Genomic DNA, 72,089 nt, shown 5'->3' on the forward strand with positions numbered 1-72,089 from the left:
CCCACCAAGCCTGTGCCAAGCCCTCCAAGCCCTTGCTCCTGCCTCTGCCCCAGCACTGGGTAGGAAACTCAGTGGATTGTGGGCAAGGGCTGCAGGGATATGGTTTTACCCCTGCAGAACTCCTTTCCCGCTTCCAGGAATTTGCTTTCCTGAGCCATCTGTCTGTTCTACCCTCACCCAACACAGTTTGGTCTCTACATATTTAGACAAGGAACACAGACTCAGCATCTCTTAAAGCTTCCCAAAAGCTGGAAGTCGAAGCTAGACCAGCTGAAACAGGAGACAAGCCACAGTTATGTCCACAACATATATATGAAATAAATAACTGTAATTAACTATTGAAATAAATTAATGGTGATTGGTGAGCAAATGCTATTAAATTGAGTGTATGTTTGTCCCAAAACCTGGTGGTTTCTGCAGCTATTAGGCTTGAAACATGACTTATCTCTGGGTAGGCTAGGCGGGAGGTCATCTAGATGAGGACTCTGGGTCTTTCCAGCCTTAAATTCTGTGGCTCTGTGGAAATGATGTGTCGGAGGGTTTTCCTCATCGTAGCCAGACTGAGAGCTTGAAATCCACATGGTTACTGACAACTCCCAACTGTCAGTAAAGCTGTTTTACAGAAAGTGTTACATGACTGATGTCTCTACAACTGCACTTTTCCAAACAGATGGGGGGAAAAAAAAGGCACCGGTCTCGAATCAAATTAGTCTTGATGGATTATGCAAAAGAAACTTAACACATGCTCCACATTTTGAGAAACTTCTAAATATAACATCTCCATTGAAAACACAGTATATGACAGTGCTAAAAATACATAAATACACATTTATAAAACTATTTTCACATTACAGAATGAGGATTACTTCAAGGGGCTGGAAAAATTATATTTTCTTGAGGCAGGAGCCCCATGTCAGGGTTGCCACACCTTGTTTAACCTCACAGATAAGCTCATTTTTGAAAGCTTACTGTTTGACTTCTCAAGGTTTGTCTCTATGGGACACAGGGCAAAGATAAAAATGTTCCCATTGTAACTGATGGTGTAATTGCATTTAGAAATAAAAAATCCATGACATTATGGAAAAAAATTAAAATAACACACAAGAGAAAATATGATATTTAAATTCTGTTGCAGCTGGAAATGTACTGTAATAAAGAACTAACAAGTGAGTCTTGGTCAACACTCTGGGTTTTTTTCATTATAATTAGACAGGGTATAATTTTATTTTACTAAAGTAGTTATACTGGTAAAACATTTACTGTACATGCAGTTTTACTCACATTAAGGTATGATGCATCACCATTTCAGGAAAGAGATACAGCAATGTAAGAGTAACACACTAGCAGACCTATGTACCTCCAAGTAATTGTAGTGGTTTAAACTGAGCCATGCAGTTAAGGGAACACGCTGTGTACGTTCAAATAGGTTCTTGGAAAGTTAGAGTGATAGTCTGAAGATAATAAGTCTTTTGCAATTACTTGTAGACATTAATAAAAAAGCAGTCTCAGAGACAGGATTCGGAGAATAAAAAATCCAGAATCGTTATTTGCATGAACAAAAAAGGCAGGGATTTTTTCTGAAAAATTTTAAATTACACCAGTAAAACAGGCCCTGAAATATATAGCAAAAAGGGCCTGTATAACAGAGGAATTATTTTCCCAAGAAAATTACATTTGGATTCATTTATAGCCATTTTGGTACTCCAAGTGATTAAAAAAAAAATCACATCTCTAGGTTCTTTACTCCATGTAGAACCTGCTTTGAAAAAAAGACCAATGACAACTTCCTAATTACAAATTTGAGAGCAATTTTTAAAATAAGAGAAAGAGTGTCCCATGTAATCATCAAAAAGAATTCTCATCGTTTCAGGAACAACAGCAAAAAAATTCAGCTGTAGCCTCCTAGCTGGTACACGGCCAGGGAGTTTTCTTTGGTGAGACTGTGGCAGCCAGAAGAGGCATAAAAATCATTGCAGCAGTAGATGTTAAGAACAGTAGCACGAGGGACAATTTTGTTCCTCTTGTCAGTGAAGAGGCCAGGCCATCTTATGTGGCTCAGTGAAGACTAGTGTGGCTCTGTGAGAGTGGGAGAAGAACGTCCATTTCTCCACAGGGAACAGCCAGAGTACCACTGTGGCGAAAGGCACCTGCCGTTCTTGCAACAACAGAATTGTAACTGGGGGCACTGAAATAATATTAACTAGTGCTTAAGCAGTGCTTTTTTTTGGTCTTCAGTATGTTTTACAAACATTAATTTGATTCAGCACTGGCTTATGGCAGCTTGCAGCAGCAGCCAGATGGGGCTCGCTGCCCCACCAGGCACCCACACGACTTTGCAGGGACGTCTGTACGGTGGGAGGTGCTGCCTGGGAGAGGACCTTGTTCAGGCATGTGCTGAGTCAAGGTATTTCTCTGGCAGCCTGTACCGGCAGAACAATTATAGTGGCCAAAGAGTTATTTATAACTGTCCTCCCACAACAGGATTCTTGAGGGAGGATGTTGGTATGAGCACTTCTATTCCATGTGCACACACAGCTACACACACTGCAGCTCTGTCACTATTCATTGCATGCAGACTACTCCTCTGACATAAGTCCCAGGGTTTATTTTCCAAGGAGGTCACTTTTACAGGGGGAAAAAAGAATGCAGCTCCAACCACAGTCAGTCCACACCTCATGTGAAAGCCTGGAGGCCTCCCCACAAATTGCCATAACTTCTTCATGAACTCATCAGGACTGACAGCATGGTTAAGCCTCTGACCATACAAACAAACCCTAATGCTAATGTGGCTTCACACACTTTGGCTTGCTTTAGACTCACCTCCTCTCAGGAAACAGCCACCATGCAGCTTCAGAAGCCCATATAGGAGTGGGGAGAAGGAAACTTTTTCCTGAAAAACTCAGGGCTCAAACTTCTCACCCTGCAGGAAAGCTACCCCCACCGGATGCAGCCAAGCCTCGCTCCCTGCTGACTGCAACCCCTTCAGTTGCTCATGTGGAACTTACAAAATCAGATCAGTGCTTAACCAGTTTAACTAGTAATCTACCACAGGTGAAGATTTACTTCCATAGTATTCTTGCTTTCTTGTACTCTACAATATCGATGAACCAGTTAGAAAAAAGAAAGAATCTGAAACTGCGATGACAAATGCCTCATCTGCAAAATGCAGTGGCATGTATGGGGCCTCCAGCAGCAGCATGTCTTCTTTATTGTCCTGGCTGGGAGCAGGCTGATAGGAACAGAAACAGTCCTTAGGCACTCCAGAATGTCTGCCTGTGAGTTTATTTTCTTTGTTTTGCAGTTTCCAATGCAAGCGTGCAGCCTGCCTGTCTGCTGCGAGAAGGCTCTGCAGCATAGGAGACACTGCTTCTAGCACTGAGGTTTTGTACATTTTCTTTTTGCAGCATATCCCTGTGCAGGGGGAAAATGTGCATTTTGCTCTTTGTGCACAGAAAATGTAAAGAAACTGGGAAAACATTATAGGGTTTTTTACTAACTCTCTCAACAAGCCGACATAATGGTAACAGAAGACCAAAAGCAAAATCTCCATGAGAGAGAAAACAAAGCCTGTCTCTCTTCTGACTTGAATCTCAGGGTCCTGCCAGGCAGGCATGATGCTTCACACATTTAAAGATGCAAAGCACATAATAGGAGCTGTATCATAGGGGAAATAAATATGTCTGCATGCATTTCAAAGAAGCTAGGCCAAGCACAAGCCTTTCTCCACCGTTTTCCTTCGATACGCAAATCTCTTTCTTTATGTACTACCACAGTGGTAGAAGGAGGAGCTGCAAAAGGGAGACAGGTGACTGATTCAAAAATTAGGATTCAAAACCTCTTGCACACAGACTAGAGATGCAATCTTTTGTATTGATGGCACTGAATTAAGAAGGTTTCATTCATGGTGATTCTCAATTTATTTCAGCTACACAAACACTGGTTTGCTTTGGGGGTTCAGAGAAGCGGGAAAGATTTCATAACTCCACTGTGTCAGAGTTTGACAGCTGGTTTTCATTCCAGACAACATAACGGATGTACTGCAGCTATCAAGGTGCCAGTATCAAAGAACCAGCAGATATGTTGCCCTTCAAAATTATTTTTATTCTAAGATTCATGTGCTTTATTGTACTTTCTTTTAAAAAAAAGGAAAAAAGAGGGGGAAAAAAATCCCTCTTCTTGGTGGCACTAAAATTAGCAATGCCTAGAATAGATACCAAAATTGTCTTCTTCCCCATTTATTTTGCTCAGATGTGAATGACGCTGCATGGAAAAGGAGCATATTAGTCTCATTCTGCCGGAAAAACAAGCACATTACATTGCTGAAATGTCAAATTTCCACCATGCATTTGATAATAGACTGTGTGCTCAGTTTCTTGCATCCGTTGTAGCAGCTCACTGACGATACGCTCTGCCCCTGCCATCAGCCAGCTGCCCTTTGGATTGAATTGCTTCAGCCAACTGGGGCTTTACCAGTCGTCCTTTCAGGTGTGGCCTGGCCTGTCAGATGACTGGGTATTTCAAAAATAGTTAATACTTCTTTTAACAACAGAATTCTACACCTGACTGATCTTTTTAAATTTTATTATCCCATAATTTTCCATCTTGCGCTCTTCCGACAAAGATTTTGGCTACCGTGACAGGTGAAAGGTCACACCTGGACATCATCCATCACCGCGGCATTTTCCCTGCACTGCGATTGCACGCGGGGCTGTTTGTTTTGCAGGCTGTGGTAAGCAGGTAGGAACAGCTCCAGTGAGAAGGGCTGTGTGCTGCCGATGCAGGTCCCCAGATGACTTCCATCATAATTTTGTCATGAAATGCCCTGACATTAAGTTTCAGTCTGTTTCAAATTATACCAAATGCACATAAATCTCATTTGAAGTGGTCCTCCTCAGACACAGGCTGTGACAAGCTCAGGGTGAGGAGAGCTACATAATTAGGAAGGATTGTTATATCCTAGTTATCATTTGGGGAAAAAAAGAAGAAAAGTACTTAGAGTACCTTTCTTCAACTCAGTTACCAAAAACCAAGACTGGAAAATATCAGTGATCATACACATCTTCTCTGGAAACTCTGGAGAGGAACTGGCTTCTAGAAATACTTTCCCTCAAGCTGTAGCCTTGTGAAACCTGCTTGTCTCCAGAATCTTACAGCAGTAGTTGAACTCTCAAGCTATGCTGTCATCTGCCTGGGTTTAGACACACTGCTGCTGCAGGCTAGAAAATAAACATGGGGTCAGTACCCAAGGGATGAGTGTGTAAGAGGAGAGGAAGGAGCCTGTATCAGTGAGAAGTGACCCACTTAAAGAGCCCCAGCCACTGCCTGTTTCTCTTCCCCCACCTTGCCCCCTCCTCAAGCAGCATGGGATGCCACGTTGTGCAGAAAAAGCAGTGAAGGAGGAAGACTAACACACCTCCAGGCACCAGAAAGTAGTCAGCATCTCCAGGAACAGGAAGGGCTTAAAGAAGCAGTGAGCACAGAGAAGATGTTACCAGCTTGATGGAGGAAAGAAGCACTGTAAGAAAACAAGAAAGAAAAGTGGACAAATTAGCTGAATAAATTTTCTGGTGAAAACAGCTGGATGAGCATCTCTGGAGACTAAGAAAAACTAGAAACAGAATGGAGAGATCATCATCTGTCCATGTTTATAATGATGACAGATATGACAACCCATCCAATGCAAGCATTCCCATTGTGCTGTGGCACTTTCTCTTCCCAGAACAAAGCTCCTTGGCAGTTGCATCGAGGACAACAAAAAATTGACGTTTTACTGCTGCCTCCTGTGTTTTTATTTACTGTTTGCTGTTTCTTTTTTGCTTTTGTGTTTTCATTTTTTCCTGTTTTGGTGATGATCAGTAAAGAGCATTACCGGCAACACTGCATTGCCTGTGAGCAGGCACAAGAAAATTTTTTGCTGCCTTACAGTTTCTTTCACAAGCTGGATCCTCTCAGAGGCTTCATAGCAGCATTTGTCCCTCATCAGGTGTCACGTAAGACACCTCCATTAATAGCCAAGCCAAAAACTTTTCATTGCAGTGTTTCTGTAGCCCAAAGGGTCTGTACTAACTATGTTATTCAGTTTTGTGCTCATGCCTTTGGTTAAATCCTGATCTGTATGATTTGAGAGTATAGTCTCTCTCTTCCCCCTTCACTCCAATACATTGCCAATGCAGATATTTCCATCACACTGTAGGGAATATCCCACCAAGTACCAATTATATATCAATAGCAGGTATGAGACCCATGACAGAAGTTGTATTACCACCTAATCTCTACTCATCTTTGTATTTTGCTGACCACTGTATGAGTAGCCATGTAAAATACCTTGTCCCTCTGGAGGGAAGAGCAGGAAAAATAACTGGCACCTAAGTACTCCCTTCAGAAGTTGAGCAACTGTGTTTTGAACTTAAAATAAATGAGTTATTGACACTTCCCTGGATAGTGGTTTCCACTCCTGAGAAAAGCTCCACTTTGTCCCTGACTACCATTCATCCACACCCCTCGGTCTCAGGCTGCACAGGATGGGGAGGGTAGCCCAGGCTGTCAGTGGGCTGGCAGCCTGCCATTGCAACTCACAGCCACAAAAAGGACTTCAGAAGGGGCCCTGGGAATTGCAGACCAGGAAGTTTGCCATCCATCCTTACTAATGGCAGGAGGGTCTAAAAAATTAAAGTAGACAAGGATAAACATGATCTGTTGGGAACAAAGCAGTGTGGCTTCTGCAGAGAGAAACCCTGCCCCACCAACCCACCACAGCCCTCACAGTGCACCAGAAAAGACAGAGAGTGGGTGCAGCAGACACAGAACTGTCCAGTTTTGAAAAAACTTTTGATCAGGTTCTATACCAAAGCTTATCAGAGAAACTAACTCACCACATGATGGGAAGACTCTACCGATAAAAAATTGGAGGCAGGACATGAAGCAAAAGATAAGGCCTAACAGCCACTTTTCAGGGTGGAAAACAGGCATCAGCAAGATCTCCACATTTTGGGATTTATGGCAGGACTGGCTTTACTCAACATTTTCAGTGAATACCCGAACAGGGGAGTGTACAACAACAGCTTGTATGTCACAAAGGTCTTTCAGGCAAGTAGCTCTAGAAGGACTTCATAAAATTGAGTGAGTTGGCAATGGCTCTATAAGCAGACACTAGAAGAGTTAGGCAGTGATGAGTTCTAACATCCAAACCCAACCACTGGGGATGCTGGGGGAATGCAGAGAGGACAGGCTCACCTGTTCTCTGTAGGCAGCACTGTCAGACTCAGGGCTGGATGGACCACTGATCTGATGCAGCGGTTCATGCCTTACATTCTTGATTGTGCTCCAGCACACCATCCCAAGACACTTCCCAGTTTCAGTGCACACTGTGATGGAGCAAATTCCCAGCCTGGCACTAAGCCTGAGATGTAAAAACCCATGGAGACCAATTGCTTCAGTCCCCAAAGTACTGCCTATTCCATCCACGTCCTCCTAGTAGCTGCCCAGCTGGCAGGCTGACCTGCCAGGCACGCTAAATATAAACCCCTTCACGGACCACAAAACAGTTAAAAAGAGAAGGAATCAGATCCTGCAGATGTGCTTTTGCACACGTGCATTCTCTCACTTCCTCCTTCCCCAATATCAGACATTGCGGAGTAAAGGTCCGTTCAAAACCGACAAACACTTGACTGGAGATGCCGTCCTTCAGCTCTTCATCGTTCTGTGGATTTCTCTGGGGTTTGATGAGCATCCTTTTAAGGTCCAGGATCACTCACCATCCCATTTTTCCTCTTCAGCCTCCCGGTGCAGGAATGCCAGTCCCTGGGCGGGGGAACGGGGGTGCTTTTCGTGGGTAGAGGCTGCCGGGGCTCTGCCTGTTCCTCCACAGCCCGGCCGCGGAGTTGGTAGGAGTGGCTCAACCAGTTCCGTAGCCACACTTTTGGCAGCCAAACTCGGCCTGATTCAGCTCCAAAGCCCAGTCTGCCTTCTACCACGCCAGGGATCTCTGACCCCACGCAGCAGGTCCCTGTCCGAAACACCTCTAAGGAAAGGAGCCGAGCCCCCGCCGCGCTCCGGCTGCGCGCTGAGCCCCGCGCCCGGCGCGGAACCGGGGCTGAGAAAGCGAGATCAGGGAAGCAAGATGTAGCAGCATGTGAACCCTGTCAGCCCTCCGTGCTGTGTGCCTCCTGCACGGACAGGTAACGGATGAATTCCCTGTGCCTCCCAGCTCCTCCCGCTTCCCCCGTTGTTTGGGCTGTACTCTGAAGCCTTTCCTGCATTGCGTCCCATTTTTCCAATGCCCAGTTCCATGATCTCAGAGATACTTGAGCTCACTTTACCGAGGGAGGACTGATGAGCCCAGACCGAAGAGAGACCTCTGCTACCACTTAGAGGAGCTGCATCCCAGCTCCCCTCCCCCAGCCCCTTCAACACCACCCACACAGCAATCCATCAGCATCACCCTTGGAGCATCTGGGGGCAACATGTAATTAGGAATGATGCTGTCTGCCATTTATAGACACACTACTGCAGGGAAAGGCTGGTGAAAGTAATACCCACCGACAGACATACCTCAGAGCGTGCATCGAACATTAATGGGGAAAAGTAATGGAAAGGTGGAAGAAAGATACAGAGAGGAGAGGGAAAGATGAAAGCAGCAGTGTAATCCACACAGCTTTAACCAAAGCAGTCATTAAAATATCCTCTCAGTGTGATTGTGACGTAGTTGTATGATAAAAGTTTATTTGAATAAATAAATCAATTCCGTAAAATAGGAGCATCCTCTCTTGCTGGGTAAGTAGAGCAGCATTTGCTCCATGATTCCTTTACTCAGATACAACCCAGCAGAAACTGCAGGCATCCACACACTGCATTGCCTATGCATAGGACATCATGGGGCCCATGGTGTTTTTCTCTCAAAGTCTTTTACTGCAAGAGATCTTATTTGAGATTTGCCTGACAGCTGATACTGTGTGTCTCAAGCATGCCTGCTCCTCAGTTTGGGAATGTTTCTTTTCAATTATTTCCTATTTTGAATCACCATCTTAATTTTTTTTTAAGTATTTGAAAACTTGGTTGTGCTTATCATGACACTGTAAGTATTTAATATGCAGGTTGTGTGTTCGCTCTGGAGCATACATCAGCCTATTGTCACAGCAAAAAACAGCTGTTTGTGAGATGCTGTAACAATTCTGCCAACACTCAGTAACTAGCCTTGGATAAAGCAAAGTCAAACAAAAGGAGTGTGAAATATGACAAGCAGTGTGTGGAGTGGTAATTCAGAGGGGCTGAAGGAGATGTGAAGAGTAATTAGCCTAATAAAAACAGGGGACAAATTATTTAAGTGCATCATGACTTGGAATCAAGGAACAGAGGGAGTATGTGAGGACTGGAAAAACATTGGAAGGGGCTAAAGTAGAGATTCCTGCATTTGTTCCACAGAAAAAAATCATGTAGGAGATATGTGCATCAGTGAATTTCAGTTAAAGAAATGAAAGGGGGGGGGGAAGAGACAGAGAAGAGGTAAGGTAATCCAGAAGACAGTGACTGAACCACTATTTTGCTCAGTAGGAGAAAGGGAAGGAAGCAAATGGACCAGCTGCCCACTTAGGGCACAGCAATATGGCAACAGACGACAGCAAAGACCTGAGTTCTGTGTTTTTGGGGCTATGGCAGATGCTCTTCTAATGGAAAGTTTTTCAACTGCCGTATGAAGCCAGATCAATTCTCTCCATTGCTTTGTTCTTTCACTTGGTTTGCTCATCTGCAGCAGTAGAACTGGTGGCAGTTAAACAGGATGGAATTTATATCAGGCTTAGAAATTGTACTTGCTGCCTATGGTTTCCCTGCAGAACAGCTTCGAATTACACCGCACTTGTGTGAAGTTGCAGAGTTTTGTCATCTAACCAGCCCACCAGTCCAGAGTACATAATGGGAGCTGCACCATTGTCATCTGACTCCCATATGCCCCAGCCTGGAACCTTCTGCCAGTACACAGCCACCCTCAGATCAACAAAAGCTTTTGCCTGGCTCAGGGTTTTCAGGACCAGCTCCCCAGACAAGTAGGATGGCCTGTCTGCACCATTAGCTGACTAACAACCATCTTTTATCTATTCTTCATGTGTCTATCACCACAGGATTCCAACACCACTAGCACCACATTTCATTCATCTGCTACAGATTGGAATGAACATTCAGCTGAAGTTTTATTAATTTACTTGTGGATTTTCATGAATTACCTTTTAGTTTTGTGGATTTTTGCAGTTCCTTCAATAGTTATTGCTTAGGGGTTTTCACACTATGATCCTGAGAGGTGACTTAACTCTGTATGAAAGATGTCTAGCTCTGTTCATTTGGACTGCTCACACTGAGGGGAAGGGAGATGTATATCCTTCTTTCAAGATTCAAATAATATTCATTGAGATTACAGAAAATTACTTGTGGCCTCAAAGAAGAAGGAAAAAATCCAGATTTTAGATTGCTTTTGTAGTTTTGTGCCCTTCCTTTAGGTGTGCAATGATGTAGCTCTGTCTGTTTTCACACAGAAGGAATCCAGCTGAGAGCATGTTTTATTATAACTCCAGATGATGTTCAAGAGGATGAAAACCTCATTTTTCTCAGGTGGTCAGAGAACAATTCCCAGTAAACTGACATTCTTTCCTCTCTGATCTGAATTCTGCAGAGGAATTCAAATTGTTTATAAGCCATGTGAAAGATGTTTAAAAAAAAAAAAAGGATGGTCCTAGACTTTACATTTTCAATTACTTTTCAATCTCTTAAGAACAGTCATTTAGGTCAGAGTAGTTAAACTGCTATAAAACAGCTGCTAAAGCACTCTTCTATTGTAAATTAAATGGCAATTTTACCAAACATTTGCATTGCACGACTACATTAGAATAAACACAAATCCGTATTTTAAAAAACACTTAGGAGAGGAAGGGCTAGGCCTAAAGTAGTGATTCATGAGCTCATGATAATTTGAGTCCTTGGCAAAAATTTTAACAGATTTTTTTACTAGTAGGTCAGGCATGATATTAAAAAAAATACAAAAATAAGGGGAGATGGTCCAAACTGGAGCTCTGGAGCTCCACACCTCAGAGGGAAAGCCAAGATTCTGCTCTTGCTGTCAGTCAGGATGATATATCACAGGCATAGCTGTAGCTTCTGAAATGGCAGCTTCTTAAAACATAGTCATCAAAGCAGCTCATTTTCTTCAGTTTAACCAAGGGAATTATCAGAGGAAAATGAGTTATGGTCACCTATACATTGATGGCACTGGTGAACAGTAACAACACTTAGCACTCATAGCAGTTTTCAACTTCAAAGCATTATGAATGTCACCCCTGGGACATCCTGAGGAGGTGGAAGTCCTCACTGTGCCAGAGCCAGCCAGGTAATGTTGGTGCACTGATGCCAAGTGGACATGGGATGGAGGCAGGGAGAAGAACTTGTAATCTCTCTGCCCTGTAGACAAATGCTCTGGGTATGGATATACTCTGTCTTTTCTAAGGCAGGGTGGGGTCTTAATCCATGCAAATTAAGGGCAGATTTCAGTTACCCTGCTCTGGCTGTGACAGCATACAAGCAGCACAGGCACAAGGCCCACTACCCTTGAACCCTCTTCAGCCTTCCACTGCCAAATTTCCCTGTTTCTTGTGTGCTCGATGACCTTGTAGCCTTCATAGATAAGCTGGTCTAGGATTTGCTCTGGAGTGACTGAAAGCAAGGAAGTTTCATATTGTTAAACTGCTTAAAAATCGCTTAAATTATCCTCCTTTCCATTTCCATAAAATAAAAATGTCTTTAGGAATCACGATCCAATACTTGGCTGGCATGAGCACTGCCACAGTGCCACTGATGCAGTCGCCTGTCCCCAGAGCAGGAGGCAGAGCCCCATGACCAAACTCAGGGACAGCTACAGCAAGGAGGTGTTTACCCATGAAAAAAGATGGGAAACTTGAAGCTTCCTTAATAGCCACTTCCCAAAGCAGGTAAGAGCTGCAACACCAGCACATTACTGATTCTTCAAACCTCCCTTTCTATCTCATGCTCTGCATGGCTGCAGATTATGTTTCCAACACAGAGCATGAGCCACTCCCCAAGCCTAGAAAAGATTTTCTCACCATTCCCTCATTTGAAGCACTCTTGGAGAAGAAAGGAGGGAAGTATTTTCTTGCTTCTGCTTTGTTTCCAGCAAAAAGCAGAGCTGTTCAGAGCACAGGTGATGCAGATCTAGTGCCCGATTCTCACTGCAATGGAAATCAGATGTGTGCCGCTGGCCTTGATGGAAATTAGTACCAAAAATCTGGCATTAGTGAGCAGAGGAGCTGCCCCTGACCTGCTCTCCACCAGCCCCTACAGATACTTTACAGAGGCAAGTCTTGTGAAAGCAGACAGAAATAATTTTGATTACATTTTGGTTGACTATGCTTGTGAGTGTGTACATATGTGTATACAGGGAGGGGTTATATAAAGACCAGGGCAGATTACAAATGGGAGCTGTTCTTTCCAAATTTTATACATTACTTGAGTCACAAAATATTAACTGCACCCAACCCAGTGAACTCCCTTCCCTCTTTGTTCATATTCACTCTAGTGTATCCATCATTTTTGATTCTCTGCTGATTTCCATTGTTGGGGCTTATTTTCTGTGACTTGAGAACCTGAAATTACACTATACATCTTTGTAGTTCATTGAACTAACCAGCATTTATTTTAATTTAGTAAGGAAACATTTGGCTGGGTGTGACCAAATAAATACTGTGTCTAAACCAACAGAAATATACTTTGCACAAGGCTATAAACCTGTCTCAGAGCTCTAATGATATTGCAAGTCAATGAAGCTTCAGTGTTCTCATTAACATGATTCCATCAGACCTCTATGTTGCATATTATTAATTTTAAACAATAGATTGTAATATAATTTATAGCACTGTGGGGCAACAAAGGCTGGATCCTGGTAGTAATCCAACCTTTTAGGTTGATAATGGCTTTAGCACTGACCTAATATTGAAAGGTGAACATGTACAGAGGGCATCAGACCTAATTATAAATAGGAAAACAGTCTGCATCACTCAAGACAAAACTTTCCTTGAGAGCAAAGGGCACAGTTCTTGTCACAAGATTATGAAGAGTTTTGCTGCTAATTTTGACACAAAAAAGCAATTAAAAGCTTTGTTTTAAAGAAATACGCTAACACACCTTTGTCACCTCTTGAAATTTAATTTTTGTTACGAAAGGAATAAAATACAGAACACCTAATGTTAATCTGGGTACCTATACTTTAACTCAATTTGGAAGCAGGAACAAGCATAGAATTATGAAGAAAAAGCAAGCCTTCAAAATCTCCGTGGAAATATGCTAAACTGATGACATTAGTACCCTTGCATTGTTCCTCTCCATGGCTTGCTGATGCATGAGAGTGAACACAACCAGTTTCTGCTACGGACAGCAGCTCCCAGTCCCTCAGCACCTCGCCGAGCACTCAGAGCCTCGTGATCCACTCTCCAGGTGGGGGGGACACAGAAGAAATGTGTTTAACCCAAGTAGGAGTCACTTCTCGTGAAAGGCAGCACAAAATCATTTCCTGATTTAAAGGCATTTTCATCCTCAAAGTGTGCCTTAGTATTGCTTATACATATTGTCTAACTCAGTCTTTTGTGCTGTATCTAGAAATACAGTACAGCAGTTACAGCAGTAGTAATGTAATTAGTATTTTCACTGGCTAAATTACAGCGCTGGCTGCAGAATAAGGCATAGTAGCATCAATATTATCAGTTAAGTATTATACAAAAATAACATCAATAGTTTTAGTATAGTCACAAGATATAATAGTTTTCTCTTTCTCCATAATCCCTTTAAATTGTGTCAGATGAGGAAACTCGCAAAATCCACTGACTTTTAGTTCAACTCTAATTCTAAAATCAGCATCTCCAAGATTTCCTAGGTAATTTTTTATAGGTTCTTGAACAATATTTCTTTCTGAATATGGTATTAGCTATAAAGAACTTAAGTTCTGCTGCATCCGTCTCATATGAATTTAATTTTCCCAGCACTTCTGTAAGTTAACAAAGGAGTAGAACAGATACTTCACAGATGAAGATGATGAATCATAGGGATCTGTAATAATTATCTATGACCATAAAAGCAATCCTATGTTAGTGCAAGAAGTGGAACCGCTGGCTTTGCAATCCAGTCCTACTCCATACTTCCTTTCTCCCCTGGTCACAAAGGGAGAGCTAAAATTCCAACAACCAAGATACTGGAAACCAAGCAGCCATTAAGGAAGAGATTGAGGCAAGCACGCTTTCACAGATTCCTCACACAGTGAGACAATTGTCTGCCACACCTACATACCCAGAAATCAGAGGACTCCAATTTATAACAAAGTTGAATGCATCCCATGGCATTTTCCATGCCTAAAACTCCCCTTCGGCCAAGCTAATTTACAACCCCCTAGACCAAATCAAGAACACTTGAAGATCTACTCACACTCCATCCACTTCCTAATTGCAGTAACTTTATGCTTTACTTCACAAAATGAGATTCATTTCCTCTACCAGTTCCATTCAACTCCTTCAACATTTTGTTCATTTGTTTGTTAAGATGCAGATCTCCAGCAGATTGATCACTTCAGATGAGACAAAGCAATGCCTTGGTAAATCCCTCTGGACATGCAGAACATATTATATGCACAAGAGTTGAACTCCTTGAATTTCCCCTTTTCAGATCCTCTAGGTTTCCAGTCATTCAGATAAAGAATGGAGCTTTTGTAGGCCAGTTAATCCATCCACTGAATGAAATATGGTAAAAGTTCTACACATCCACATGTTCTTTCAAGGCTCTGGTTTACATCTGTAGATGTAATAATAACTGTAGTAATGCAGACAAAAATCATGGCTCGGGCCCTTAGAGAAGATCTTTAGAGACTTGAGTTGAAAAGTCCCAATGCTGCAGTCAAAGGAACAGGCAAAATTATTTAAGGGCTTACATTTATTTCTGCCAAAGCACTGGCTTAATTTTCTTTGTGTGTCTTAATAAGCCACCTCTGTGAGAGGGACTCTTACTTGAAATGCCTGTACGTCCTAAGCTTCAAAGTAGGCACCATTGAGTGGGAAACCGAGACAAACATTCAAAGGCAGTGTAAGGCCCAAGCTGCAAAATGAGCCTGTTGTTCATCTTCTCTAGCACCACAGTCACACACTAGCATGAAAACAGCATTTGAATGAATTAAAATGCAAATCTACATTTTATTATATGAAATTGAGACAAATGATACACACTTGAAGCCTGCCAGAGTAGCTATTACAAACATTAATATAGTTTTAGAAGATGACTTAAACCAAACGAGATGATGGAATAGAAACACTGCAGAAACACCTTGTGAAACACTACAGGAAAAAAGCAACTCTTGCCATAGTTACATTAGTAAAACACAAATTAGCAATAATTCTGCTGTAAAGGGCCAGATCTGTCTTGTGCAGACATGTACCTCCAGGGAAGCCTTCTGCCACAAGGTGTTTGTGCAAGGCAGGGACGCAGCCTGCCAGCAAAGAACAACTGCGGGGGTCTCAAACTACGTGGGAGAGGACTTTGCACTGACGCAGCTTAATGGGATGTGGCATCGTCCAAGAGTCCTGCAACAAGAGGCCAAACAGCCACTGGCCTAGGCCAGAGCTGCCCAGTGGATGTAAAGATGTATTTATGCTAGGTCTGATTTAGATTGTACTCTACACAATCAGATCGCTTTGAAGGTTTGCCTTGTGCAATCATTTCCTTTGTCAGGAATCAGAAAAAGACTGTGAAAAGACTGTGAACAAATTGTTTAGGCATTGAAATTTAACCCTGTGGAATCCTTACAGTGTAGCACAGTGTGACACAGCAGGAGCACATTTGTCAGGGGACTGAAGCCTCTTTGCTCTCCCTGCACAAAACATATACATTAGCATTGTGTGGGGTGGGTGTGCTCCCGAGCACACGAGGCAGCTATGGGGACGCACAGCTCCATGTCTCTGCTGCCTCCCATCTGCACACAGCCCTCTGCACCACTTCTGCTCTGTCAGGGAAAACAGAGGCTTCAGATCCTTCGAGACTGTCTCAAAGCCCTTCCATTGCATTTTGTTTCAGAGATTGTACAAGATTTGATTTTTAAATATCCGTAATGCACATGAGAAAATTACTCTTAACAACAATCTTGTTAAGAGTCCCAAAGTTTTTCCACTAGTGTCCTAGCATTCAGAATATAAACACTAAAACCAAAAAGGCATTTGGTAGAAGCTAGTCAGTTCCAAGGCTTTTCACTTAGCTGTGAGCTAAGGAAAGAACTCAGCTGGTGTGGATTCTATACCAACATTCATGACACCAACAGTTTCTGTCTCAGTCTCCATACAGTAAGGTACTGTGCATCCCCTGCTCCTCCTGAAAAGCAGAGTCTGAGAGCACCAAATACTTCACAGCAGGAGCACAGCCCTCTGTAGAAATAAATTTTAACACAGGATAGCCCACCAATGTTTCTGTGAACTGTTGAAAACTATGCTGAAAAGAATTTTTAAAAAATAGTAATTCAGAATTTGGCAAAGAAAAGCCACTCTAAATAATTTCCAACTGCAATCAGTCTTTGCTCCTGCTTTATAAGTAATAGATGAGACTATCCTTCTTTTAAAAGCCCATTCAGTTATGTTTAAAAAAGTAGACAAGTTTCTCTCCTGGGGAGGTTTTCAAATAGTGTCTTTCCTTGTGGCTTCCAGTATTTTGATATCCCATTCCAGAAATATTGTTTAATAGTCTTCGGGGGAAAAAAGAAAGAAATTTAAAAAACCACACACCCCAAACTGCTGCATACGAGAAAATGAAAAATGGTTAGAACAAAAAATGGTAAATGACAGTTACATATTAGGGAAGACTAGAGGGTTGTTTGCTGTGTGATACACCAGAGGAGTAAGCAGAATGTAAAAGTCTTTTCACTCTCCACAAGAAGGTAAAAATAGTTTCAGGATGTTCTACAGATGGGAAAGAGCTCATACCTCTATGTCAATGTAATCTGCAGCTTCAAGACTTAAGTTCCAAATGTGTTTCAACTCAACTCTTCAGGTATTTCAGTTCTTGAAGGACAAGTCCCAAAGCCACCTTAGTCCCATCACTCCAATCAGTGCGACCTAAGTGTGCTCAGATTTCCTCTGAATGCGCTCAGAACTTTGCTAACAGTGTTCCTGCAGCCACACAAATGTGCTGCTGACCCCCATGGAACCAAAACTCCTGCAGTCCTTCCCTTTGTGTTCCACAAAAGTTCTGACTTCACTCTGTCCTTCTCAAGTGGAACAACAACGCACAGGCCAAACAGCATATTGCTCCTTTCCTCCACAGCGAATCCTGCCTCAATTAGGAGGACTTCTGCAGAAGATTTACTATCTACCAGGCCAGGATCACCACACTATCATATCATGCAGAATTCAGCCCTTGTATCATCTTCAGATCTGATTGTTTCTTTCTTTAGCTGCTACTAACATGTTTGGAGATGTAAAATCACAACATTTTACCTCCTCAAAGGTAGCAGTAGGAGATACCTCAGTGCAGAGAAAACACCATAATTAGAAAAAGCACAGGGGCCAGCTTTTTCCACCCTCATCAAGCTTGGGAAGCTTTAAACAATATGCAAAGGCAAAAGGGGAAAATGGCAATAGTACTGAGAAGGCTAAAATTTCAATGAGATAACAAATCTTTCTTGTGGAAGGAAAAGGAACTGATTCTAAAAAAGCTTCTGTGATAAATCATCCCTCTTGCATGAAATTCCATTCATAAATGTGGGAATATCTGGTAGTAATGCTAAAGAAAAACAAAAGGGAACAAAAACTTAGCAACAAACAAGTTTATAAAGAACAAAACAAAGCTTGCTGGAATTTCTGAGCTTTTTCAGTAGTTCAAACAGTAGAAGGAGATTTGAGAATCAAGCAAGGCTTTCAACAGCTGTATTTGTATTACAGTCATAAAGGCATAAATGTGAAATGCAGCTCTAATAAAAGACTGAAGTTTATAAAACTGGTTGGTATTTTTCCACCCTTTCCAGAAGTATCTCAGAATATCCAGGGGAATAATACCTGAAAGAGAAACATTTTGTTTGTGTGTTAGACTACAAGGCATGTTCTGTGCAAAGTAATGAAACACTATGCATATTTCTACTGATCGGGAAAAAAATCCTAGCATTAAACACCGGTCAAGGAATTCTACAGTTACTCCCCTACAATGTTTTAACAACCTGCATTTCAACTTACATTATCATTTATACTTGGAAGTCAGGTTTTTAAAAATATATTTAGCTTCTTTTAGGGCATGGAGGTAAGTGGCTACATTTTAGACAGGTTCAGCTTCAGCTGCCATAAGCACTGTCTTTACTAAGAAATGTAGATGTTGGGTTCTTTTGAAATTATGGCCTTTAATAAAAAAGCATGAGTTTACACAGAACTGTGGGCTGCCAAATGACAATAGTTCACTGCTGTTTGTCAGACATAAGCACACACCCCAAAACTCACGTGCAGTCTAAATCCGTGTGAGGGACACTGATTCTGGACCAAAAAAAATTGTCATGGTGACCTTCTCTCTCTAATGCCACTCAAGGATGGACATTATCCAGAAGTTCTCATTAGAGTAGGACTCTATGGTGCAATTATTGTCCTGCTGTTATTCAACTGGTTTTCCACAATAGACCAACTACATGCATCCAATATGCAAGCATCAAAGCTGAATTTAGTTCTTGTTTTACAGGTTAAAGGATATCTGAAATTTAATACCGTATTATTCTAAAAAGATACATCTCAGTATATTTCTTGTTTTGCAGGCACGTAGATTGCCACTTCTGAGCCCTGAAAGCTTCAACTATAAAGAGAGAGGAACACAGCTCCATGTAATGTAGGCCTAAAATATACTAAAAAAAAATCCCCAATGCTTTCCCTTAAAGGAAGATCCATTTATCTTGTTGATTTTCATTTTCATGATAATTTCTGCATAATTCAACTCTTTTTAAACCTCACATTACTTCTCTGATTGTAAAGCTAACTTTCCAATGTATTACTGTATTCAGCCCACAAACAGACTAAAATAACAGGTCTCCAGGAAAAACCCAGAGCTGGATTCTATCACAGCTGCTGTGCCTCAGGCAGCACAACCAACATCAGGCAGTAGCACAGACAGGCAAGCAGGAGATGCTCAAAGGGGCCTTTTTCTTTATTACATCCTAGGCTAGATGAGCAACCTTTTTTCATTTACAGGGGTGAAAAAATAGCTATAACAAAGAAACAGAATTAATATCCAGAAAGGCATAAGCAAACGTCCTCTTTCCCTCTGAAGTACTAGCTGCAGAATAAATTTTCTTTGACTTTGCTTCTACCCATTTGACAGCCACTGGCTTTTCTTTGTGGAGACAAACAGGGCTACATTTTGTGTGACTTAGTTTGTAGCTACTATTGGCTGAAGAACTCTGCTGCTATAATTAAAATTGATGATGCAGATTTTCAGAGCCTGTAGAGGGAGTACATGAGTACAACATCCTTCTGATGTGTTGATGGAGTGAAGGACTGGTAAATGGATATCTAGAATCTAGGAGGGCATTTCTCTCATTATTACAATTTAGGATGGTGACATTTTGACTGTAAGCTATTTAATAGTGTTTCTGTATTCATTAAGGGCAAAGTTCAACTTGGTGCAGACAGCTGGTGTATGGTCCTTTTATATAACACTTAAGCCTCATGATGAGGCTCAGGGAGGAAGGGCAGCTGTGGGCAGACCAACTGTGCAGGAGAGCCACTGGACCCTCTGTACATCAGAGGAAGTTTCAAAGGAGCCTCTGAATACACTAGTTCAGACACGTTATTAGGAAAGTCAAGGATGCAACCAAAGATTCACCAATACCTGTATTTTGGAGCCTAAGTAATCCACAAATAAGTTACCAAAATAAACTAAATTTCCCACAGACATTCATAAATATGAGTGGTTGTACTGAAGACTCAGAGTCCATCTGGGCAGTGCAGGACTGACTTTTCTTCACACTTTCCTGCAAGAGCCTGATTATTTGGGCTTTGTCTACAGACAAAGAAATTTGATTCCAAATACAAAAAGAGAAAGTGTTCTAATGTGTCCAAAGGTTGTGTAACCACTGGGGCAATTAACCAAATGTTATGCTTTGGTTTTATTAAAACCAAAATTCACAGAGGAGTTAAATTACTATTTTAAATCCTTCCTTTGTGTTGTTCCTGTGAAAAACATCTAACAATGTTATAAATAGGAATTCTTTAGATTTCATTTTCCCTACCTTACTATTTCCTCTGGATAGCAATTGTTAATAGTGTTGATATATTCCTGAAGAAGTGACCCAGGTTCTGCTTTTATTTCCTGAACCTTTTTAAGTCCACCAGTTGTTACAAAGAGACGACGTGCTTTACTGTCATGTGGTAACACCTACACACAGAATAGTACATTAAAAAAAATTCGTTTGAAGGAATCTGTATGCCACTAGATTCAAATACTGCTTATTTGTTTTTAATTCAGAGGACAGATAAAATGGAAAATCAGAGAAACAAAATCTGTAATGACAACTGTATTGTAACACCCCATTGTATAGGGAAAAAAACCATAAACCAGCCCTTTATGATAACAACATAATTTAACATGTACTTTAAAACATAACATACATAAAATAATGAATTTAATATTTATCCTTACATAAATAATATTTCTTGTATTATTCCTACAGTGACAATAAGATTGTGGAGAATAAATAGATAATAAAAACAGAACACTAACATGGAATAACAACAGCATCTGTTCCACTTAAACCAAGTTATTCAGGTCTTTTATGTCAGTTCCCATAGTTTAATTGTAGAGCTGAATTTTATATCATTATAATGATCTAGTATAGATTAGTGCATGAAAACAATACTGAGAATTGTTGCAAGTGAACAATACAGCCTTGAAGCATTACATGCTACTATTAAATTTCTAGATATTAAAATCCTTTAACACACTGTAGCCATGGAAGCCTTTTACAAACACACACACAAAGCAAAAATGTGAAGTTTCTGCAGCCAAAGGGGATGAGAAGCAGAAATGATCAGACAATAACATTCTGTGCTCCCTGAGTGATGCCAATACGCAGCTCTGTCCAGAGGACTGGAGGGAGGGAGAGAGGGAGGGATGAAGGGAGGGAGGCGGGGGCTGGGCCAGGCAAGCGAGAATGACAGCATGTAGTCCATAGGCCCATAGGGCTGCAATATTATTCAAAAAAAAAAGAGAGAGAGAGAGAGATAGAGAAAGACGGAAAGATAATGCAAGATGTCAGCTGCATCTACAGCAAAACCAGATGCATTTAAAACCAACTCTGAGATTTACAGATTATGAAGGCAAAAGCATTTTGTAAGCTTCCACACTGGTCAGACTTTAAGCCATAAGTGTGACTGTATTTCAGTGTAAAACAAGAGCCTCAAATGAGGAAGGGAGTGCCTAAAAGGATGAAGAAAAAGAACAAGATTTCTTCCATGCATACAGGCAAACAACCTTCATTTCTGTGGTCCCTCTAGGCTGTACAAAATCAACAGACAGGTAAAGAAAAAGCAGGAGAGCACAGAGATTTCTCTCTATTATATACTCCACAGAAGTGTCAGGAGCAACTGTGATCTTTTTGTTGTGGGAACTGAACAGACGTCTGTTTTCACATATCTCCCACAACAAGAACTGCCAAGAAGAAACTAGCAAGGAGACAGGATATGGCCCTTTCCCTGCCTTCCTCCTCCACACTGTGACTTCCAGGCTGGATAAGACAGCAGAAAACTCTATTGGAAGGGGCCCTAAAGAGAGAGAGCACCTCTGAGACACAGTCCCTTCCCCTAGTCCAACCTGAGACAGCACAGAATTGCACAAATCCTGAAAATGCTAATGCTAAAATGCACAGTCCAGCATGAAAAACAAATAGCACCCCATTTTGAAGCACAGCTTGGAAATAAGGCTTTTACTGTGCTATAAATAAGCCCTCAGAAGTAATAGACCACAGCTCTAAGAATAGGAAATTCCCAAGCTATGGTACAGGAAAGAAAAATGCTTTTACTACAGAGAACTTCATTTTAAAAGTATACTTCAGAAGAGCAAATGCCAGACAAGTATAGTTCAATAACATATAGGCAAAGGAGAAAAACAAAACAAAACAAAATATCAGCTAATATGAAGGGCATAAAGCCATTTCAATAGCAAGCAATATTCAAATATACCCTGGGTAACCAATTGCTATGCACTTGGCTCATTAATAGCTCCAGTTAGCATGGAGAAGCAAAACGGATTGGATTCTGTGCAAATCTCCACTCTTTGTACAGAATTAGCAATAAGACAGAACAAATTCAACTGTGGCAACATAATCAGGAATCTGCACTACCAACAGCAGGGCTTCCAGATCTGTCATAATCAGAACTGAGTATCAAGAGTGTTTTATTTGGCCATTTCCACAAAGAACATCTCACCAATGGAACTTGGTATACCCTGCTAACAGGTTACACTGCAGAGTATTGCACAAAACAGTCCATAGTTGAACAGGATTCCCAACACATGCTGAACATGACAGACACTGCAGATGTCCCAATTAGTTAGCAATTACTTACAAATTTTAAATATTTTTATTAAATTGTATCACTTTTACATGCTGTGTTCAAATCAACAATGTAATTAACAACTAACTTTCAAAACTTTGAGAGGGATGAGAAAAGATTTGGAATTTTTACACTTGCTTGAGACTGAAAATTAATCGGGATAAAAAGAATGAAGCCTTTATATTATTGTAAAATACCTGACTTAAGTCACTCCTGTACAGACAGCTTGTACTTTATCTAAAACAGATGTGACTGGGATTTATGTGATACATTGGCTCAGCGAAAATATTTGCACATGAGTTAATATTCCACTTAATCTCAAGAGGCAAGGAAGAAAAAAACACCTTGCTTTTAAGAAACTGTTTTTCCAGTCTTAGGATGAATTATAACAGATTCCAAATGAAACAGTATCCAGCTGTATCAGACAAAAGAACAGGATCCAAACTGCTTTTGAAGAGGATGCTTGAGCACCCTGAGAAAACAATAACACCTTTAGAGCGACTTCTTCTTTGGAAAGATAGCTTCCTTGCTAAATGGGAAACAACTAACAAATTACACACCAAGCAGCGCCTTTTCTTACCTTACTAAACTGCCCAATAATATGCTTCATAATATTGGGAGGAGCCTCATGAAGCAATGGTTCAAGTGCTGGAAGATACGTGCATTTCTGAAGAATGTTCTTTAAGGCTTTCTTAGTCTATTGAAATGCAAAATAAAATTTCTCTAGTAAGACATCAATGAAAACAACAAGAATTCATATATATATATATATATATATCACTGAAGTCTGATCAAAAAAGCAAATTGATCAGAATTTTCAATGAGCAATTTCTGAATAGAAACTATGGTATCTATCAGGTCACTTAATGAAGAATCAATTTTCTACTTAGATTTATTAAACCTCAAAACCTACAGTGCATTATATTCTTATTGTGTTATCTACAGTCAAAGTAATGGCAATTTTCCTTTGACTATAATGAGCTGGAGTAGACCCTTTAGGTAAATTGAAGTACTCTAATATAATAAGAAAGTTAAATCAAAACACATTTTAAAAGATTGTATTCTAGAAGTGGCTTACTAGGAGAGGCTGCTGGTCTGGGATAGCAAAGTGCAGTACTGTCCAGGCAGGGGGGAAAAGAGAGAGTGAAACAATTGTGCATTGCTGCATATTTCTGAAAACAAACTCAATGTTGATCGATACAAGCAGTAGTGACCTTCTTGAACAAGATTACAGGTACAGCTAATTTGGCTTCAATATTTTTGGGACCACTAGAAATTACTATATGAAAGTTACTTTACAGATCTGGAATGTGATATTTCAGTGGAATGTGCAGAAGCATAATGCAACATGGGAGATCATATCCTGTCCTATTACACTCTTCAGCTGGTTCACTTACTGTTGCTCAAAAGCACACTTTACTAAACTGCAACTCCACTAGCTCCCACACAAGGAAAGGCCCTAAACATGGGCAGTTGCATGTTTTAAAGAGCAGAGCCTTGATTAGCTGTTACAGTTTTATTACAATAATAAAAATGTAAGCAAAATTTCTAAAAGGACTATAATATTTTCTACAAGAGCTTATACTTGCAAAAAAAGAAGTAGATAATTAGAAACGAGTCACAAGAAATTACAGCATTTATGGGTCTATGCAACTCTGATCTAAACTGGGAAAAAAATAAGGAATTAGACTGCGGTGGCTATAGCATATGATTGGGTATACACCATATGCACATGCATTAGGACCAGCCAGTCCCCTAATAAATGACACAGCCTTCAGACACCCTGCACCCAGGAAAGCTGTGACTTGGTGAGCATCAATAAAAACACATATAATTTAGTCGTTTTTAAGCACTTAAACCTCTTGATTACAATTAATATACCATACTGCAAATACTACAAATATACTTGCTTTCATTTTAAGATCTTCTGAGCTGCGTGTGTCCACATAGATATCAAGCAGTGTGGGCAGCACGTTTGCTACTGCAACATGACGTGCATGCTCAGCAGTATGTCTTCCAATCTGTCCCAAGGCCCAAGCAGCTGCTGCCTTAATATGATCTTCATGTTCTTCTATCAAGCAGACACATAGTGGTGGTATTCCCTGTAGCATTAATCAAAAGCACAACCTTTACAAATGTAGACCAGGGAATGACAATGCGAAGCAGATACAGATAGTTAGAAAATGTTTCTTTATTTACACCCTTCTTCTTAAAAAAGCTGTAAGAGAATGCATGCTAGCAGCGTCATATTTTTACATCATCATGATTAGCAAGAATTTTTAATAAATCTTAATAGATACAGTTAAAGAGAAACAGATTCAATGTTGTAAGTCAGAAGGCAGTTTGAAAAAAATGCAAATTTAAGGTATAAAAAGAATACACAACATAGTTCAGACTGTACTGAGTAAAGGTTGCAGATTTCTCAGACTGAAAATAAAAGAATTTGTGCTTATAATTCTATGAAATCAGTTTAAGACCAGAAGGGCTCAATCACTGAGTCTTTCTTATTACCCAAAGCACTAAATTTCAACTTATCAACCTCTTCTTGAGTCCAGTAGTTTATGTTTGACTAATCCAATCACTTCCAGAAAGGTTTCAACTCATGATTTGCAGGCATCAAGAGATGGAGATCTCACATCCAGCTCTTACTAAAGTTGTTCTGGTTCAGGGTCTTTATACTTTCTCAACAACTACTTAGCAGCTGGTATTTTATGCCAAAACACTCCAATAGGAAACATTTCATGCTACTTTATGTAAGGCAAGGCTACTACACCTTTATCCCAAAAACCTTTTTCTCCATCCCATGAATCCTTCTTTAGTCTTTTCTGCACAGTTCTCTGCTTTGTTGTTTTGGTTTTTTTTCCCAAGAGCCTTTTCAAATACAGACAGTAGAACTATATATATTACTACCACTGATAGATTAACTTCTCTTTTCCAATAATGCTTCATCTTCTATTCTTTCATACCACAAAGGACTAAATTGTTGCAGGTTTTTTTGCCACTGCATTACAGCAGAAGACCACAATGAAGTGTTTGTCCAGTATGATTCCAAAAATCATTGTTCAAAATTCATCCTTTCTAGGTTAGAGTACCATGGAATGGAGCTATCACTTTACATCGTAACATCATCAGCGTCTAACTGCATGTGGTTATGGTTCCAGATTACCAAGCCCTGTCCTCAGCACTATGAACTGCTCCACAAGCTTAGCTTCCTCTGAAGCAGTTTTTTTTAATGGGTTTTGGGTTTATTCAGGTTTATTATTATTTCTTTTTGGATCATTCATTAACATATTTAATTTCATCAAAGTTTGCCCAGATCCCTATAGCAGCTCTCATGGCAGTTCCACTCAGTTATTACAGGAATCACTATTACTCTTCAAAAATTTAACACTTAGGGGCTTCTTCTAGAACTTAATCCTGGTTTCATCCCACTTAAAACACTCAACAGGAGGAGCGTATTTGCTCTAGGCATCCCTGAAAGTGGAAAGACAGACACATCCAGAGAAGAAGGGCCTCCAGAGAGGGAAAGAAAAAAGCATCTATTTCTTTAGTTTTAAAATACAGAGGAGCATTTTTTTGATCACTCCTACTTTCCTTGCATACTATATTACGTTATGTGGTAGCACCTGTCATTTTTCAACTTGCATTTCTACTAGAAGACACTTCCGTTCCTCTGTTTATATTGTTTTGTTGTTTCCACTTATACAGTATATTTTAAATGACTGACATAGTGTGAAAATGGGTCAAAAATGTTTGTGAAATAATTTCCTTCCTTCTGTCATTAGTTAGCATTACTCACATCAGACTACTATGCCAGGCACTAACTTCACCTATTACAAACGTTGCAAATTCTCCCTCTCCAATATCATTGCCCAGCAGAATTTATTTAAACCTGAAAATGTTTAAATGTTTAATTTTACTCATTTGAAATGTCACTTGCATAACTGAATCAAACCACACTAACATTAGAAACTGAGGTCTTTTCAAGTCTGAAGACTGCTGTCGCAAGATACTCTAGCAGTACTAGCAGAGTCATGCTAGTACAATGAAGAACATGCCATTAAACATAGTTGTTTCAAAGGTTTTGACGTAGCCACAAATACACATTTTAAGGGGAAGCAGACTACAGAAATTCAGTGTCTTATTTTCTGTACCCATGCAATTGCAACACAGAAAAATCATGCACTGTAATACCAACTAGGGTATTTTGTAAAAGGTTCAACACCATAAAGACACCCTGTTATCAGGTTACCACATAATTTCACTCATAGCAAGCAGCAATACGAGGAGAAAGTGCATTCATCAAGAGCAAGTATATAATCCTGTCACAAAATACATTCTCTGCCTATGTTAATTTGTATCTGTACCACAGAATACTGCTGAAGAACCATACGAAGACAACAAAGTAATAGCTAACCTTGGAGACAATCACTGCCATTGACAGGTTCTCCGAATGAGCCGCCACATAACCAAGTGTCATGATGCCAGGCAGTCTGACAGTCCCTCTGCAGCTGCCAATACAATCAATCACAGCAGCAACTCCGCCTGAATTTACTATAAGCTGTGAAAGCTGAAAAGATAAACAGAAGAGATTAGATACTGTGAAGTATCAACAGGCATAAAGTACTACATCAGAGTAGTCTTTTAATGTATCGCTGCTGATTTACAAAATAAAGATAGAATAAGAGCAATGTATCATACAGACTGTTGGGAACTAAGTGCAGCATGAAGTTTTCAGAATGAAGCTAATTTGCCACTGTGTTTTTGAATGACTTTACTTCAAGGAAATCAGGGTTCTGAACTCTTGATTCTGTATAGCATTGAATGACATATTCTCAACTCCATCATCACACGCCAGAGAATGTGCAAATGACAGCCTATCAAAAATGATCTTGAAGATGCACCTACTGAGCCAGATACTGTTTCATCCTAGTGCTCCCTCATTCCCAAGCTAACATCCTATGTTCTGTGCAGGAACAGAGGGAAAGGCCCATTCCTCCTCTTACCTGCATTCTAAATTACCTCTGTGACATAAAATCCTTTGTGGATCCTCACACTGAGGCATGAAGCCAAGGACAACTATTCTGGATGTGCAAAACCGACTTGGGCTGCACCACTCCGCCATGTTAGCATGCTCTGAGGGAAGTGTCTAGGAAACACACTTGATGGGCAATGGAGTCTGCCCCAGAATGCCAAATTACACAGCCATGCTTGTAAGCTATGCAACATGGGTTTTTTCCAAAAGGAAACTTCTCACGTCAGTTGAGGGACAGCAGTAGAATATGTATGATATCAATAATGCATAGAAATTAAAATTATTTCTTAGTATTATTATTATTTTCTTCCACATTTTTAGGTATATCCCATTCTCCCTACAGATTCCAAAGCAAAAGGTACATGTTCTTAAAAGTCAAAATTAAATTAACAAAACTGAGGCACGTGAATTCCCAATCCAGTTGATTTCTATAAATATGAAATCCACCTTTGTCTTAGAGCCTTTAAAAGGGGATTGTTTTCTTCATGAAACAGCCAGATTAAATTTTCAGTTATTACTTAGGAAAATCTGTTCACATGATTGTGAATTACAGCCCGTGGCAACCAAGTCCTACGTCCGGACACAGCCATGTGCACCTGCATGTGCAGAGCTCCTGCCGCATCCCTCAGTGCTCGCTCTAAGTCCCTCTGATGCTGACCTTCACGGGAATTTTACTGCATTTGCAGATAGAGAGCCAAGATTGAGAAGCCATGAGTCTCAACTGACAGCCAAGTCCTCTAGAAATATCATTTGCCAGCCTGTCTCCGCTGCAACACGTATTGCTTGAATAGAGCTGCCCAGAGATGGACAGTCATCTCTGTCACTCTGAAGTCAGACACGGACTGTGACCTTCCATTGGGAGTCACCAAGATCCTTCCTACTGCTCCTTCGGAGAGCTGCTAGCACGGCCAGTTCCTCTTGCATGGAGGATCTGGTGCTAGCAGCTCTTCTGACTTTACCTCTCTGGCTTCTGACTCTAGGGCGCCCTTTGATAATGATAATTTCTTCACTTCTTTGAGGAAGTGAAGTTGCATTGCCCATGAGGTACAGAGAGAAAGCAGGAAATGTGCCAAGACTGTAAACTTTTATCACCAGTTTAAAGAGTGGCAGGCTGAAAAAACTGCACAACATTCATGTTTACTCAGTTGTTAAGTTAGTACCATGATTTTGAAATGACTATGCTCAGCATTAGTGTGTTCCACAAATACACGGCTTATATTTCATTCCAAAGTCATATTAAGAGCCTTTTAATTATCTCTGTGGTCTGGCAGATTAACATAGTTATAATCATACGGTTTTCCTATTTATTTTGTATTGGCTTTGCCAAACATCCCCACCTTCCTATAGGCAAAAACACTCTAAATGCTCAAATTACAAACTCAAGTTACCATCAAGTTAATAATAAATAAAGAGAATTTTTGACCTGCGCTGTCATTGGAAAAATAATTAAAACGTGATCCCAGTACCCCTGAAGATTTTTAAAAAGACACACACCATCTATTATTGTTAAAGCATGATCTTGCAATTTATTAGCTGGTATCATGACTTCTGTGAGGCTTTTCTCATAAGATTTTTAATATCTAGGACTGACAGTACTGTCAGCCTAGAACTCCCCCTCTGTGCTGATATCTCATAGAATGAAGTAGCTAGGTATACATTTTATGACTCCCAGTTTCCTAACCCAATTCATATTCAATACACATCTCATAATATCAGCAAGCATTTCCATATTTTCCAATGAACATGCCAAACAGCTATTTGCCCTCCCTTTCGAAAAGCAAATGACAGAATAATCTTGTATTTTATTTAAAGTGTAAAATCTAATGATATGACCTTGTATTTGCATTTTCAAGGTTTTACCTCAGGCGTATGCTTTGCTATCTCTCTAATTAAAGTCGCACCATTTTTCTTGACATATTCATCTGAATCCTTCAGGCATGTGAGCACAACTGGGAAAATTTCTGCTTCAACCACCAACTCTGCAAGATCCACTGAATGCTTTGCTATCTGGCTTAGAGCTGACAGCACCTGACGCTAGTAAATAAAAATTGTTATAAAATCAATAGTATACAAACATCCCACAACACACACTCCCCCTGCACACAAAAATCTATTGCATCAAGGAAAACAAAGAAGGATAGGGAAAACAATTACAGCTATTTCACAATTCACTGAGTCAATTCATGGACAAATATAATGGCATAGAACATTCGCTGGTTCCTGAATAAAAGTTTCTCTTTTGTTTTACCCCATTCAAGCTTGTATGTATTAAAAAATACAAACCAATAAAAACACACCATTTAAAACTGTAATTTAAAATTTAGTAAAATCTATAGAAAGTATTTTTATTTGCATAAATTGGATCTGTCAGATCTTATATTAAGAAATTTTTGTGGCATTTTTATGTTGTCTTCTGTTTGTTAGAGCAAGACAGAAAACTTACAAGAAACAATTTTTTTGTCAATTAAACGCTAGTGATTAAACCTTTGACAACAGCTATTCACATCAGATAGTACATTCTAAAACAATAATAAGTTCACTATTAACAGGCTTATTGTATAATCTTTAGTATGCAAAACCTTTTTTGTAACTGAAATGTGCCAATTTTATCTATTGAAAGTATCTGTTGCATTCTTCATATACTACATATTTCTTAAAAAAACCCATACTATTCACTTTAAAGATTAGTTTAGCTGTTCCTCATAGAGCTGCAGTTTATAACGAGTAGCTAAATTTGTAAATATGTTCAGAACTCTTTGTCACTAACTACATAGTTACATTTTGTTAACACCCAAACCCAGAGCTTCTAAATAAATATGCACATCTGTGTCTTTGATTCAATCTCAAGTAATGACTGGTATAATGGAGATAAAAAAAAGTTAAATGTACCTTCAGTTTAGCATCAGGGTTCGGGATCATCTGAGCTAAGTGAGCGATAGCTCCTGCATCCACTACTGTCTGTGCTAACTCTGGAGAATGCTTTGAAATATCACTGAGAGTTGAAGCAGCAATCCTTTTCAAAGCAATTTCTGGCTCCTGGATACAGAGCACTAAAAGAGGAACAGCGCCTGCATCCACCACAGCTTGTGACAGTTCTGTAGGTCCAAGGAAAGTAATTAAGTGAGTATGGGTGACTGACCCTTGTGCAAGCCATTTTTCACCCTGACAGATACAGCAAAGGAAAAAGGGGAGGGTGTAGTTCACTGTCTCGACATCTGCATTTCAAATCAGCCCTCCTGGTTTCATAAACCGTGTGGACCAATCCACAACTGAAAAGAATGCAGGTCAATAGATGGACCCCCATTTACATGCACACATTTGAGGTAGATTAGGCTGAAATGGTTTGTTATTCTGTTTTCTTTTTCTTTTTTTAAAGTAAGCAGATGTCAGCTGTTTAAACCCTGGCTATTCTACACTGATCAATAGGAAAGCATTTTATGCATGGCTAACAACAACACAGAAAGCCAAAGTACCAAAATTTTACCAACCAGCTAATTAGAGAGCATTTTACCCTCTTCAAATGATAAGCAGATATTAGCATAGATCAAATGCCAAAAACAAAAATACAAAAAACATACATAAAATATTTATCTTACATAAAATACTGGAAAAATGGAACTTGCTGATCAAAACTAGTCTTTGCTACCATACACAGGATGAGACAGAATTTATATCTTAATGACAAGAAAATGTTATCATACACAATTAGACAAATGAGAAATATCATCAGTGATATTGTGTGTCTGAGATTAGCACAACATCTTTAACTAACTGCACCTTAAACAAAAAAAAAAAAAAAAATCTGAGCATGTGATTAGCTGACATGGACAAAAATTACACTATTAGAAATTCATTAGCTCTCTCTGTGTATGCAGCATTAATCACAGTCCTAAAATGAGAATTACTGGATATCAGAAGCAAAATTTATATTATAACCAAGCTGTGCTATTTTAAAATAGTGTTGAAAAAGTGGTAAAAACCATAGGGGATTCAATAATCTATTAGGTTCTTCGTTCAGTTTTGCTACACCTTATTATGCATATCCATTATTATCTTTAACATTTATCTTGACTTACAGTACCATGGCAACATATGGCTGTTGTATTTCAAGACTCTAACTTAGCTTTTGATTTATAGTCCATCCATAAAGAGATTTTCATACTAAGAAAAATACAGCATACTTCATTAAATATACATAGACTAATATAGTTTTTCATGAAATCTGTAAGTCATGTCATCATTATGTTGTTAATATCCAAATAATGTTCCAGACCAGATTTGTTTTCAATTAGTGAGTTATAGCCACACACTGCAATACATGTGATAAGTCAAATATTTACACTGTATGTTATTTTATGATACAATATTTTAAAGAAAAAGTAAATATTACATCAAAAATATTAAATATAGCAGCAATTTTTAAACTAATACAATACCCTGAAATTAGCTTAGTTAGCTAGAGTGTGGTGCCAATAACAGCAAAGATGTGGGTTCAACCCCTGTAAAGGCCATTTACTTAAGAGTAGGACTTGATGATCCTTGTGGGTCCCTTCCAATTCAGAACATTCTGTGAATCTGTAAAATTAACTCTACAAAGTTCATTCTTCAAATAACTATTTGACTGAAAATGTATCGCATGCATCCTCAAAATACACTCAGATCATAAGATTTCAACAAAACTCAAATTCTGTACCTTCAGTTTTACAAACTCGAAGCGAAATGTACCTGAAATGTATGTAAAAACAAATCTGGAAACGAGCTAATCAATATAAGTGCTATGAGCTACAGTCAGCTTTTTGTGGAAAAAGCCACGCTCAGTTTCTTCAGATTATGCTTTGTTGCTGTACACTGACCAAGTGGAATACTTGGTGATCTACTGACCAACAGTCTAGACCAACCCATCCGATTGTGCCTCAGAACTTCAGACCAACCAGCTCCATTGGCCACCGTCTGCTGGGAAATGCTAGTATCAGGAATCTGATGTCAAGAGGGACACAGTGCTAGAAGAACGGGCTTCTTTGATGTCTTATGAGCTAAAATCATGAAGTTCAGGCAGGGAGAGAAAGAGCAATACTTCCAGGTCACAGCTACACTCAGGCATGCAAAAGCAACCATGAAAGTTATTTCAAAAGAGCAAACTAAATCTGATTCCATTTAGATCAGCTCTTGATATTAGAAGTCTGATATCACTTAAATACTGATGGCTACTGTTGGTCATGGGTAATTAAACGGTTTTTCTTCCAGTGGTGTTTATAAAGTTCATGGCTAATAACTTACCACATGGAGCGCTGGACCATGTGTCAAGACAGACAAGTCCTAAATGGACTGTCAGAAAAACAGAAAAGCTTAGGCAGGGAAGAAAGGAAATACAGTACTTCCCATCATGTTTCCCTGCAAATTCAGTGCAAAATTACAATTCTAAGTATTAATGATTCTATTATAAATTGTAATTCTTTTTCTTTTCCCCTGCAAGGAAAGGGTCAATTAATCTTCCTAGATATTGGTAGAATATCTTTAATGCCGACTATACACCAAAGGATTCATGAAACTTTGCCATTCAACTAGAAACACAGAGGTGGGAAAAAAATAAGACTGAGAAGGAGTTAGAGGAGAAAATAAACTTGTCAAGAAGAAATTTTTAAAACCAAATATTCAGTCAGAAAAAATTAAAATAACTGGAACAAATCACAAAGACTCTTCCAAATATTACGCCAAGGCTGTATTGTAAGGGCAAAGACAAGACCCACAGCTGCAGAGGATAACGACAGCAGAGAAAAGCTAATGTATGAACCTCATTTAATTCCACTGAAGGTTATGAAAACTACAGGCTTGGAACTCACATTGGGGTACAACTCAAGGAACTTGTCTGAGTACATGATGGTAAAGCTGAACTTCTCCCTATGTGAGTGGAAGTAGGAAACCTAACTCTATATGTTCAGAGACAAGAAAACTATGGCTCAAAACTGACCATAAATTAATCACTTTCACCCAGATCTACATGAGGAAGATTTTAGCAAGTGGAGAGACTGCAGACAAGACTCAAATGAATGTAGAAGAAAGACTAATAAAGACAGATTTTGGACTCTGAGATGCCACCAGTTCAACTAGAAGTTGTACTAGAGTTGCGCTGGTTTGTGTTAATATAAAAGTACTCATCAGGGACGAAGACATTAATTCTAAGTTGAAGCCTCGTCTGAAGCCTCATCATGAGTTTACATGATCAGGAAGAGTGGAAAGCAAACAAAGTGGAGTCAACATCCTACCTACATACCCACTGAAAACAATGGGAAGTCTTACAGGATTATCTAAATTAGTTTAAGGTGTTAAAAAAAACCCCAGTAACATTAACATGTTGGCAATAATAGTACAGAAAAAAAAAAACAGATGAGGGAAAAAAGATGAAGGTGAGAAAGCGAACATGCAGGTTGTCACCAGAGAAAGAAAATCAGCTCAATATTGTATTGACAATATACGATATTATATCCACATAGTAGAGCAGCAGCAGTTGGAAGGAAATGCAAGTTTCAGTTCAGACCAGAGTTCTCAAACAGACCTTGCTGTGGTAGCAGGTGCATCCACAGGAAACAACAGGTTTTGACCAAAACAACCACCAATACTGTATTTTTCTGAGGACTGTGTGGTCATTTTATGGCCACATAGAAAAACTCTAATTCCCACAAGTAGCCCAAAGGCTGCACTTCAAAATCAGAGGTTTATGCAGGCCACTACAACCACAGTGCTAAAGATTCCACTGGAATCAGTGGGAAAACCTTTCATAATGAGAATGGAGGTTAGACTCAAATGACTGAAGAGCTGAAAAACCCGTTCTAGTAGCTGATGCTGCTTTGAGGAGGAAGCTGGACTAGAGATCTCCCAAGATCCCTTCCAAGCTGAGCTATGATCCACTGTATGACAGAAAATGAGCAAAACTCTGCTCTTAGCAATATGCTTCAGTATGAATGGTGTTGTTTATTTTTGTTTTCCCATCAATTTACAGTATACTGAAGCAGGTATGAGACAATCAATAAGTTACACCTTTAATGTAGACTAATAAAATGGAAAGCCAAATTATTTGCATACTTCAAAGAAAAGAACTTTGCACTTTAAAAGTAACTGAATATGGGATAAGTAAAATGTTACAAAATACTTTTCATGGACCTGATGGTATTTATGGTATTTGAAACACCCTACATTTCTGTTTAAACACAAATAGTACAAATAATGAATAGCAAAATCACAGCACATTGGTTTGTACACTTTGGAGTGAGATCAGTATCTGAAATTCAGCTCAAAGGGAAAGAAAGAGCAGAACTGCCTAAATTTTGGAATCTGACCGGGCAAGATTTCTAGTGCCTTAAAACCTCATGAGACATTTGTCTTGACCTAAAATCTCACAGGCCTTCTGGAGATATCTGTTCACATAAGAACTGCATTTTAAGAGATTTTTATATGAAGTCAGTACAGAACTTGCTAACCAGAGAATGTTTTCATCAGAGGGGGAGAAAAAAAAAAAAAAGCCTAGATTTCTCAAAATTGAAGCCTTTTCAGGGGAACATACACTGCAGTTCTTAGACAGTAGTTTTAGTAGGTCATGGATGCATTTCTGATAAAAAGCAGAGAGAGAGACCCTCACCATTGAAGTTATCGGTGAATGCCGAGAGCCTTTGATTGCGCTCATAAAGACAGAAGTTCACATCCTGCCTAAAACAGATCAGGACTTTAACCCCAGAGATATGCCCTAATTATTGAACTTTTCTTGCTGGGGCAAACAAATCTCCCTACTCCTCAACCTTTTCAGGAGAGAGAAAAATTCTTGTCTTAATATTGTCCCAGTTCGGAACTGTAACAATTTTTGAAACTGAAAAACCTTTTGTGGCTGGGGGAAACCATTTCGCACCCAGCTCTATTTTTAAAGCTGCATTATGTGTCCACAGACAGTCAATGACAGAAAATCATAACTGCCAAATTTGGTCATCAGGAGCATGTCAGTCTAATCCAGAGTTTCACGAACAGTAAACACCAGCTATTGATAAGAAAAAGTCTCTGTATCCCATTTCTCTATCTCTGTATCCCATCTCCAACAATATCCTGTTGCAAAGGCATGCTTGTAGCAGTGTAAGAAACATATCATGCACAGTATAACTCCTCTACTTTCAATAATCATTTTAGAGACATACTGTGACTGTGTTATAGAGGCAGGTAAATCCCCTAAATTGGCTGTAGCCAGGCAATTTTTTCAGGGATCTTTTGGTGGGTTTTTGTTGGCATTCAGGGTTTTTTACTGATTACATCTACTGATCTATGTCCTGATGCTTGCAGCTTGGTAGCACTCACAATTTCAACTTAATTTCTGAGGACGTTGTTCTTATTGTCGTTGTAAATTGACATAACGTATGCACCCATTCACCATCAGTGAATAAATTATTCATAACCATGGAATAAAAATTTGTACAAGGAATTTGTTGTCTTCAATACCCCCACATCACCTCCATCTTTGCAGACAAGGCTGTCACAGAGTGAACTGGATCACCCTAAAGCTCAGTCAGCATTCATGCAGTGAATAGCATGAAGGGCAATTGAAGTGAGTCAATATTGATTTACTGACATAACAAAACTGCAGAAATGTTCATGTTAAGAGTAACACACACACACACACACTACACAGATTTATACAAATGAATGCTTTTGATATTTAGATAAATATCTTTCAGATGGAACAAACAATTATTTTCCACAAGGGTGGAATTCAATCCTGATGACCAAAAGATAAAAGATCTTTACCAGAGAGGTCTCCCAATAATTAATTTGTTCCCCAGAAAATGCAGTCTGTTAGAAAGGTGCTAACAACTTTGGAGACTGTCCCAGAAAGCTAACCCTCTAAGTGGGAAGAGGGGAATCTCCCATGCCTTCTCCAGTCCAACACACTGTATTGATTAAAAAACAAAGAAAATCACTTCCAAAATCAGTCTATGTACATTTTAGAGCCAAAACCAAATATAAAACCATGAGTTAATGTTATGATCCTAAAATTAGTTTAAACAATATGAACACTAACCATTTCTCCCACCCCTTCCAGCTAGCAGTTTCTTCCCTCAGTACTTTCATTCACAGTCTCAACTTTTACTTGAACTACATAAATAGCTGGTAAAAGAACTATCAACCACGTGGATCAGCTTTTAAATAGGAACATGACACCACCAGTGAGTTATACAACTGCCTGTGAGACAGCAGTGAACTGCTCAGTATTGGATTCCTAGGATCTATTCCTGACTCTCAGAGAGCAGTGTGGTCCACTGGCTAATGATAACAGTCAGTGCAATAAATTTGGCCTATTTATCCTGTAGACACTGCTGTAAGCTGAATGAAACTTGCTTCTCCCTAACCTTCTCCATTCAACTATGTATATAAAACAAGAACTAATGTCAAGCAAAAGAAATTTGGTTCTGCAGTAACACTTAAACAATATATAAAGATTCAGAAATCTCTTCATGAAGAGGAACAAAGCAGAGTGTCCTTTCCAGGCCACAGGCCCTACTCCCAATCTCCTCTTAAAGCACCTCTCATAACTGGGCACTGCTGGTGTCAGGTATGCCAGTTTCCCACAAAAAGGTACAGCATTGTTGGAATGGTACAGTTACATTAGGGTTTTATCCCAAATTTAAAACTTTGCAACAGTAGAGAAGAAAAAGCATCTTGTTCTATTTACCAAAATAATGCAATTTATTTTAATTATCACATAACATTAAGCTCAAAGATAACACACGTGAAACTTGTTACCTGGATTGTGTCGGGCAATATACCCAAATGCCCAAGATGCACCTTCTTTGACTCCAGGGTCAAAATCTTCCAAGCAAATCACCAGCATTTCCAGTGCTCCACATTGAACTATTGCCTGAGCTAGCTGAGGAGAATGTTTAGCAATTGCTCTTAGCACAAATGCAGCTGTTCTCTTGTAGTAACGCTAGACAAATCAGAAACAAACATTCACTAACATTGAGAAGTTCAAAGCATAATATAGTACAGACATGCCTAAATTAGACTTTTTTAGTAGAAGCAATATCTTATACAGATCCAAATCAGGACCACTAGACATCACACAAACAATGAAGCTACAGTTCTTTGGGACAGCTCATGATATAAAATCTGCAGTAAGTGCATAAATGAACAGAAAAAAAATGAGAGAGCTAAGAGGGGAAAAGACAGTAGTCTAGGTAAGTCTGTTTAAGTGAGTAGTGAACAACAAGAGCTGCAAAAACAATAATTCTTAACATATTTCACCAGATTACACAGGTTATGCAGGGCAAGCTCCTAAAATAATTCTACCCATCTGTAACACTTGCAAGGTTTTACACTTTCTAATACAGATACCCTCACAACATCTCTATGAGAAAACACTACTTACATTTGCAAACAGGAAACTGACACAGAGAGAATTAGATACAATAAAAGAGTTCAGGATCTGAATCCTGAAATGCCTAAATACAGCTAGGATACTGAAAACCCATCCCACCAACATCCAGTATTGAATAACCCTCCATTTTGACCTGCAATTTTACTCCTGCATGTGTCCAGACAAAATCTCACTTTGAACAAGACTAAGCATCTTGGCCCTTCTGTCATAAGAGCAAGCAAAGTCTAAGCTCTTGTCTCAATTCTACCCATCTCCCTCAGTGCTGGACCAAATACATGTTTTCAGCATGTACATATAACACATGACCCTGCACACATCATGGGGCTTCCACATAAACTGCAGCAGTGATTTCTTCTAAAAGCACAGTTAAGTCCTCCTGCAAAGAAGTCACATTTCAGTCTCCTCCTGCAGTTTTATAACTGCCATTAGGATATGGAAGCTGAAGATTAAGTTTCCTCTACTGCCTTACATTTTCAAAATCCAGAGCCCAGTTAAAGTACTCTGGCCAGAGAAAACCATGTTGTGACAGTTTCCCTCCCTCATGAAGGACAAGATTCATGGGGACACAAGTAACCTGCTGCTGTGTCTATGTGTCTGGAGCACACCCTCCAGCCTGGGTACTGACAGATCATCCCTATGGACAAGCTCTAGAGGACTCTCTCTCCATATGCCAGCTGGCTTTGATCTCATCCCAAGATGCTTGATTCTCCCCTGCTCTGCACAGGGAGCCTTGGCAGTTTACTTTCTACTGTCAAGGTACCCAAAATGTAAACAATGCAAAGGCCACATTCCCTCTGAATCAAGTCCAGAAAAACAAAGAACCATGTGAGTGCTTTTGTGTATCCTGTAAGGTACCCAAACACCTTCAAAAGTCTGACTGAAGCACTAAAATATGGCAACAGAGCAGTACCTGCAATGGCCCCCCAGGCAGTAAAATGTACCCTGGCCCTAAAGGAAGGTGACACAGCATAACACATCCATCCACCTAAACTCCTGTTTCCTCAAAGCACAATGGCCTCATCTATTCTACTGGAAACTGTCCCTGCCTTGTGCCTTAAACCACGTCCAAGCATTGTTGAGTAGTTTCATGGCTGGCATTGGCTAAAACCACATCAGAGAGCATGCTACTCATTAACAAGCACAGTCATCTTCCAACACATGCCCTTACCTTCCTTAGTTTACCAGTACTGATATAATTCCTTAATGGCAAAAGTCCAGTCTTCTAAGTTAAGGCCTACAAGCAGGTACATTAAACATAATTTACAAGCAAAGCATTAAACCTCATTTAGGGGGAACAGAAGTTAAGGGAACCACTACAGACAAATGGTCAAATCCCTAGATAATGTAAGTTACTGTAAGTTTTGCTGAACTCGATGGGGCCATAGTTGTTTGCATAAGTCTATGTCTGTACAAATATGGGTATGTTGTTTCTGTTCAGTAATTATGCTCCTGGCAAAAAAAAACACTTCTTTGTTTTCATTATTCAAAACATATTATTTACAAACAAACCGTATTCACACGCACAGTCAGAACACACTGTAAAACCAAGGTTTGCCCCGTTTAATTGATAAAACATTGATCTGGGATGTTACCCTGTGACTGTTCCCCATAAATCAGCAGAAATAGTATTCACTGTGTGCTCAGAGAATCTCATCCTTAAATATAGATGATGATACACTAAGAGTGAGTGGAATGGAAAAGGTTTTTTTTGCCAGTGGGAAGTGACAAACTGCTTGCTAAACTCTGCATGAACTGGATGAGTTTCCTTCACTTGCCCTCAGTCACAAGGCATAGTAGGCTTTCCATGACCTCACACAAGTCTTGCTGCTGTTTCCCCTAATTACAGCTATCTCAGGGTACTCAAGCTAATTTAGTGAGGGTTGCAAGTTGTAGCAGGGGGTAGTTTCCAAACCAATGGAGGGTAGATTTTTGTTCCACGTCTTCCCTTAAAAATATAAATAAAATAACCAAAATGCTTATAACCTTGTCTAATTAAAATCTTTACTTTCTTTTCATACTATACCACCATCTTGCCATCAAAGTTTTTCTTTAGCTTTTTCTTTTTCAATTTTAATTGTATAGGCAATGATTCTATATATACAAAAAGTATGCAATGAGTACATTTACATCTTCATTTTTCTCAAAAGATTGAAAATGAAAATATATAGTTTTCCAAATTATATTTCCATTGAAAACCTACTTTTCCTAAATCAAAGCTGCAACATAAGTATGGTTGTGATATCAGTACACTTAAGCCTTCAGCTGTCACTTTCCAGCTGTTAGGAACCCTAGTTGAAAGTATTTCTGTTAATCTAGGTTAGCATCATTGGAAAAATCAAAGCTGAAAGAGACACAGAGCTGGAAGAAAAATGTGAGGAAGGGGGTGAAAGAGACCAACAGATTTATTTGCATTGCAATTGTGACTGTACTTGTTTGGTTTTGACAAATATGAAGACGAAAACCTTTCAGTATATTTTCCTGTGTCAGAGGTTTGTTATTTCTCATGCTACAGATTTCCAACAGCCTATGTTTGGGGACATTAGGTATTTCATTACAGAAGCTCAGGTTTTTTATATGTATTTTACAAGTGTCTGGTATTATTGACAAAACCTAGTCAATTATCACCACAGCTTCCAAACTGTCTCCTTTTTGAAAAGGGACCTTTTACAAAGCATCACTCAACATTTTAAAAACGTTACAGTGCAATGAATGCATTTCCTATAGTGCATTAAACAGTAATATGATATTTTAAAGTCAAGCTTATTGAAGTCAGACTTAGACATATAGTACACAGTGGTCTCTCATAGGTTCAAACATACATGCTGCTCTGACTTCAGTACATTTAATGTCCTATTAGAATAACAGCAGACGCTGATTTTCCTTTCCCTGTTTAACAGTTTAAAAAAATACTACTTAAAAGAACAATCATGCCTTACATTCTCCTCAGGCAATGCACATATGAGCTGTGGAAGAATGCCTGCCTTCACAACTGCCTCTGCCAGGTCCACGTCATAATCAGCAAGTCTCCCAAGAGCCAAGGCAGTAGTCTGTCGAATACTTGGGACGACATCCAGCAAAAGAGGTCTCAGCAAACACACTACACCTGAGTTGCAGCAGGAAGAGAAAAGCTGATTTGGTAAGCGGAAGTTTTTGTAAACATTTGCCTTTATTCATAAAAACCTATTAAATTACTCTTCCAGCTAATAAGAACATGTAGGAAATCCAGGTGCTCCTCTGAAATGAAGTCGGCACTTGGATAGCACTGCTGACATATAGCAATGTTTCTGCCCATTTCTCATAGGTACAAAACAATTCTGAAACATAAAAAAACTCACATGTAGAAATAAGGTGTAAACAAATATCTATAAAATATATCTTAAAGTACGTGAGAAAATAAGGTACATTCAAACATACATAAAATGCATGTGTTACTGGGTGCACAGGAAACTCCATCTGGACATCCTGGTGAGAAGACATTGGCATGTCCCTCGTTCATCATGCCAGAAGAACCTCTACATTGAATTATACCAAATTACATTTCATCTGTTATAAGCAATGACTGATTTGAAGACCAATATCCATAATATATTACACTCCAGATAGCAGACTTGTAGATTTTCTTATTATGCTATTATTTATGATATGTTTTCACTGATGAGTTCACAGTGTTATCAGCTAAGCATAAAGAATGTGAAAGTAGCAGCAAGGGAAACTATAAGCATCTACAGACTGAATGACTGGATGACAAAATGGAAAGTGAAATGGAGCTCATGCAGGGAACCCAACTCCAACCTCATATATGCAGTAATGGACCCCAAAGAGATTACTACCAACCAGGAGAAAGATCTCCCTGTTAGAATGGAGAGTTTCCAGCTCTTGCTCAGTAGTAGAGAAGAAACTTTACCCACAGAAGTATACAGAGTGCTCATGATTATTTGTAAAGGGGTAGAGGCTAAGGCAGGGGTCATCACTATCCTACATTTAATACCTTCCACTAGAGTAGAACTGAAAAAGGTTCAGTGAAAGGAAACAAGGATGATCAAAGATGATCAATATGTATGTGGAAGCTCCTCCTGTTAAACTAAGACTCTTCAGTAGGGATAGAAATGAGATCCAAATGGTTACATTAAAAATGTGATTTTTAAGGTCTGGGAAGGGAAAATTACTTGTATTGTGATCCCGCAAATGTGCTGTCCCTGTAGCAGCCAGCTGCATGAATTAATACTTTGGAGCTTTATACCTCAGCCAGAAACGAGTGGTCTCTGAAAACGGAGCTGCGCTACAACAGAACAGCAAACACTCAGAGCTACAGGTATCTTCGTATCAGCTTCCTCAGCCCTTTCCACTAAATTTTTTTACTAATATAAAAATCTAGTTGAGTACAGTGAAAGAAAGCAAGATTTCCCTTCTCAAGGGCTCCTATGGTTATTAGCACTGAACAAGGCCTTTTGGTGCGACAGTCCCACAACAGGGGGATCACTGTCTAATGGCAAGTAACAAACACCCAGGTGTTCAACAGACACTCCATGACAAGGAAAAGCTGAGGACCTCAGAGCAAGGAATAGTCCAAAGGGATGGAGGCTATAACAAGTTACAGCTGTAGCATACTTCTTTCCCTAAAAAGAAAAAAAGTAAGTTGAGCAGCAGTAAAATTCTCACCTTTATTTTACATCAAAACCAAATTGCTCCCAGCAAGAAGAAAATAGCCAAATCATCTATACGTGGCTCTGAAGGGGCTGGGAAGGAGGACACACAAAACTAACCATGGAGGCCATGCTATCTATTAACAAATTTGTAGGAAGGACAATACTCCAGACAAAAGCTGCACTGTCATGAGAGGTACAGCCTCCCAGCATGTTCGCAAGACAAAATAACATAGGTTTCAGGGGGACATATAACAAAAGCAGAAAAGTAAAATGAACCTATGGAAACAGGTCTGTAATATAGCTGGGGCCTCCTCATCCTTCTGTTAAAGCCACTGGGAGCTGAAAGAGGCCTCCTGTGTACCAAATGACAGAAGATAGATCCTCCACTATTGTAAGATCAATGTGAATTCATTTAGCACTTTGCAGAAATCACTACTTCAGAATGTGGTCATTATACTGACATCTTCTCACAAACTCTCCATAGCAGGTATGGTGTTGTTAGCATGTTATGCTTCATGTCGAAAACTCCTAAATACTTTATATGACAAATTAAAAGTAAAAACAAACATACGAGCTGGGGCCAACACCATGTATCATCTGTTATTTTCTAGCCAGTCATCTGCACCCTCTGTGGGAGGGTATTTTCTTGTCCTTCCCTCTACATCAGTTGCATGGTCAAATAGCTGCTGAAATTCCTAAGGGGACCCCACACTGTTCTTACTGTCTAGATTGAAGGTATTTCAGTGAAGCAGGAACACCTAGAAATAGTTCACTTATATTTAATGTACAGATATTACATTTGAGCCCTTGTCTTGAGATAATATGAAAACAAGATTATTTAATAAATAGAAAAGAAAAAAAATAGAGGGGGAAAAATAGTTTTACTGATATAAAAGAGGCTGTTGCAAGTAGTTGAAGGAGAGGAAACGGAGCACTTCAGCATGCAGTCCCCTGACCCTAAAAAAGAGAAGAGCCTGATGGCTGGGACATTAAACTAGGATGTGTCAGACAGTTCAATTCTGATGATCTTGAATCCAGTGAAATTTAAACAGACTAGAATCACTTTACCTGGGAGCTAGGTCCAGACCACGTGACACATTTCTGACCTTTATGACACACTTAGGCACTGCAAAATGTAAAACCACATTTAACAAGGTTTACATACATATATGCTTTAAGTTGTTCCAAATGTGAGAGTTAATTAATTTGTATTTTCAAGATTAGCTGATACAGCTTTCACTTTTGGAACAGCCTAAAAAGCCTTCAATCTGAAAATGCTCCCAAGCAGCACGCCTCCCCATGACCAATGCCTTTCGTTTCATGACAGTATAAAACATGTAAAGTTTGGTGATGACATTTAAGCATCAGCACAAAATGTTCTACTGAGAATTACTTTAGCTGGTACAACTTATACTGAGGAAAGAGATGAAAAATGACATGGGAGTTACTGTTTGAAGAAAGACACAAGATGCTACAAGAGGGTTAGAAAAAAAAAGAACAGGTTTAGAAATAATAGCAACTGTGCTGGTCCTCAAGGAGACTATATTTTCTTAAAGTCATGTTTGAATGTAAAAAGAGACAGTGTACAAATAATTATAATGGAAAGAGTTTTGGATAAACAAGACATCGAAAAATCAATTCCTGTTGCTGTACAAGCCTTATATTGACATCAAATTAACTGAGAATTGAGAGAAGTGTATAGGCCTAAACTATGCCTGTGCATTGAACATAATTAAAAGCTTTTACCTCTACTTTCCACCTTCTCTTAAAACCACTTTCTTTCTCTGTGTCAAGATGCTTTCCGTCAGCTCCAATTACTCTGCAAGACCAACTGCTTGAGGAGTTTTCACCATTGCCACCATTTTTGCATCTTCAGCAAACCTAGTATTTCTTTCTTTACAGCACTCAGGAAAAAAAGAATTCATTCTCAGAGTGTGAAAACAGCTACATAAAGATTCTACAGTCTATAGGACTATAGACTATAGGAAAGCCAAGATATCCAACCTTTTCGTCTACGACTTTTGAACATAATGCTGTAAAGGACAGATGTGCCTGACACAGGATAAGGCTTTCCTGCACTGGGCCCAACCCAGCTCTTTGTTCCAGACACAGCTGTATTTGGTCACCTCCTCTATTTGATCTCTTCCTTTCATCTATCCTGTTTACAGCAAAGTCTACTCCTCCAAAGAGGTCCAAGCCAGGATCCCTATCAGCATTTTTAATTAACTTCAAATGTATTTAACATTACTTAGCCCAGGAAAATAGGCAAGAACCTTCCAACAACTTCCTTTTATCTGGACCATTTACTCAAGTGAACAGGGCCATACAGATCAGGGAGTAGCAGTGTCTTGTTGCGGAAAACTTTAGAACTCTTTGGTCTTCTTCTAAATAAGTCTGTTGTGACAGAAGTAGGAAATTCATTAACTCTAGTTCAAAAGCAACCACACAGAAAGTAAACTACAAAATAAGGCATTTAGACTATTGGACTAGATTTGTTTTGGAAGAGTTCCCACTAGCACTCAGAAACTGAGTAACAGAGAATTACTGCCAAATATTCTCTCTTGCATCACAGAACCTTGACTGACATTGGGCAAGGAACGATTCCCCTTTCTATCCTCAGTTTCCCACTCAAATTTGTTTCAAAGAATGACACACTTTAGAAGCTGAATCACTCTTAACACACACTTCTCAAGTGGAGCTGTTACATACAGGCCTGATGCACTTTCTTTTAGCAAGCGAGTGCTGGCTGCTGCCTATCTGGAAAACAAACAAACAAAAAAAATCACTCAGGGCAGCAGCAGGTTCCAATTTTTTTCCTTCTAAGTTTCTGTAGTAAAAAACCAGTCACTATTCTGGAGATAGCAATCTTTGCTTGGCCATTTTGATTTCTTGGGGAAAACAACCTGGAATTCATGCAGAATACTTCTACCCTCCCCCCATCCCCATCGAGTCCTTGTCAAACTTGACCAGTCACAAATCAGAGAAACATCACTACATTGGAAATTCTTTTCATTTCTGCATCTAAAGATGACGACTCCTACCTTATCCTCTTTCCTTAAAAGTAAAAATAATTTCTGTTTTAAAATGTGGAAATAAAGTCATTCTACACTACTGTTGTCTCTGGACACACTCTTGTCTTGAAGATGCTGCCCTTCTAATTTATGCTTTGGACCAAGACAACATCTTCTCATTTTTGTGCACTACCTGTTACATTTAGAACATTCACAGAGCTAACACTAGTACTCAAACATTCATAATATCAGCTTGATTTTTCAGAGCTCCTCATGTCAAATTCAGCTGACTTAACAAGGAAATAAAATGGAAAATGGAAAAAAACTCTATCTTCAACTACCCTTTTCTAAGAGCTGCACAGCAGTGAGTTTTAAGTCCCCTACTTAAAGCAAACTTTCCAGAAGAGCAGTGAGAGAGAACTTTCACACTCACTCATCTTGACACAGCCTCTTCCAGAGACAGCAGAGTATGCACGCCTCGAGTACATACTCCTCAAGTATGACTCATCATGAGAAAGAACTCCTCAGAACAACAGTTCCACGCACAGCACAACTACAATCCTTCAAAGATCAAAGGGAACATGAATTCAGTTTGGTAACAGACTCTGGCTAATCAAGTAATTCATACAGCAACTACCAGATGGTGTGGGACATAATGAAGATTCAGTTTGACAGTATCACTGAAGATTCCTGAAGGATCAAGGAACAGTAAGTTTCTCCTCCTTAGATGCCAGACCCTGTTTCTGCATTAATGAAGCAGAACTAATCCTGTTACAAGAGGACAAATTTCTGAAAATACCCCTTACAGGGCTATTAGTGGCCACCACGCAGTCATGAACAGACACACCAAAACGAAGGTGGTCACAAGGAGCTGCTTTTTTTTAACATCCACTCAATTAAGATGAGACTGAAGTTTCAAAAAAATTCTGGTTTTGACATTTTACTTGCAAATCTCCAGACAGGCCGGGAGACTGAGAAGAGGAGGTATCCTGGAACAGCTGAGCTTTCAACTGATTGAGTTACAGAAAAAGTCAATCCTCCAGCTTCAGCTGCATTTATTTTCTCCTTCATTGTCATCTCTTGTGCTTTCCTTAAAACAGCCTCCTTATTCCCTTCATCAGGCACCACGATGTCAAGCCTTTGGGAAAGCCACTCTCCACACCTGATCTACTATAACTGCAAAGGCAACCTTTTGCCTTTCATGCCACATTGCATAATCCTCTCCCACTTCTCCTGCTGCTAAAGCTCAGTAAAGCTTTTAACTCGAAATAAAACCAATTTTTTTAAAAACACAAACCCAAAACAAACAGCAGCAACAAAACAACCAACAAAAAAAAAAAAACCAAAACCAAAAAACAAACAAACAAAAAAAAAACCAACAACAAAAAAAAAAACAACCAAAGCTGTGTGCATCCTTTACAAAAGAGGGTACATAAACCCCAGTGTTGAAACTGGCTACATGGGGGCAGTGGTGTCTGTCCATGCATATCCACTTGCAAGGTCCAAATGCTCCCAGTAGGCTTTCTATTAAGCACTGTGCTATCAAAGCACAGTCTTTAACATGATATGAGATATGAAACTATATCCTAAAATCCGTTTCCAGAGTCTGATTCTAATTACACAGGGCCAAGTGTCCAACTGTCACATTCAAAAAAGGTACATTTAAAGAAAAAAAAGTATAGTTAAAGAAAGAAAATTTGAGAAAAGCATGAGCAAAAAGACTCAATGTAACTCAATGTAATGAAGGAGGGAAATCAATTTGAACAGTATTTTCTTAAAAATAAAGGCTCCTAAAAGCAATCTAGAGATTTGGAAATATAGCTTCTAAAATCTGTCGCCAGTGGAATAGGTCTGGAGTCAGGAGAGAACTAACACTCATAACAGCACTCTTTACCTACAGAAAGACAGACCACGAAACAGGGGAAAGTCTGCCATGTCGCAAGGGCTGGTGCTGGAGCCCTAGTCTGATTCAGATAAGCCCTGCCTCTAGCCCTTAGCCTCTTGCCAACGTGGACTGTGAGGAACAGGTACAGGAGAAAATGCCCAGAGGTAAAAGGGGAGGGGAGAGCTCAGTCCTGGAGTATAAGGCCTGAGAAGCAGCTTGATACCAGGCACAATGGAAGGGAGACCTGGGCTCAGGGCTGTGGGCTGAGGGAGTGGGAAGTTGGAAGAGATTCACTGGGAAAGGGTCTTTATTTACAGTGATATTTTGGAACTTTCCTGGAACCCTGCAGACTGGCCAGCAAGCCAGAGGAACAGCAGTTGAAGTTATCTGCCCGAGATGATAAAAATATCTAGCAGCAATGTGAAGGGAACCCAGGTGTGCAGGGCCCCAGCACACAGGCTGCTGCACCACACAGCTTTGGATTTGTTTTTCCATGTTCCATACTCAGCTTTCCCAATGACTTCCACAGCCATTATGCTTAAGAATGTGATTAGCCCCAAGAAAGGGGTTAAAGAGCTGATCTTGTAATATCTTTAAAGTCAAAGTAGCAAGACTAAACTGTTTCTTAATCACAGTGATAGCCTTAAATAACTCACCTACTAAAAGCAACATTCTCATCACTATATGTTCTAATGCAAGATAAATAAATAAAAAATAATCAATCAGAAACGAATACCCAGAAGTAATTATTCTGATACATGTATTAATCCTCAATTGTAAATGCCTCAAAAAAAATCAAAACAAAATCCAATTTCAAAGGGTTTGTTTATTTACAGAGCACTGCACTTCACAAGGAAAAAAATGAAGAACTAGACCCTCAGTGACTACCACTCTTACAAACATACTAGAAGCACTTCAGATTTTCACCTAGCTCTTCCAAAACACAGAGAGCTGCCTAAATCTCAGTGCAAGAATGAGAGCTCAAGTTCATCTGCCATTATAACCGAAAATAGCCTGTTTCTGGGATTTTAAATTTTGGGAGGATGAGGGGGTGTGAGCTGAAAAATGCATTTCAGTACCAAACTTCATGGGCAGTAGCTGCCAAATGAATAGACTTATTTTTAGAAAGTATATTTAAAGTAGTTACTACCAAAGTAGCTTCTCCCATTAGTCAGCAGCCCTCAAGAAACAAGATTCGATAAAATGTCTGTCATTGCTTCACATGTATATTTACTAAATGGAAAAGGTCTAGGAGTTTTGGAGCAGACTTTTTTCTCCAAGTATCAACTAATTAAACATTCAACGGACAAATCCTGCAATTATTCATGGTAGTATTTAATCATAAGGAACAACTTTATCAAAGCAGAGACTTGGAAAACACACAGGAATGAGTTCCAACAAAAGAATCTCTCTGATCATTCCTTGCACTTTCTTGCCACCAGAAAGCTGTTAAGCTCCCAGGCACTAACCCCCGAGGACATTCCTGACCAAGAAAGAGTGCCATGCAAATGTGTCAAAGTCCAGGGCTAGATTCCAGTTCCCTGGTTACAACATCTTCAAGATTTCTGTTCAGTGGGAAAAGCAGCTCCGGAACTTGATGAGACACAGAGGCTTCAGAAGACAGATGCCCTAAGAAAAGGTGGGTTTCCTGTTGGCCCTCTCTGACCTTCTTTGCAGCTTCTCACCAGTTTTCCTTACAGGTTATACATAGGAGTCTCCACAGTAATGGTACCTTAAGGTTTCTCAACAGTCAAGCCAGCATACGGGACTCATGCCTCTGATCCTGGCTGCTTGCTCCCCTCCAGGCTGCAGTCTCTGAATTTGCAACAATACCACTGCTTGTACCTGGTTTAATACCACAGAAGCAGGGCTTACAGGGTAGTAAAGAATTACTTTTTCAATGCTTCCATCTTTCATGCTGTTAGCATGGTATCCAGAGACATCTCCACAAAGAATAAGGTCTCAAACTAGTATTTATTTTCCTTATAAGACATTAAGTATTTATCAAAAGGGCTTCTAAAATGGGATCAGATACTTTATTCCTTGAGCACTCATCTTTCACTCTTATTCCAGGAATATAAACTGAGGCCATTAATACAAGAGTACATCACAGTACATTTTAAGGATATAATTTTGTTCAGATTCAAGTCACTGTAATCTTGCCTTCTGATTCTGCCAGAAAAATACTAAACCCTGGCAACTTTTGAGATCCAACAAAAGAACCCTGCAAGGTGCCCCTGACTCCTACAGCTAACATAAAATGACAGCGGGCAAAGATTTTCCTCATCTTCTTAAAACAGTGATCTCCATAAGGTATGCCTAGAATTCTTATTCACCAGAATAAGAAACAAGCCCCAAATCCTTTTAAATATGGATTTATACAAAGAAACACATATAGACAGACATCGTTCTTAAATCACGGCTCCAGCACTCACTAGATTAAGACCATAAAAGGCACAGCAGTTATCTGCTAGACAACTATGTCCCAAAGCATTTGTGTAAGTGTTTTAATAAAAGGACCAAATCACATTTTATTTGATGTGAGGTTTTAAAGAAAAACACTCAATCATATATAATTTAGGAGGAGGTTTTAAAACTTGTATCTAGCACATCCAGAAAAGGCCAAAACAAACAGCTCTCATTGCAATTATATAACTACAAAGTATTTTGAAAGACACAGGTGGGAAAGATGGTAAAATATTTTTGGCCATACAAATAAATTGTAACAGCCATCTTTGCAGACATTCCCCTCTTGTCCAGCATCTGAAAAACTAAAGCCTATGGAAAAGCAGCTCAGTACCAGAAACAGCCAAGCAGGAAAACCTACACAAACGCACATTTCCACATTACCACCCAGAGCCTGATCCTTGCAAAATTAACCTTCAGACGAACACCAGCTATGTGCAGAAGGAAGTTTCAGGCCTCTGAACCAATTATTTGTTCTGCACAAGCAACAAATCAGTTCTGAGGTAAAGTTACCAACCAGATTACATCAAAATAGTTATTTTTAAAAGAAATACAATGCAATTAAAGTTAGCTTAGCACTTTGATTGCATTGTTAAAATAGAAACTTTCTGCATTTTTAAAATGCTGAGCTGCAAGAAGCCTGCCTATATGGGATCTCTCTCTGGGAGCTGCTAAAACCAGGACTGTAAAAGGACACAGAGGGACCTCTTCATACAAATAGGGCATAAATTATTCCTTTAGCCTAGACGTCCCTTTGGCAAACAGAGATCACTTGTATAAACTACAGCAGTGGCATTAACTCACCAAAAGATGGAAAACAAAACAAAAAAATCAAGATCCACAGCAAGGTAATACAAAAGGCCTGGTGTCAACATGCCACTCCCATAATGAAAGGAAATGTTTCCTTAGCAAGAATTTAAGTGCTAGATTTTTTAATAAAACAATTTTAATAAACAGTTGTAAATACAATAACAGAAAGCTGTGAATATTTACACCATTGGTTTTCTTTTTCGTTTGCTTGTTAGATGCCATTGTATTTGAGAAAAGACTTACAGCTTAATAGATCTGGGAAACAAGTATTAAAAACAAAATTTAAACACACCGAAACATAATCAATTCATGAATACCACATGGCAAACCAACCACTGATCTATAGCATATTTTCAAACTGTCATTCAGGTGATCAATTATCAAGCACTTCTTTTTCCTCCTTTAAGCTCAGGAACTTTGGCCAAGCGGAGTGGGTCTGCCAGATGCCAGCAGCACAACAGCTGGTAGAAGTGCTCCCGCAGCTCCTCTTTCTAAAAACGTTCAATTTGGCTCACGACATCCCATGACAGCAATATAACAAAAGCAAATCCCTCCTAAACTGAGCCAATCTGCCGGCAGAAAGCATCGAAGAATTTAGGAACAACTTGTAAAGCCAGTATAAAAATAGTTTATTCTAAAAGTAGGATTTCCTTGGCAACTCAGTGCTGGCTTCACCACGAATTCCAATTTCTGTACTTTATATAAAGCTATATCGGAAGCACGAGGAAATAAATTTTAAAAAAGGTTATACTGAGAAATTTTCCTTGAAATAAACTTGAGGTCACAGCCAGAGACATCCACCCCCGCACAGGCAGGCGGGGCACCCGCCCGCAGCTGACCAGCGCAATTTACTTTCCCACTGCATCCAGGGGGACTCGACAAGCAGGGCGGGGGCCAAATCCTACTGGAAGAAAAAAAACTCCGGAAACTGAGCGGCCAACGGGGGAGGAGGGAGATAAAAAAAAAGCAGACCAAGGAAAGGCCGCGGCGGCTCCGCGTTGTCCCCGTCCCCGCGGCGCGCAAAACCCCGCGGCCGCGCACGGCCCGGCCCCGCCGGCTCCCGCGTACCTGCACTTTGGAGAGTGTCGATGCTCTGCGGGCGGGCGGCGAGGTCGGCCACCGCCTGCGCGAACTGCGCCCGGGCGCGCTGGTACTGCTCGAACACTGCGGGTGGCAGCGCCGGGGCGCCGAGTCAGCGAGCGGGTCGGCGGGCGAGCGCCGCGCCACCCCCGCTCCCCCAGCCCCGGCCCCCGGCCCAGCCTACCTTGCAGGACCTGCCGCTGGCTCATGGCGGCGCCGGGCGGGCTCCGCGCCCGCGGGGATTTCCGCGCTGTGGACGCGTCTCCCAGGCAACCGGGCGGAAGCCGAGAGGCGGAGGGCGGAGCCTCACTCGTGACGTCAGCGCGCCCGCCCGCCGCGCCCAGTCCCGCTCCGCCCCGCGGGGCTCCGCGCGCCGCCCTCGGGCCTTTCCCGTGGGGACGGGAGGGGACGGGACGAGCTCAGCTGGGATGGGATGAGCTGGGATGAGCGGCAGCCCGGCGGGCTGTGCCCGGCTGGCGGCAGGTCGCACACGTGTGTCACATGTTCCCTGCTGGTACAGGTGTGGGTATCGGCACTACAGAGGTTCGCGGGGGCGTGCGGACCAGCAGCTCCGCGGAGAGGGGATCGCCGCTGTGTCACGTCTGTAACACACACTCGGCACCTTAGGGGGTGTATCAACATTACGTAACATGAAAACGCGTACAGCGGGTGTACGCACTCACCTCTCACCGGCAGGCAGCTGCTACTCTCGGGAGCGCTGGGGAACGGATGGGGACGGGCAGGGAACGCGCAGCGCCCGCGGAGCTGTGCCGGGCTCATCGCAGGGACGTGTCCGGGCCACAGCCGCGGCGCGTCGCCGAGTCCCGCGCAGCGGAGGCTGGCGGCGGATTATCAGACGGCCGGGCCGGGGCCTGCCCGCCCCCGCTGACATTTGGGAGCGGCGCCGGGCCCGCCCCGCCAGTGCGCATCGGTGGGACGCGCTGCTCCGCCGGGGGCGCGTCCCTTGTCCCGCTCCGCTGCTGCGCAACTTGCCAAGAGCCCAGCGGGCAGACAGGGAGAGCGTCGCCGCTCTGGTGAAATCCAGCGCATCTCCCGGCAGGTCCTCTGGGGTCCACCTGCCTGGCTCCCGCTTCCCTCCGCTCCCTGGGTGCGGAGGGAAAATAAAAATTAAAAAAGAAAAATAAGAGCAGCTAGGAGCTGATCTCCCCCCGCCGCGCCTTTATTCTTCGGGAAGTGGGGTCCTTTGATTTCAGTTTTTTCTTTCCTTTCTCACCACCGACGCAATTCCTCCTCGGGGATCTCCGCTCTTGCCTTACGCCGCCGCGACGACCCACGCAGGGGGTTTTTGCGCCGCATGGGGAATAAACTTGTCCCGCGCAGTGCCGCGGAGCCCTCCTCCACCCACGGCCGCGGAACGCGGCGGGGCAGTGTGGGCAGCGTCGACGTGCAGGGTCGAGCCCGTGGGCTACAGCCACCGCCTCCGCCGGGAGCCATGGGAGAAGTGCGGCAGAAGAAGCGCCGTGTCCCGCTGGAAGGAAAGGCTTTTCTCAGACGATACACAGCGCAGTTAATGATCTTCCCGAGCGCACCCATCCGCGCAGAAGACCCGCGCAGCGGCAGCTTCCCGCCCCGCTCGGCCGCAGGTGGCCGGGAGCAGCATCCGCCCTCTCCGTGCAGGGGGAGCGGCGCGGGAAGGGGCATGGCGGGGAAGGATGGTCCGGCAGCACCCCTCTGGTTCTGCCTGGCACAGACACAAGTTATTCCTGTGCACAATAGTGGGGGGAACGGGTGGTGTAATTTTTTTTTTTTTTTTTCCAACAGCGTATCATTCTGGTAGATAAGATGTGCACTGCCTTCCGCTTTTTCCCATCTTGATGTCCGGCCATAAGGACTAATTGCGAATAATTCTCTTTGTAACCGGTCGGCAAAGACATGGTTGCGTCTACGAGTAAACACAACCTTGGAGGGCTGTATAGCAACTAATGCAAACGGTGGGACTGGAAAATTGCATCAGTGTTATCGGGGTTTGAAGAGAAACAGACTCTACATCTACCCCAGTGTCTTTTGAGGGCGATTCCCAAGACGCGGGATACTTGTGAACGAAGGTAATAGTTAGCTCTGCTATCGATCAGGCTGCTCCAAGTGAAATTGTGATCCACAACAGAAAATCAGAGTTAATATTAATAAAGAATGTCGCTTTCTGTAGTCACACAGTATTGCATAGTGGCTTTAGGATTTCATAGGCTGGTAATTTGCCCTGCAAAGCTCTAAATGTACAAAATCAGACGACTGACACTATATAAACATGTCATCTGATAGGTAATATAAAGTTTTGTCTCATACCTTAAAGTTGGAACGCTGAAGTTGCTTCAGCTGCCTTTTAAAAGTTTAGAAAAGTGTAAGAGATTTTTTAAAAAACCATCTGAGTTTGCTCAGCTGAAAAGAGAGGTGCTAATATACACAATATCATGGTCTAAAATGAGCTATGTGTTTCCGGGAGTATTTAGTGTAAAAAAAAAAAAAAATCTCTTTAAGCAAACAAATTAAACAGGCGATGTGCTATTCTTTACAAATAAAGGAGACAAATAAAATCAGATTGGTGAGAAGGTCGTTTGCCACAGAAAATATTTTGGGAAATTATCACCATGTGTACTTGAGAAGGGAACAGCTGTTAAACACATTTCTTTATACTTATTTCTGTTCCTAAGTTAAATAAAAAATAAACAAATGGTGATTAATTACCTCCAGAGGTTTTTTTGTTATGTTAAAAAAAAAAAAGCAGATGTGTCGATTACAGATAAATTGATTTATCTGTCTAATTAAGTCTAATGTTTGCATAAGGAACAACCAAACGCACCCTGAGTACCACCAAGACTTGCTGTTACACTTCGTTGCTTGATACTAAGTCTGTTCACATGGTTAATAATAATAAAGAGGAATAAACACCATGCAAATGCCGTCTACGGAAATGTCACCGGTTCTCGCAAAAGTACTGAAGACGGAAAATCATTTATGGAAATGACGTAGTTGTGAGACTTCATTGCCTGCTGCTGGGGTGCTCATTAGTAGGAAACCTGTATCCTTAAATGGGTAGTGTTAGTAATGACTGCGTTACCGCACACGTCAGCTTAAAAAATAAACCGGAGACCAGGGGAATAGGCAACAGTTATCCAAATGAATAATGTGCCTTCGCTTTCTGGTGGGTGTTCTTTAATCTCAGACTTTGATTCACTCGGAAATACTCCCGGAACGGGGCGGGGAAGCATCATTTTCCCCAAGATGGGGAAGGGCGAAGTTGCCCCTGGAGTTTTTTGCAGGGTGAGGGTCGCCGAGGGTGTGGGTTTTCGGTCTCGTCCCCGCGGGCGCGAGGCAACAGGTGACTCAGCTCCGGGAGCTGCCGGGTCACCCCCGCAGGACCCCGCGGCTGGAAGGGCACTGGATGCCCCGTCCAGGGCCAGGCTCTCTGCCCCTCGACGGTTCATGCCCCGCTGTGCCTCGGCTGGTCAAGCCGTGGATGTTCCACTACGGCTTAAAACTGCACGACGCCCATTAAAAGGTGAGGTCTTCCCGCGCCTCGGTGCGGCGGCTTCCCCACCGGCTTCGGGAGACACCACCCCCCCGCGCCCCGGGACAGCCCGCTGGGGCTGCGGGTCAGCCGGGACCCGTCGGCGGGGCGCTGGGTCTCCCCATCTGCCTCTGGAGGGTCTGCTTCTCCTGCCACGCGCCTGGCAAATTGTTCAAGGCGTTGAGGAGATGTTCATAGGGTTACAGAAATTAGGACTTTTAATCCTGTATTTGCACGACTCAGCTCATTTGGTGGGAAGAGCAACGCGCAAACTCTCCCACGGATCGGAGTTGGAAGTCCTGGGCTTTTGAAAGCCAGGAGTTTGAACGTGGAAAGGTTAGTGGGAGTGAATGGGATGTAGGTAACTGAAGTGTTCTCTCGAAGAGTACACTGAGTGAAGAATCTCCAGCTCCACGTATAGCCTCTACTAAAATTAATTTGAATCCTTGAATAGTTTATTTCTCAAATTTAAGTTGGGCTGTGCCATTACCTGATTTTAGCAAAAACTCTGTCAGAGAGACGGTGGGAATGGAGAGTTCTCTCTTTTTTCTCCCTAAGCTTTGGCTCGGAGCTGCAGGGACTCATGCCATTCTGGGGTCCCCTCTCCAGATTTTTGGTGGCGAGTTTAGTTTGTAAGACCTTCCTATAGAGTAAATTATTTCTGTGGGGCGCAGACAGAATCGTTGAGGCACTTCAGACGCACTAGAAAGAGGACTTCTCCTTTTTCTTCACCCAGGAGGACGACGCTGGCATTTGAACAGATATTTGTAACTGTAAATGTGTAAACGGTACAGATTTGGCTAATGGAGATTGGTGCATCACCATTATACTAGGAAAGGCTGAATAAAAATTTTAAGGGAAAAGTAAGTCGGAAAAGGGCAAAACATGTCAGGTTGACTTGCAGGATGGGACCGGGAAATATTAGCTGGTAGGGCTGAGCCCTTTTTACCACGTGCATATGGTTACACCTCTGGTTTCCTGCGGAACTGTCAGGGCTTGTGCAGTACCATTAAAAAAAAAATATTTTTGGGACGTTCCAAAACTGAAAGCCAGAGCTTAATTTATTCTGGGGACTTGAAAGGAACGAGGTCTTCCTTTGTGTCTGATGCTCCAGGGGAGGGTGTGTGTTGGCTTGGCGCTGAACGCTGCCCGCATCTACATATGTAAACCCACCAGCGCTTCTTCCCCCACCCCCCACCCCCCCCGCCCCGCGCCGGTCGGATTGCAGCTCTCAACAATGCTACCGCACAATGCGAAATGCGCGGAGCCTGCGCGGCTGCGGCTGAAAGCCAGTATTTAGCTCTTGGTGTGGAAGGACCAAATCTGCGCGGTGCCCAGCGGAGCCCGCAGCTCGCCCCGCGGCCGTCCCGTCCTCTGACACCATTATTGTCCCTGGCTGCTGCGGTTAGAGGGGTGGGAACAGGCAGCAGCCAGACGACAGTATCCCGGTTTGCAGAAGAAGGTGTAACGAGAGGCGCTGGCAGCAGCAAAGGCTGCAAATCGCTGTCGTGTGGTTGCTATTAGCAACAAATCAGCTGAACAGCTTGCAAACCCCGAGCACCTAGGGCGGAGGTGGCAGGGAGAGCGCCGGGGCGGGGAAGGCTAGGGTTGATGGGCGCTTTCCCGAGGGGACCTCCCGTGCCGCCCCGAGCTGCCTCCCTGCAGGACGGCCGAGGAGGGGCAGGGCAAGGGGAGATGCTGCCACCGCCGCGCACTCCGCTCCAGGAGAGGGGAAAGCCAGCCCTCTTAAAAGAGACAAAATGGCAGCTCATGGCTTGTAGGCATCCTTCCCGGCGCCGAGCTCTTGTCTCGCCTCCGCCGGTCCCCCCTGCTGCCAGCTCCTCCGTGCCCGGGGGCTCTCCCTGCTTGCCCGGCAGCACAGCCCCAGCCCTGGGAGCAGCAGCGCGGTGTCCCCCGAGGCTCCAGCCGCAGCTCTTCGCCCTTCGTAGCCAGCCTACCCAACCTAGAAATCGAAGTGCCATCCTTTCGGATGGGATACATCCCGACCGGCTGCATCGGAGCACCCGTTGGCCGGGCGGAGCTGCGGCTCCGCGCACCGCACACCCCAGCTCGGCTCGCGCGCTGCCGGCGTCGGGAACCTACGGAGGGTGTGCGCAGGCTCCGCACCCCGCGCAGTGAGAGCTGCCTCGCAGGGGCATCACTCACTCAGCATCCCTGCACCTTGGCCATGCCAACACCTTCCTTTCAGCACCCTATTAACACAGCTTTCTGGGTATCTTGATTTTAGTTGTTTGGGCTTTCTTCTGGTTTTCACTTTGTTGTTTGTTTTGTTGGACGTTTTTTTTCCTCATTTCCCCTTCAAAGTTTTGGGATTGTGTATGCAGAGTTTTTTGGTGGTTCTTTGGTGGAGTGTGGGGTTCTGATTTTTGTGTTTGGGTTTGGGGGGAATTTTTTTGGTTTGGTTTGTTTGGTTTGGTTTGGGGTTTTTTTTTTGTAGATACAGTCCACCTCGGAGGCCTCCATCAGCTGCACGATGTTGTCTCAGAGATCAAAAAGTGCCTCGTTGAGAAGGCAACTCTGGAGCATCCCCAGCACATGGAGAAGGAGGAGTAAGAAATGCCGCCTCTGGCAGCAGTGCCTGGAAGCTCTGCGCTCAGCGGAGGCCCCAGGATGCGGGACGGCTCCTCCCGGCCTCGGCCTCCTCCACCGGGGATGCGGCGGCCGAGAGACAGCGGGGGCGCGGAGCCCGGCGGCGGGCGCGCCGAGGGGGAAGGGTTGCTGGCTGCCTCTGCTATTGGAAAGTGCCTCCCTGCCACTGCGGAGCTCTCACCCGGCCGCTTCCCGGAAAATGTACCCCCCTCCACACCGTTGAGAGCATCTGCATGGGGAACGGGGAAGGCATCTGCCTGTGCCCAGTGACAGGAACATACATCCCTTTGTCTCTCTAGGCGACGTGCGATATTCAGCTGCGGGCCATGAAAATAGATACGCCAAATGGCTACCGCGACCCCCTCCTATCCCTCGGGGAGGTGGGCGCGCCCCGGGGCCCCACCGTACCCCCGGGAAGGCCTCAGCGGGAGGCCGTGTGTCTGCGGCAGGAGGGACGAGGATACGGGACCGCGGCGCCCCGCAGCTGCAAAACCCGGAATGATCCCGTCCCGGGGCGCATATCCCCAAATGTCCGGGCTGGCTGGAGCACCCTAAAAGCCAGGAGGCGTGGGAAGGCAGAGGGGACGCAGGACGGTGCGGAGCCTGCGGCGGCACCACCACGCCTCGGCGGAGGGCGGCTGCTGCAGCCGGGGGTGCTGCCTGCCCGGCGTGCCCGCCGCCCCCCGGCCGGACCCGGCACGGCCCGAGAGGTGCCAAAGACGAGACGGCGCACCCGCCGCGGCCGCCGGCGGAGGCGGAGGAGGCGGCGCTGGCGGGGCCCGTGCGCGGCGGGCGCGGCGCGGAGCGGCCGGCGGGTCCCCCCGCGGGTCCCGCTCCGCGCAGCCCGGTTCGAATCTGGCGGCGCGGGGGAAGTTCCGCGGGCGCGAGAGGTGCGCAGGCGCAAGATGGCCTCTGCCCGGGCGCGGGGGGCGCGGAGCGGGGCGGCCCGCCCGTGGAGGGGCAGCCGGCGGGGGCCCGGCCGCGCCCGCGGCACCGGCGGCACCGGGCGCCACGTTTCCACGCCGGCCCGAGCAGCCGCGTTCCCGCCGGCGGAGGCAACGCGGAGAGAAACGCAGCGGAACCGCACCTCCCGGCTGGGCTCCCGGGGCGGGCGGCGGGGAGGCCCGCGGGCTCCTCGCACCCCTGGGGCAGTGCCCGCCGCCAGCACCGCTGCTCGCGGCCTTTCCGTGACTGCCGCTGTCTTGCCCGTCGCGGCCGCGGCTTCGCAGCAGCGAGCGGGGATGGAAGTCCCTCTCCCTGCCCAACCCCGGCAGGAAAACCTTTTTTGCTGTGGTGTTACGTGTCCTTCGTGCTCTACCCGTTACTGACATTGATGATTTTTTTTTTTCTTTAACCCACATCATCACTGTTAAACAAATACAAATATCACGTCGCCAAAGACGGCGAGACCGAGAATTGCCTGGTCCACACCGGGCTTTACAAGTTTTTCTGTTGTCTGGCGGGACTCCTCTGTTGGTCGCAGGGAAAGGGAGTGAGGGAGCCGGAGTTGGAAAAAAATCCTCGCTGCCAGAATCCTTGCCATCCTTGAGTTAATAAAACACAAATCAACCGTGGGTCGGAGTTCTCGGAACGGGGCAACGACATTGAGCTGCGGAAAGCGGAGGTCCGCAGCCCTTGGGACGTGAGGGCAGGTTCTTCTCCAGGCGTCCTCCAGGCAGGAGACGGGCAGAAAAGATGAAAAAGAAACTGTTTATAGTAAAATAAAGGAAATCCGTTTCAAGTACCCAGAGTAGGAGCAAGAACGTTAAAAATTAACAACGGAAACAGGAAACACTTATCTGAGTAAACATTGTCTCAGAATTTCACCGTTTTAAAATTGGGAGGGCGCGAGGTGCTCGGCGGGGCCGCCGTAACTCTCCTCCCGCTGCGGTACCTGCGGCGGGGGCCGCCGCCGACCGCCCCGCGCCGGGGCCAGAAATCGGAGCCCGGCACGCCGAGACAACCCGATCCTCGTCAGCCGGTTTGGTGGCAAAGATCGGAACTGCAGGAGTTCCTGCGTGGTGAGAGATGAGCAGTCCAGAAGTGATGTTTGGAAGGCAGGAGCATTCTGCCGCCGGGGCAAAGGAACCGGCGGTTCGGGGCCGCGGCGAAGAAGAAAAGCGCAGGGTTGGCGGAGGCGGAAGGAAAAAGAATTCGCCCGGGTACCGGCCATGGGAAGACTTGCTTTGGCTGCCCTTTGAAAATCCCCAGCGAAACGAGCGACTCCTGGGGCAGCGGTGCGGCAGCGGAGGTGACGGCGGCGTCCCGGCGGCCGTGGCCAGAGAACCAAAGGCATCTCCTCCTCCCTCCGGCCGGGCGCCCGCCGTTGCCGCTGCCTCCGTCGTCGGGTTTCTGTGCCCCCCATCATTCAAAAATCGGGGAGCGTCGTCTTCGCGCGGCATTTCGTGGAGCTCCCCCGGTGCTGCACGGGTCCCCGGCACCTCGGCGGTGCCGCCCGCCGCTCCCCTCTCCTCCCCACGGGACGCTGCCTGTGTCGGAAATATGCCGGCGGTACCCGTCCGCCAGCATCGGTTTTCTGGAAGTCATGGGCGCAGGTTGTTGAGAGAAATGGTCAGTGCTGGGGAACAACCATCTCGACTCACCAAGCTCGTCATGCTCCCCTTTCTCTCCCGACATGTTTCTGCATTCCTTCTCCCTGTTTCTGCCCGTCTTCTCCAGATGCCTATGGAGCTTTTCATGCTCCCTCTGTTGCTTTCCCCGGGGCTGGATCCCGAGTCGTGCCGGACACAAAAGCGCTGCTTGGAGCTGCAGGCAGCTGAACCAGGGCGGAAAATTTGGTCGGACGAAGGTAGAAAAACATCCTTTTCCAGCGGGCACAGACTACCCTTGCCTCTACCCTTGACCAGATTGCTCGTTGAACAAGCTCAGGAAAACGCAGCAGACTTCGCCTTTATCCCTCCATCTGTATAAACGCAATGTTGGATAACGAAAAGATTCCCCTTACATGTACCGAGCGGAGATTTCTTTCCTATCAGGGAGAGAATTTAGGTACTTGCGAAAGGAAAACCTGTCAGTATGTATATGCAAAGGAAAATATTGTGAAACCGGGAAGGCTGACATAGCAGCTTCACAAGTAGAGCACCAAGATGCTATCTTTGATCGTCCTCCCAGTTGTGCTTAGTAGTATATACGCATCGCAGTGCCATCTGCGCAGGACCAGCAGCAAAACAAAAGTTTCACATGGCAGCACAAACATCCTCGGCGGCTTCTGCAGCTCGGCAAGAGAGCTATGAGAGCGTTTGTTCTTGTTCAGACAGGAGATATCAAATTGGGAGATGTCGAAAATATTGTAAGAGCTTAGTAAATCTCGGAGGGAAATATCCAACTCCTGTTCCACTGCCGAGTGCTTCACGGGCACTCCACAAAGACCGAGAATAGTTCCGTATTGATGCTAAAAGTCGTGATTAACGGCTACTTCCAGTAAAATTAAGCACATTTTCATCAGTGTGCTAACGTACATGACTCTGCTGCAGGTTCAGGGCTGGTTTTTAGGCAAAATAATTCAACCAGTACAGTGTGATTCACTCATGTAGCTGAGGGAATCGTGCCAAGATAGACATTCGGTCGCATTGAAAGATATCTTTGTATTAAAATGTATTTAGTTCCACTGGGGCTTTAAAAAGTAACCCAGGGCAGCACAGGCAGAACATGGCCCTTGCCATGACAAAAATCTAGTTCTTCCCTGCCCAGGCAGTGCAGTTTTAACAGGGGCTAAGTTTGAACACATAGGAGGTCAAACCTGTGGCTGACTGGGATATGAGGATGCACCACTTGCTTATTTTCAAGAATAAGCGGGGTCAAATAAAGAACAGCAAATGTTTTCAAGACAGGCAACCAAAACAAATCACTACAATTTCTAGGGTTTTTTTTTCTTTGTTATTTTAGAATGCTATAGTGTTCTGTTCACTAAAATCTTTGGTACACCCAGAAATACTTCCCATAAGAACAAGATGTTTGTCCTTTAACACCACATTATCAACAGAGGTAATTTGCTACTTTTCAATGGATTATCCCTTTTATTTGTTTATTTCTTTGATCAGCTATAAATGAAAGTTATTCGTGTATATAAAACTGAAGTTTTTACTGTTGAAATTGAACTGTACATGTTTACTACAGGAAAAAATATCAACTCTTGTTTAACAAGACATATACATCAATAAGCAATAATCTTGTGGAGGATTTGCAATCACCTGGTCTATAAAAACAAGCAGGACAAGTAACAGCAATTTATATGCAAAAGTAATGATTTAATGACTATAAGCAAGACAAAGCAATAAGAATTGTGCTTCTTTTGCAGACTGGAGACAATGAAATGTTTAACTACAATTTTTCCGTACAAACATGAAACAATATCCATATAGAATAAACACCCTCACAAATGTATAACTGATGGGTGATGAACACACACAAAGTTCGACCAAAGCAAAGCACAAACTGAAAAGTGTTCTGGACTGTTCATACTTTATGGTGGAAAAGGTTCCTCCTATTGAAAAAACCCCACCCTTAGAAGCCTCTAATAAAATGCACCTACTTGCAGGCCATTAAAGAGAAGGCATTCTCCACAATTTATTGGAAATATTAAAGTACCAGTTAAATTTTAATGAAGTTAGTACTGTACCATATACATACATATTAAAACAAATTTAGATAAAATGCCTTCATCCAGCCCTTGCTGGTTCCTTAAAATTTATATCAAATAGTTTATGGCTTCTATAATGATTCCATGTGCTTTTAAAAACACAGTCCCACCACACCAAATAATAAAAAGGTAATCAAACAGGTCTAAAACTTCCATGTCCCTTGATTTTTTTTTTTTTTTTCACTGTATCGCTTCAACATTTGGTAAAGTAAAAATATTCCATTTGGAAAAAAAAAAGACAAAGCGAGTAAAATCCTTTTAAGATTGCCAATTGCCTCCAGGTTATCAGAGACTTGACTGTGCTTTCCCAATACTGTAGCTCTCACACACAACGTGTTTCTTGCAGTATGAGCAAAGCTCAAACAGGCGGCATCTGCAAGGGTCGAACCAGTTTAGAAATTTAACAACCATATCATGAGTGCATGAAACACAATATTTTCTTTATAGTATTTATAAATATATCATACAATACTGTTTCCTGTTATGTCATATACCAATATGGCATTGTACAATAAGCATAATGCCATCTGATTCTTACAAAAGCGAATCATTTAAACAAGTCAGTAAATAAAACGGTAATACCCGCTTTTAGGCATACAGATTGTAAAACTGAAGTTTACTTTTCTTTTGATCGGTTCTGCGCAGCAACAGAGAAGTAAAAGATGCAACATAAGAATCAAAATGGCTAATACGCAAAAATTGTTATTCACAGTGACATGGCTACATATATGCATTTTTCTATGCATATTCTTTCAATTTTGTTGGATTTCAAGATGAAAAAGCACTTGCTTTCTACAGGTTCACAAAACAGTATAAGAACAATAACAATCGAAGAGAACGCAACGGAGGAGTTAGTCTGGATTAACAAACTACTTCCCAGGATTTGTATTGACTTCTGGAGTCTCCTGGCTCCAGATGATGGGGACAGAAACAACTCCACATCATTTAGAACAGGTGAAGGTGTAACTTTTGTTTGCTTCCCAGTCCTCTGAAAACAATTTACATTTCAATCTTGCGTTTCCATTAACGTCCATCCTGAATGTCACCTAGTCCGCCTTTTATAGCCAAGTTCAGTGTTACTACAAAAGAAAGCAATTTGGATGATAGTCACATGGATTAGCATCTATAAAGCTGTAATGGCATGGAGAAATCTATATAAAGGAGGGGTGAGGGTGGTAGCCTGGTTGGCGCATCAACCAGATGAAGTGGCTGAGGAGCCGTTTATTGATGTTTTCCGAGCTCTGTTGGTAAAGGAGGACTGGTGGTTACTGTTGGGGCTGCTGCTGGTGCCATTCATGGTGCTGGAGATGTGGGGGAACTGGGGGTGAGGAGACTGGACTGGCGTGCTGGGGCTGGGCAAACAGGAGGAGGTGGAGGGGATGCCTCCTGCTGGGCTGCTCGCCTTGTCGCTCCCAGAGTCACTTTCCAGCTCCCCACTGTTATTCAAGCCTTCCCTCTGGTGACTGATCTTCATCCTCTTGCAAGTAGGTCGGACTCGGTATTTCAAGGGCAGAGGCCCATTCTGCAAAGCAAAAGGAAGACCCTGGTAAGTGCCCTGCCCAGGCCATGACCTGCACCCTCCTGGGAGGCACACTGGAAATACTCACCCGCCTCCAGGTATAGATGTAGGCAATATCCATTAGGGTGTAGTAGTCCTTCAAAGGCTCCTCTTCATACATCACATCGATCTGTTCAAGATACGAACCCTTGCATTAAAGAGCATCCAGGCATTTACCCCTAGCACATGACTACTCTGAGGTAAAAGTAGCCCCACTGTCACAGATATCACAAATACATCAAGGAGCAATTTCTTAATACTTTGGTATTTACAGCACTAAAAAAATTACAATGTCACCAAACTCTACAGACAGATATTTTAAACAAAAACCAAATAACGTATGGCACACACCAGAAATACTTGGCTGTTACCACTTGCTGGGACTAGCTGTAATGAGAAAATGAGTCCTACCAAAAAAAAACCCAAAAAAACCAAACACATTTTTTCCCCACGGGTACCTGGAAAGTGTTAGGTATATCCATCTTACTCCGCAGGAACTTTCTTAGATGCATCACTGTCATTGCTGCTGGGCAGCGCAAGTATCTTTTGTCATTCACCTAATGGCACAGTAAAGAAAATCAGTCTACTGAGAACGAGCAATTACTCCCACCAGTGTTGTATTCTAACGTTTCATGTTGAAAAAAGTGCACCTTACTAAATTATGAACTACTTTACAACAATGCCTGCTGTCTTAGAGGGCACATCAGAAATAAGCGGCAAATTACAGTTCTAGAGAAAGTAATTTAAAATTGTAACTAAATTTATATGTAAATATTTGTATTATATTTAATATCTTTTTAGGTTATGTATGCAATAAATATTATTTTCTAATCAATAATTTTTAAAAAATTGTTAAATAGTCTTCTCTAACTTTGACAAAAAATCAGATTCTGCTTTAAAAATAATACTACAGGTATTTTTAATTTTAAGAAGTTGCCTGCATATACAGCTGTATGAAGATGTTTTACCTCATCTGTATCTAGTGCCATAACAGCAGGTGTGCTTCCTTTGCTCTAGATACACATACCTACATATTTTTCTCAGCTACAGACCTGCCCCAAAGTTGTGTGTGTGTGTGTGATATGTTTCCTCTGGAGTAAAAGAAAGTTATTTACCTCTTCCTTTGATTTTTCTTTGTCCTTATTTCCTTTTCGCTCCAGTCTGTGAGAAGAAATTACACAATTACAACAACAAAAAAAATACAGGTGCTGCCAAACAGGTAAACATAAAATTTTGCCATTCTGGAACTTGCCTATTCTGGTCAAAGAATTCAATGGATAAGCTTATTATCTCGTCGTCTGTTATAATTCTTTTGTCTTCATCAGCCACTTCTCCTCTGTCTTCATTAGAGCCATTGGCAGCTGCACAGAAATTTCCACAATAATTTACATTTTGAAATTCAAATCAGGAAGAACGGCTATTCTCAGTAACAAGAAAAAAAGATCTTCACAGTAAGATAATGAATGAAAGCTACCTGACTGTTAAAACAATAAACTTTTATTATGCTGACTTAACTTCTTAAAATTCTGTGACAGTAATACATCACTTGTAAGTTAAAAAGGAAACAGTAAAACATCTAGATCAATGCGACATATATTAAAGTTGCGAATGAGAAGCTTTTACCATCAGCCGACGGATGAGCAGCATAAAAATCCCTTCTTCTTTTCATTTCATCTAGATGGAAAAGCATATATTTTTCTTTTAGTAGTTACAGAGTAACTCACGGTATTGACAGAGGATAGCGGTTCTGGTTTTGTTTTTCTGCTCTTAAGAAAATACCTGATTTAACTACTTACTTTTGAAAAGGCCTGGCACTAGCTTGTATACAATATCTTGGAGAGTTTTATCTGACCTGAAAAAAGAACAACCCCAAAACAAAATTAAGCAGATGAAGCAATATTTTAATCCAAATGGCAGCTCCTCACTTATAAACTTTCACAACAACGAGGCATCTTCTACAAAGTGGGAGGCCAGTCATAAAAAGTTAACTTACAGGACCTTGTAATCAAACTAACCCTGCTCTAGATACCAGTCTGAATCAAAACTCATCTGTGTTACCACAACTGAAAAAGAACTCTCTCAGACTGAAGGCAGGCCTTAAAAACTACATGTCCTCCCTAGAGAGCAAAATGCAGTGCTGACAAGAAAAATGTTTCTGAAAGGCAAGTGATACTTTAAAGGCTTTTGCCTCTTAGTTTGGAAAGTTGCAGCAGTTTTCATGACTAGGAGCTGTGGTTGGAGTGATGCATGTCTCGGAGATACAGAAAGTAGAGGCAAGAACTGTCGGGGTGGTATATGTGAGAATGGGGGAGAGGGAAGAGGCATCAGTGACTGGCTATGCTAAAAAAGACCAACAACAAATTTCTGTCTCACATCTAGAGGCATCTTCAGTTTCAATCAGTGAAGAAACTCCAAAGAGAGCACATACACACGAGTTAGCTTGTAAATTGACAAGCCCTTTCAGATTTAAATTGCAGACGAAGAGATAACATTGACACCGGTCTCCCCATATAAAGCAAAACGAGAGATGCAGTGTGCACTTCGCAACTTTCTCCTACCTTATATTCAAAAGCGGTCGAGTTTTGTGAACTTGGACATCACAAATAGGACAGTACTTGCTGGTCTCCAAGTAACGCACGATACAGGTCTTACAGACTGTAAGTCAAACACCACAGGCTTTTAGTGATGCTCCTAGGTGCCACTCAGATATGCATAGATAAAGGTGCGATTTTCTAAACTATGCAAGCTAGAGCAAATCGTCCATTGTCAGCAACACACAGCTTAAGCTAAACAACTACCCAAATAAGCTGCAATTACCATTAAAAGGAGACGCCTATAGTACATATATTACTACTTTAACAAAGACCGTAGGGCCGTCCTCAGAAAATCTGCACCGCGGCTGGAACACCTACTTCCCCTCCCGTCGGGGAGGAGGAGGGCGGCGGTCCCGAGCCCCTCGGGGGCTTTGGGCTTGGGAGGATTTTTTTTCGTGTGTGTTCCCGGGATGCCGGGAAAGGAGGGAAGCGGCGAGGGAAAAACGCGGAGCGCCCGGTCGTACTTACAGGAGTGGAGGCACTCTATGATGGTTGTTGCATCAATGAAGTACCCGCCGCAGAGCACGCACATGAGATGGGGGTTTAGCTCGGTTATTTTGATTCTGGTTGTTCGGTGCATTTTGGCGTGGCGAGGAGCGGCTCTGAAAGACACACACACACAGAGGACCGGTCAGCGGGGACGAGCGCGGCGGCGTCCCAGGTGCCGCGGTCCGGCGCGTCCCCTTCCCCCGTGCATCGCATCGCATCCCCCAGCGCAGGGGAAGACCAAGCACTGAAGACGAAGGGGGCGGCGGCGCGGGGCCGGGCGGCGGGCGAGGGCCGGTCCCGAGGCCGGCGGGGCGTCCCCGCACCGCACCGCCCCGGGCCGGCCTGGGCGCAGCCCCGCGGAGGGGCGGTCGCTCCGCGGCACCCACCGCGCCGTTCCCCGGCGGGCACGGGCCGTTCCCCAGGCGCGGCGGCACCAGCCGGCTCGGGCTGCGCTGGCGGCTCGGCGGCGATGCGGCGGGGAGCTCCGGGGGCGACACGACGGGCACCGGGCTGCCGGCGAGCAGCACAAAGGGGAACCAGCGCCTCCCGGTGCGGCTGCCCTGGCATTTCCGGAGAGCGGGGAGGGGCGGCGGGGGGAGGGACGGCGGGGGGGGGGGGACACACACGCACCTCGGAGCGGGGCCGGGCACCGGGGTGGCGGGGCCGGCCCGCCGGGGGGGTCCGGGCGGCTGCCGCTGCGGCTCGGTGCCGATCCGGATCTGCTCCGCTCTCCGAGGGGGTTGCTATAGCAACTTACACTTACACTTGGCATCCTGCCACCGCTGGGAACACACGAGAGCCGGGCGGGGGGCGGCCGGGGGGGCGGGCCGGGCCGGGCCGGGCCAGGGGGTGGGACGCGGGGCCCGGGGGCTGGCGGAGGGGGTAGAGGAGCCAAGGAGCCCGCGGGGGTCTGGGAGCCCGGCTGCGAAGGGAGGGGAGGGGGAGGGCGGGAGCGGCCCGGGCGGGGTCGGCTGCCACAGCCCGGAGGGTGCCCGGGCGCGGTGCGGGGCAGCCCGGGCGGCGGGGGCGGCCCCGGGCTTTGGGGTCTCAGCCTGGCGGAGGCGAGTGCCAGAGGCTCCTCCCGAGCCTCGGCCATTTCGGATCCTCTCAGGGGCCTCTCTCCACGTCGACTCGGTGCGAGGAGCTGGTCTGAGATAGCTCCTCTCCCCCTCTGCTCCCTCCCTCCCTCCGGCGAGCAGAACCGTGCTGCGCTCCCGGGGACCGAGCCCCCTGCACCGCCAATGGGGTGCCGAGCCCCAGCTCCCGCTCCACCGCGCCGGCATCCCCGCTCCCTCCTTCTCTGCTTTCCTCACTTTTCTCCTTCCTACCCTTCTCTCCCCCCAGCTCTTTTTCTTTCTCCTTCTTTCCTTCTCCCACCTTTTGACGCTTGTTTGAAAACCATCCCGCGGACGAGGCGAGCGCGGTGCAAAGTTTTGCAAAAGGTGCAAAGAGATTTGCAGCACCAGAGTAAGATGCTTGGACGGGAGAAAACAAGTCTCCGGATCCTTAAGCAACCCCCCTTTTCAGCAATAAACCACACCGAGAGGGGGGAAAAAAGCCCAAACCGACTTTAAACGGTACATTAGTGACAACATGCGAAGGACCATGTGACCAGATCATTCCTAAAGCTAAATCAACACCTTGTCAACACAATGCAGCGACAAGAGTGAAAAACAAATGTCATTTTCACAGTCTGAAACCCATAAAACCCCATCGCATGTACTGGCACCAACGCTAGATGCACACATACTGTTTAAAATGAGAGGGAATAAGAGATAAAGGGAAAAGTACACACGGGGAAAAAGCCCTGTCAGACACGTCAATAGCAGAGTAAATTATTTTCTGTCAACCAGATCCTAAAAAATATAATGTAACAGCGTTGCTCCAGTCCAAGCTATTAATTTCCCCAGGTCGGTGCTCCCAGCATATCAGCCCCCGTTTTTGGTCCCCTCTCCTCCCGAGGCAGAGCTAGCGAGCCACCTCTCACCTCAGCATCGTATGCTCGAGATGCGAGGTTTCCTGCAGCCACTCGCGAACTTCAGTGTTAGGCAGCGAAAAAAAAAAAAAAAAAGAAAAAAAAAAAGAGGCAACACACTAAGCTTTCTAAAAGCTTTGAACGTCGGCCAAACTGCCCAGGACAGGGGTACAATATTCGTCAGAAGTGTGCACAGCGCCAACGAGCGACCCCGACCAGGAAACTTCTCTGGCTGCTGCAGGAGAACCCTCGAGTGAGCAGCAGATAAAACTCCCCAGCATCAAGCCACAGCCGGCCAGCACACAGAAAAGCGAAGTGCCAGAAGTACCAAGACAGATCAGGTCCCCAAAGCTGTTCCCAGCACCGTGCGGGAAAGCAAAACCCCCGCTGCATTGTACTGCGGTTTAAATGTCGCTTCCAGGGTCCCTGACCCTCCGCTTCTTCCTTTTAAACTGATACCGAGGTTTTGCTTTTCCCAGAAAAGGCAGAGACGGCGTTTCTGCACGCCTCTCTGAAGAACCCAGTGCCCTGAAGCCGGCGGCTCTGGAGTCCCTTTAGGTACTTACACATGGACAGGCTGCTTTCACGGTTCTGTGTCTTATTTGTTCAAGTCACTACCTTATAATTCATAAATATCTAAACCAAAAAAAAAACCCCAGCAGTGACCGAGGTCACACAAGCCGGCTGACCGAGAATTCCTTCCCAACCCTGACAGACTGGGACAAACCTTTCAAGACATTAACGCGTTTATTTCACGCAGGCACAGCCCCTTCCTAAATGGAGGGGGATTAAATTCAACCGTGAAACCTGTTTTGTCGAAGCAACCCCTAAATGCGGGTTATTTATTGCCCAAAGTTAGCTCATAGTGCGCTGAAAATGTGCTATCTTGAAAATCAGTGATTTTCCCCAGCAAGCTGAACTAGACACCAAATTTCTCCCCAAAAGCGACCCGCACAGGCACACGCGTGTCTGTGCCTGCGGGGATGTAACATGAACGCAGCACATTTTACTACAGCAGCCTGAGTTTAATATCTTGGTACGAGGGAAACCCTTTCAGATGTTTTTTCTGCTCCTGCTGATCACACGGTGAATGCCAACACAGAAATACAAACAGCCTCTTAGCCAGGACAATATATATTTACACATTGACACATGGAACAACTAAACGTAAAATATACATAGATAATACTTGCTAGAAGTAAACGCTGCCAGCCAACCGATTCTACAAAGGCCTTAAACAAGTTATGTCAAAATAAAGAAAAACAGAAGTGCATTCTCCTGCTAAGAATCACCTACATTATTAAAAATCCATAAAGGCAATAAGCTATCAAACCTTGCTTGACAGGTCTCTAACAGAAAATACATACATAAAAAATAGGAGCATCGCTCAGGTAGGTTTGTGTACTTTGCACCCATCTCCTCTCGGAAAACTCTCATCAGGAATAAAGCAGCCGTCATTCTACATCTTCACCCATTATCAGCCAGAGCCACTTGTACTATCGAGCCTGTTATTACTCTTTCGCTTAAGAATGGCCGCATACGTTTTAAAGGAGAGGACAGTAGTTCTTTCAGAGAAGGCACACGAAGCTCAAGTATCTCTGCCCAACTCGCTGCAGCGAGAAAAGACCTGAATATTGGCAACAGAGTGCAAAAGGACTCCAGTCTCTTAAATCACCTCCCTGGGACTAGGCATAAGACACAATCTGTCTACTTAAAAAAAATACACTAAAATGTTAATTTTGTAATAGCGATCAGGTAGGTCAAGACTTCGTGTCTCTGGCAAAGTGCAACCCAAGTTTCAGTTTCCAGGACGGACTGCACAGAGTCACTCAAAGTAGTTTTACTGGTCTGTACTGAACGTCCCTGGTCTTAAGGACAGTCCCATAAGAGAAGCTGCTCTCACCACTACAGACTACGCAAAAAAAAATTCTTTTAGTACCAAGCTTGCAAATGGGCACATATGCCCAGGTTTTCTTCAACTTTTCTGGAGAGTGGAGGAGTGAATCAAAGTTTTTAGAGGCTGAAAAGTAACTACCTCACTTTTATGGAAATGCGATTTTTTTCCTGCTTATTTTCACCTGATTATTTGCAAATGTTTACAGCAATCACACAGAAACATCCCGCTTTATATATTGCCAAGGCCATTCAATTATAAAAACATAACACCAGCAGCTTTCAAGTACTGCCCATAAGCAGCACGAGGAGCCCACTCGTGACATCTTTAAGATCTGACAAAGTATTTAATGTAAATCTACCCTTCCCGGGCTCAGGGGGGAAAAAAAATACCAACCAGAGAAAAGAAATTCACACACGCCACCCCCCCTCCGCGTCCCGCAGACACATCACCTTTGCTCCAAAGGCTCCAGCAAACCGCACGCCCCAGCTCCCCAAGACCGCATTAAAAGTGCTGTCCTTACCCCCCAAAAAAGTTATTTCTCGGCGTTGACCACCCCTTGCCTCTCCCAGTAGGCACAAATCCCTAAAGTTTACCATTTAGAGCAGAAATGTAAGAGGAGACATTGGAAACAACTGGGAACCGCCATCTTACAACCCATCCAATTTCACAGAAGTACTTGTCCAACTTAAGTTAATAACATTTTCTGCTGGGTGCCCCGGCGCCTAACAACCCCCCCAGGAGGATCGCTACCCCCCGCTGGCTCCGTCTCTATAAAATGGGTGCGTTATCTGACATTTTAACCTCCCCCAGACACATTTCTTTCGGGGAGGACTGAAAT

The 72,089-nt window shown here is 43.0% G+C and overlaps 2 protein-coding genes across 6 annotated transcripts in view; both read right to left on the reverse strand.

The window, feature by feature from the left end:
* Positions 1-242: 242 nt before the first annotated feature.
* On the reverse strand, positions 243-52,225 carry SPAG6 (sperm associated antigen 6). 5 transcript variants are annotated; one of them, XM_039549369.1, is made up of 11 exons: positions 52,127-52,225; positions 51,931-52,026; positions 40,981-41,147; positions 37,411-37,594; positions 30,523-30,728; positions 29,494-29,667; positions 27,016-27,168; positions 24,509-24,700; positions 23,179-23,295; positions 20,279-20,424; positions 243-5,515 (listed from the first exon to the last, which is right to left on the reverse strand). In XM_039549369.1, exons 1-11 carry the CDS (start codon positions 52,149-52,151, stop codon positions 5,434-5,436), a joined length of 1,542 nt encoding a protein of 513 aa, XP_039405303.1. In that variant the 5' UTR covers positions 52,152-52,225; the 3' UTR covers positions 243-5,433. The 5 variants fall into 5 exon arrangements, with proteins under 5 accessions (XP_039405303.1, XP_039405305.1, XP_039405306.1 ...); XM_039549370.1 differs by lacking the exon at positions 243-5,515 and adding an exon at positions 13,181-18,071; XM_039549371.1 differs by lacking the exon at positions 51,931-52,026.
* A 9,867-nt stretch (positions 52,226-62,092) lies between these two features.
* The window catches only part of BMI1 (BMI1 proto-oncogene, polycomb ring finger), a 10,859-nt gene continuing 862 nt past the window's right edge, over positions 62,093-72,089 (reverse strand). The window contains exons 2-10 of the mRNA XM_039549322.1: positions 67,359-67,492; positions 66,855-66,951; positions 66,093-66,148; positions 65,920-65,970; positions 65,549-65,657; positions 65,412-65,457; positions 64,755-64,853; positions 64,346-64,426; positions 62,093-64,260 (exon numbers count right to left, since the gene is read on the reverse strand). Coding sequence (XP_039405256.1) covers positions 63,931-64,260; positions 64,346-64,426; positions 64,755-64,853; positions 65,412-65,457; positions 65,549-65,657; positions 65,920-65,970; positions 66,093-66,148; positions 66,855-66,951; positions 67,359-67,470 — 981 coding nt within the window. The 5' untranslated portion in view covers positions 67,471-67,492 and the 3' untranslated portion in view covers positions 62,093-63,930. The remainder of the gene's footprint in view (positions 64,261-64,345; positions 64,427-64,754; positions 64,854-65,411; positions 65,458-65,548; positions 65,658-65,919; positions 65,971-66,092; positions 66,149-66,854; positions 66,952-67,358; positions 67,493-72,089) is intronic.

Source organism: Corvus cornix, chromosome 2 (genome assembly GCF_000738735.6).
Source record: "Corvus cornix cornix isolate S_Up_H32 chromosome 2, ASM73873v5, whole genome shotgun sequence".
Classification (NCBI taxonomy): Eukaryota; Metazoa; Chordata; class Aves; order Passeriformes; family Corvidae; genus Corvus; species Corvus cornix.

Excerpts from the sequence above, each read along its gene's own strand:
- SPAG6 (XM_039549369.1), bottom strand. The coding sequence starts at position 52,151 with ATGAGCCAGCGGCAGGTCCTGCAAG. Across the intron at positions 37,595-40,980 it reads GTGCATTGCCTGAGGAGAAT|CGTTACTACAAGAGAACAGC; the intron begins GTAAGGCATGAT and ends TGATTTGTCTAG. Across the intron at positions 20,425-23,178 it reads TTATTGGGCAGTTTAGTAAG|GTGTTACCACATGACAGTAA; the intron begins GTAAGAAAAGGC and ends TTCTGTGTGTAG.